Source organism: Crotalus tigris, unplaced genomic scaffold (genome assembly GCF_016545835.1).
Source record: "Crotalus tigris isolate CLP2741 ecotype Arizona unplaced genomic scaffold, ASM1654583v1 scf7180000017736.1026742, whole genome shotgun sequence".
In the NCBI taxonomy this organism is placed as follows: domain Eukaryota; kingdom Metazoa; phylum Chordata; class Lepidosauria; order Squamata; family Viperidae; genus Crotalus; species Crotalus tigris.
The window spans coordinates 894,596-962,859 of record NW_024096602.1 but is presented as its reverse complement, the minus strand read 5'-3'; the positions used below and the strand labels follow the sequence as shown (position 1 = coordinate 962,859).

The 68,264-nt window shown below is 52.4% G+C and overlaps 4 protein-coding genes across 8 annotated transcripts in view; 2 read left to right on the top strand and 2 right to left on the bottom strand.

Moving 5' to 3' along the window:
- The window catches only part of EGR2 (early growth response 2), a 3,265-nt gene extending 1,135 nt beyond the window's left edge, over nucleotides 1-2,130 (top strand). The window contains exon 2 of the mRNA XM_039339607.1: nucleotides 13-2,130. Coding sequence (XP_039195541.1) covers nucleotides 13-1,238 — 1,226 coding nt within the window. The 3' untranslated portion in view covers nucleotides 1,239-2,130. The remainder of the gene's footprint in view (nucleotides 1-12) is intronic.
- Nucleotides 2,131-6,711: 4,581 nt separating this feature from the next.
- Nucleotides 6,712-8,254, bottom strand: ADO (2-aminoethanethiol dioxygenase). Its single transcript, XM_039339656.1, has one exon. The coding sequence runs from the start codon at nucleotides 8,231-8,233 to the stop codon at nucleotides 7,481-7,483; it is 753 nt and encodes a 250-aa protein (XP_039195590.1). The 5' UTR covers nucleotides 8,234-8,254; the 3' UTR covers nucleotides 6,712-7,480.
- Nucleotides 8,255-42,279: 34,025 nt separating this feature from the next.
- ZNF365 (zinc finger protein 365) lies at nucleotides 42,280-52,780 on the bottom strand. Of its 2 annotated transcripts, XM_039339655.1 has the most exons (6): nucleotides 52,365-52,780; nucleotides 50,795-51,523; nucleotides 49,338-49,518; nucleotides 44,847-44,884; nucleotides 44,360-44,567; nucleotides 42,280-43,930 (listed from the first exon to the last, which is right to left on the bottom strand). In XM_039339655.1, the coding sequence occupies exons 2-6, from the start codon at nucleotides 51,508-51,510 to the stop codon at nucleotides 43,901-43,903; spliced, it is 1,173 nt and encodes a 390-aa protein (XP_039195589.1). In that variant the 5' UTR covers nucleotides 51,511-51,523; nucleotides 52,365-52,780; the 3' UTR covers nucleotides 42,280-43,900. The 2 variants fall into 2 exon arrangements, with proteins under 2 accessions (XP_039195589.1, XP_039195588.1); XM_039339654.1 differs by having other exon boundaries at nucleotides 42,280-44,567.
- Nucleotides 52,781-52,868: 88 nt separating this feature from the next.
- On the top strand, nucleotides 52,869-66,217 carry RTKN2 (rhotekin 2). 4 transcript variants are annotated; one of them, XM_039339652.1, is made up of 12 exons: nucleotides 52,869-53,493; nucleotides 53,714-53,877; nucleotides 55,108-55,166; nucleotides 55,773-55,826; nucleotides 56,620-56,737; nucleotides 57,251-57,448; nucleotides 60,464-60,561; nucleotides 60,999-61,105; nucleotides 61,916-62,050; nucleotides 63,179-63,344; nucleotides 64,167-64,274; nucleotides 65,158-66,217. In XM_039339652.1, exons 1-12 carry the CDS (start codon nucleotides 53,455-53,457, stop codon nucleotides 65,343-65,345), a joined length of 1,434 nt encoding a protein of 477 aa, XP_039195586.1. In that variant the 5' UTR covers nucleotides 52,869-53,454; the 3' UTR covers nucleotides 65,346-66,217. The 4 variants fall into 4 exon arrangements, with proteins under 4 accessions (XP_039195586.1, XP_039195585.1, XP_039195584.1 ...); XM_039339651.1 differs by having other exon boundaries at nucleotides 53,708-53,877; nucleotides 60,467-60,561; XM_039339650.1 differs by having other exon boundaries at nucleotides 53,708-53,877.
- The last annotated feature ends 2,047 nt before the right edge of the window (nucleotides 66,218-68,264 follow it).

Genomic DNA, 68,264 nt, shown 5'->3' with positions numbered 1-68,264 from the left:
TCCGTCCTCCAGATGGGCTGATCGGCTCGGACATGAGCGACAAACGAGCGCTGGACTTGCAATACGCCTGCAGCGGTTTCGCGCCGCCGCCTCCGCGCGGCCAATCCTTCACCTACATGGGCAAGTTCTCCATCGACCCGCAGTATCCCGGCGCCAGCTGCTACGCGGCCGACGGCATCCTCAACTTGGTGAGCGCCGGCATCCTGCAGGGAGTGGCCGCTCCGTCGACCGCATCCCCGGCCTCCGCTGCGGTCGTTCCATCGTCCACCGCCTCCGCCGGATCCCCCGCGGGACCCGGGTGCGCCATGGCTCTGGCCGCCGGGGACCTGGAGCATCTGTACTCGCCGCCGCCGCCGCCGCCGCCTTACTCCGCGTGCGGGGAGCTTTATCAAGCCCAGGCGCAACAGCCGACGCCGTCGGACGGCTCCACGCCCTTCCTGGCCGCCTCGACGGTCCCCTACCCGCCGCCACCTTCCTACCACCACTCTCCCAAGAGCGTGGCGGCGTTGGGGGCCGACGCCGCCGGCCTCTTCTCCGTGATCCCGGAGTACACGGGCTTCTTCCAGTCGCCGCCGCCGCCGCCGCCGCCGCCGCCGCCCTGCAGCCAGCGCGAGTTCCACGGCCCGGCGGAGCGCAAGCCCTTTCCCTGCGCGCTGGACTCGGTGCGCGTCCCGCCGCCGCTCACGCCGCTCTCCACCATCCGCAACTTCACGCTGGGCGCCCCCCCGAGCGGACCGAGCGAAGGGCCCTCCTCGGGGACCGCGGTCGGCGCGCGCCTGGCGCCGGGCGTCTACGGGGGGCCGGGCGGCCTGCCGCTGCGCCCCATCCTGAGGCCCCGCAAGTACCCGAACAGGCCCAGCAAGACTCCGGTGCACGAGCGGCCGTACCCGTGCCCGGCCGAGGGCTGCGACCGGCGCTTCTCGCGCTCCGACGAGCTGACCAGGCACATCCGCATCCACACGGGCCACAAGCCCTTCCAGTGCCGCATCTGCATGCGCAACTTCAGCCGCAGCGACCACCTCACCACGCACATCCGCACGCACACCGGCGAGAAGCCCTTCGCCTGCGACTTCTGCGGCAGGAAGTTCGCCCGCAGCGACGAGCGCAAGCGCCACACCAAGATCCACCTGCGCCAGAAGGAGCGCAAGGGCGCCGCCGCCGCCGGGGCCCCCCAGCCTCCGCCGGGCCCAGGAGCAGCCGCTCTGCCCTCCTGCGGCGCTCGGACGCGGACGCCCTGAGGCCTCGGGCGGCAGGTAACCGCGGAAGCCGCCGCCGCGCTGCCCCGGGGCTCGCGGGAGCGCTTAGGAAGCGCCGCCTGTGGCCGGTGGCTCTTTCCGGAGGGAGCGGGGAGGGCGGCCGGCGACGGGCCAGCAGGACGGAGGGAGGACCGGTTGCACTTTAGAGGCTGGGAGCCGAGCGGGAGCCGCAGGACTGGCGCGGCGCGCAACTCTTCGTCGTCGGGACGGCTGCGAGAAGCTTTTACTTGAAAATCGGTGTCGGCAGAGAGAGAAGAGAGCGAGTGCCATGGGGCTGGGCGAGACATCGGGCAATATTTATTCCGGGGGGGTGGGGGGACAAATTCCTGCTTTAAAACGGTTCGTCTCTCCTTCCCCCCCCCCTCCGCGGCAAGTATTTCCCCTTTGCTATATTTTCCTGCGCGTTCTTGAAAACCTATTTAAAAGGAAAGCAGAGCAAGGCGGCCTAAGCAGAGAGCGAGAGTCCCGGGTGCACGTCTGTAACTTTTCTGAGCTGTCCTTGGTGCCTTTTCAAATAGGTGGGCCGTGACTGCATGTTCAATTGGTTGCCTTATTAATCTTGGGGAAGGCGGAGGGGGGGGGGAGATGTCAGATTTTAATCATGAACAGAAGGGGGTCTGGAAAAGTTCTGACCTGGCTGTTAAATAGAGTTGCATAGTTCTGTCTTAATATTCAAATTTTTATAAAAAGATCTATTTTTGTATGCATTGGAGATTGCCCCCCCAACTGACTTATTAAATGTTGCTTCTGTGGAATATAATTAAAAAGAATTGTAAAATAGACATTTTTGCACCCTGAAAATTTATGTATTGACAGAGGTTGAAAAAGAAAAGATTTCATCTAAGAAGACACAACTGCTAATTGGGAGCCTTCCCTCCTTCCCTCCCTCCCTCCACCCCCCTCCCCAAAATAAATCAGCACTGTGAATACTGCATGGTGGAAATAAATGATTTCTATAGACTATGACAACCAGAAGGGCATCATCACATTCTGTCTGTGTTAACTATCTCCCAATGCACACAATGTAGCCCCCCCCCCCAACAGAACCTGCTGCAGAGTCTGGGGTGAGAGAGACGCTTCCTGCAAAGTTTCCCTTCAAGTGAGAAAGGAGGGAGGGAGGGAGGGAGGGAGGGAGGGGGGGAGATACCAAGGTGGGGTTTGTAGAGCATCTGGGGTTATAGTGGTTAGCCAACGGACGGCTCCACAGCTGGTAGCCGCACAGGCCAGAGGCTACTTTCATAGGCCAGGGATTCACTTGGGTTAATACATGCAGACACAGCTTCCGAGTCCCTGTCTCCGTCTGAGCCATGCACGTCCCACTGCACCTTTCCTGATGCAAATCCCACAGAAGAGCTCCTCCTCCACCTTCCGGGCAAAATGACAATTCTCTCCCCCCCCCCATCCCGATTTTAGGGCGAGAAGTCAATTTATTTTTCTCTCTTGAAAATGACCCTGTACTCTCTGAGTTCTTCAGCACTCAGCCAACCTCGGCTACTCAGAAAAGGGAGATAATGCAAACCCAGCCCAGCCTGAGCCTGATGAGAGGAGACCACCAGGAAATGCCAGGGCTGAAGAAGAAAGCAGGACTAAGCACTTTGGGATGATGCCAGGAGCCACATCTGGCCAGAAGCCAGCTCGTGTGTGTGTGTGTGTGTGTGTGTGTGTGTGTGTGTGTGTCCCATCTTTGTGAAAGTCACACACTACAGAAAGTCCCTGCCAAGGAGGCCTAAGAGGATTGGTAAGGCACCTGCAATAGTGCACACTTTCACACTAGATGAAACTCACACGTGGCTCTTTGGCAAACGCCAGGCAGAGGTAACCAGGTAACTTTTTCCACCAGGTAACCAGGGACAGTGTCTGTCCTGCACCTGCACATATGTGAGGGCATTATGCAAGCCACAATTTGGCTTTCAGGATAGGGGGGCAAGTTCAGCAATTGGGACAGAGGAGCACCCCCCCCATCGCCCAGAAGGCACAATAGGTGGAGTCCCTCTGAGCATGCCAGGCTCTCCTTCCCTCATAGGTTCCCCTTCATCCCCATTTGCCCCAGGGAAAGGCAGCTTTGCACTGGCTTGTCTCACACAGCCATTGTCCCCCAGGGCTATCCATAGCCCCCCATCCTGCCTTCCCAACATGGTGCCGGCTGTGCAGTGCCAAACCCAGGAGCGCCGGTCAGCTTGGGGAAGGCTGGCTTAGGAAGGAAGGCTTGTGGTTGGTGTGGCAGGAACACTCAGTGGTCACGCTCATTGGCCAAGCACCAGGCAGATGCTTCTGTGGATCCCGAAGAGAAAGGACCACCCCAGGCGCTGATCGGGTCTCTGGATCTAGTTGCGCTTGGTCTGAGCACAAAGGATTTTCCCCAGTTGCAATCAATAGACCTGGTGCTCACTGCGGGGCTGGGGTGGGGGCGGCCCATGACTCACTGCTGTTCCACGATTTCAGGCAAGCTAATTTGAAGCAGGCTCTGGAAATAAACAAAGCCCCAGGTGCGGAGCAATTTTGATGAAAATTGCTTTAAAGAGCACGATACTAGTCTCGGTCCCTGATTCTGAACATCACCCGGATTTAAAGTCCTTTGAATTGGGCCTCTGAGGAAAGAGGATCTGGGAATGGCCCTGACTCGGTGAGCCTTTCAACGTGTTTTTGTAAAGCCAGGAATTTCCAAGAAGCCCTGGCCTTGCGACACCTGGGATTCAGAGCCCTGATGTCATTTCCAGCGTTGTTCTTCTTTTGGTGCTTGGATGGGAGGCCACCAGGAGACGCCAGGTGTCAGGGGAAGCCAGAACATTGAAAACACACCCTTGAGGGGAGCAGGGGCAAACCACTTGGGTACAGCTGTCAAGAAAAGTATGTGATTGTGTCTGCAAAAGTCCGCATTGACCTGGGGATTTGAAGAGGTGGCTTAAAAGCACCTCAGCTGGTGTTGCTTCTTAGCAATGACATGAGTAGGTTTTCCCCAGCTTTACTTGTTCCCCACTTGGCCTTTTGAGGTCTCTCAAGGGAGCATTCCTTGCTGCCCCGTGATCCGATCCATCCCCTTTGCTGCTGGTGGTCTTGTTTTCTTTCAACTTGTCCAAGCGTGGTGAGTTTCTCCATCTCTGAAGACATTATTATATGTCTCACAGTCAGCCAGATGCTTAGTCTGGATTTGGCATTTTTCTCCACCTTCCCAAAGACCTGGGATAGGCTGATGTTTATTATTATGGTTGTTGTTGTTGTTGTTGTGAAATGCTGTAGGGATTCTGTAGAACTCATTGGGGTATATGGATGGTTCTGGACCATTTATTCCATTGCTGGACATCTCCATCCTAGAGGAACTGATTGCTCACCGGATCAAAAATTTGGCAGGATTCTGGCGTAGCAAATTGAGGGAAGGGCCAGCTGCCCCATGAACACAAAATGGTGAAGAAGCAACTCCCTTCCTTGACGCTCACCAGATGCAGCAGCTGGGATCTGAGGCACCCGGGTGCATCCCCTCTCTTCTTCTCCAGGCACTCGGCAGTAGAGGGATCTCCCAGCCATCGTGAGATCAGGGCTCGTCATTCTTAGGGAGGGGATGCAAAATCCAAGTGTGTTCCTTAAGAGTGGCCAATCTAAACGAAGAAGCCACCTTACATTCCTGGTTTGTTTTAAATTAACCTCTGACCAGGCACTTGTACTCATTATGCTAATTTATGCATCAGTACCAATGGCTCACTAGCTCATTCTTTTGGTCTGCCTTCCTTTCGTTGTACCAATGAACTGGTCCTTATTGAGACCTTAAGGGGGCCATGGGGGCCTAGTGGTTCAGATGTTGGCCTTGTCAACCAAAGATCAGCAGTTCGAGACCCAAACGTCACGCAGCGGGGTGAGCTTCCCATCCTTGACCCAGCTTCTGCCAACCTAGCAGTTTGAAAGCATGCAAATTCAACCAGCAATAGCACTTAGTGTTTCCCAGTGGTTTACAACCCTCTCTAAGCGGTTTACAGAGTCAGCCTATGCCCCCCCACAACAATCTGGGTCCTCATTTTACAAGCCTCGGAAGGGTGGAAGGCCGAGTCAACCTTGAGCCGGTCAGGATCGAACTTCTTGCAGTGGGAATGCAAATTTACCTGCAATACCACATTCTAACCACTGCACCACCACAGCTCCTAGTGTAAACAGGTACCACTTTGGTGGAAAGGTAGCAGCGTTCCACGCACCTCAGGCATTTTATATGGGGAAGCAAAAATGTATCCTTGCTGAGTTTTAAATGGTTTCGATGCTTCGGTAACAGAAAAAAATTCCTCCTCCTTATTCTGCTGCGCTAATAGAGTGCAGCCCAGATTTGTATGAATGTTTTTTAATGAAGAAAAATATAATCCCTGCAAAGAGAAAACTTGCACTTCAGTGTTTTGCCTAGTACTTTTCTTGCAGAAAAAGTCTGTGGTTTTGGCAAGTTGCCCCAGTGGGATTTCCCACCAGTGCCGGTAGTTGGGTAGGTGGCATCATCCTTGGATATCATTTGATGTAACAAAATGACATGAAACTGCAGCTTTATGGGAACCAAATTGGGGGGTAAGGCCCTGCAGGTGTTCTCAGATACTATGTAATACAACGCATGCATTCACTAAGATAAGAATGAGAAACTGTAGGAAAGGTATATCTATCAGTTATAGAACGAGACCTCTTTTTTTGGCAATGTGTAGGGGGGTGAAGCTGCTTCAGACTATGGTCTCGCTGTAAGCGGTGCAACGTCTGAATTCCGTTCAGCAAATCTTCCACGGATATTTAGACCTGGGCTCGTCTACTATTCTCCTTCTTAGTGCCAATAAATAAACATTACAGCGTGGAACAAAAAAGTAGACAGGAATAATTCCAGAATGGCACTAAGATCAAAGGGCTGAATTATTCTTGCTACTCAGTAAGAGACACCAGACAATTGAAAGGTTACCTGAGCTGGTCTTGTGGCTTTCAGGCAAACGCTGGTCTGGAACAGACCCATTACTCTAATTTACCATGGCACAGAAATTATTTGTCTTTGAAATAGTCATGAGTGAATGGGGTCCCATTGGCTGAATCTGCTCAGGCTAAGCTAAGTTTACTATATATAGTCCCTGCCACCCACCAGCAGAAAAAGGGGAAGAGGCCCCCCTTTCCTCCCATCTGAAGCAGCCCTCCCGATATGGTCCTAGGCCGGACAGTGGAGAAAAAGAGGACCAGAGGTCTGGATGCAGGAGGGAACCTGGCTTCCCTCAAGCCAGCCTGGAGGGCAGTCAGCATCTTGCTTGGGGGGCTCAACCAAGCCTTCCATCCCCAGGAAACAGGCACTCCCTCGGTTCAGGCTCTCATTCCGCCAGTCGTGGTTTTACTGTCCAGTGAAATACAGCTGCTCTTGGGTCTAGATCTATACAGTGCTGAGATTTAACAGATCTTGGCTCTCCTTGGCTCATAAAAGACCAAAGGCTGATAGTAATAAAAACACCAAACATTAAACTTGTTTTCCAAACTGAATATTATCTAATCTTTGTGCTATATTAATGTAAACATTTCTCTCCATTGGCTGAAAGTGGCCGAATGACCCCAGGAAACTCAATCTGTATTAAACTGTAAGCTGAATCCCCACCTCATCTACGGTGCTCCTGTTTAGCCAGCCTACATTAGTATTTCTTCTGCCCACAAAGGAACAATTTTAACTTTCAAAAGCTTAACAGTCACAACTGATGGAGGCAAACAGCTGACATGGAATAATATAAAGACAGAAGCCTTGCAGCTGGCCTCAGGAACAGCCCCTCCTCGGCCCCTCCTCCGGTGCTGCAATCATCCATTAAAAGGGACATTGGCTTCAGAAGCGGTACTGTTTTCCTCCATGAGTTTTCAAAGTACTTGAAAAACGGAAATGTTCCTTTGCGGAATCAGAGAGCAAATCAGGAAAGTGAGAGGATGGAGAGTCCTTTCGGGGCCTGTCTTCAGATCCACAGATCTTCCTTGTGCTCCCCAGCACAAAAGGGATGCCGTGCCCGATAAAGAAGGAGGCATCGAAGCGAGGCTCTTTGCTCTTCTTTTAATACAAGTTGTGCAAAATAACTCGACCGAGAGTAAAAAGGGGGGAGTCAGTCCGCCGTTCAGACCCCTGGGGGGGGGCGGTCCTGACGTTAAACCCAGCAGAAAGTCCGGCCCAGCGTCTTCCCCGGCAGCCCCGCCGCCCGTCGAAGGGGAGAGGCTCCGCCGGGGCTCCGCCTGGCCCGGTCTCCCTCCCTGCCCGCTCAGGGACAGACGCGCGGGCCCGGGTAGGGCTCCCCGCCGCACCAGAAGTCGGTCGCCTGCGGCGTCTCCAGCAGCCAGAGCGGGGCGGGCGGCGGCGGGAGGCTCTGTCCGTCGGGCAGCCGGTAGTAGTGGCAGTCGCGCCCGAGGGCCGGGTCGTAGGGCGGCGCCAGGATGTCGAGGAAGGCGGCGGGGCCGCCCTCGGCCGCGATCTGGTGCAGGTTGTCGCGCTGCGGGGAGAGCAGGCAGGGCGGCGCGGCGGCCGTGTAGAGGCGGTGCGAGCGCAGCAGGGCCCGCAGGCGGCGGGGACGGGCGGCGGCGGCGGTGCTGGAGGGGTCCTGCGGCTCCCTCCCGCCGGGCAGCGGCTCTTCTTCCTCCTCCTCCTCCGTCTCCTCCCCGGCGGGGGCGTCGAGGCAGGCGATGCGCAGCGTGCCGTAGAGCACCTTGAGCAGCCCCTGCATGCCCGGGTGGTCGTGGAGCGGGATGCAGGCGCCGGCGCGCAGCACGAAGACGCCCATGCTGAAGCGCGCCGTCTCGCAGATGTGCATGTAGCTGACGGGCGGCTGGCGGGGTCCCGGCACGGGCGAGGGGCCGCGCGGCTGCAGGCCCAGATCCTCGGCGCGCACCTGCCCCAGCAGCTCCCGCAGCCGCTGCAGCTCGCCCGGCGCCTCGCCCGCGCCCGCCCCGAAGGTCGCCCGCGCCTGCCGGGCCACCCGCTGGATCAGCGACGCCGCCGCCATCTCGTCGCGGGGCATCGCGCGCCTGCGCCGGCCGCCGGCCGCCCCGCTCTGCGCAGGCGCCGCGCGGGGAGCGCCGGGAGTGCGGCCCCGCCCGCCACCAGTAAGGGCTCTCTCTCTCTCTCTCTCTCGGGTTGGCAGCTGGGCGCTCGCGGGCGCCTCCCGTCCGGCTGGCAGAGAAGCGGCGGCTGCGGGGCGGCTTCGGGTGTTGGGCTCGGGCGGGCAAAGCCACCCTGGGATCCCCTGGGTGGGGAGGAAATAGGTGAAGCTGCCAGATTAATATTTATACGTTATGTGTAAGGGTGTAGGAGGTCTATACATATTTTGTATACAGTATGTTTAAATGTGTGTTATGTATGCGTACTTTGAGAGCAAGCAACTAAATTTCATTTTTAATGTGTGCCATTGTGCCCACAGTAAAGAAATGACAATAAAGGTTATCTTATCTTATCTTATCTTATCTTATCTTATCTTATCTAAGATATGCGGCGAGTCTCGAAGGAGAAGCGGTGCAAAAGTGGCGCAGGGAGGGAGGAAGGAAGGGAGGGAGGGAGGAAAAGGACAAACCCGAGAACCAAGGTTGGGACAAAGTTTTGGCGATGCTGAACTGAACTTCAGGCACACTGCAAAATTCTGTTATAAATCCTATCACGTTTACCCTCTTTTCCTTACCGGCCAGTCAAGCTGTAAACGTAATTAAATAAAGCGCCGAAGGTCTTGCTCTAGAAGGCCAACCGAATCCTCGCTGCTCTCCTTGGGGCTCGTGGCGCTTCCCACCCGAGAGCCGCCCGTGAGGCTGCGTGGCCGCGACCACGGCCACTCTTCCTCCAGACTCCGGGCCAGGCTCGCGGGGGGTGGTGGGGGCGGAGGGTCCACAGAGAGGAAGAGTCCTCCTGATCCCCTCCCGAAGGGGGCTCGGCTTCAGCAGCTTTCTCTCTTGGGTCGGCTTTCAGTGGGAGAAGAAAAGAGAAGGCGCCGCCCGTGAAAAGAAGAGGGGAGGGGGCGAAAAGTAATATCCTGCCGTCCTCCCCCCCCCGAGGGGGTTCAGCCCTTTTTTCTGCCCTTCGCTCTTTTCCTAGTCAAGTTTCAGCCAAGGCCTCTCTACGCTGTTGCTGTTCAAGGTTCTGATGTCCGTCTCCGCACAAGCACGCACACACACACACACACACACACACACACACACACACACACACACACACACACACACACACACACCTTCTCCAAGCCCGCAGCCACCCCGGAGACACCCCGAGTTAGCCGGGGTCTTGCTGACCGAAGGAAGCTTCTTCACGCTCTCCTATCCTGGCCAGCTTTCTTGCGCTGCTCCTCCTCGGCTTGGTTTTTCACTGCCCGCTTCTTTACCGCTGCCCGCTACTTGGGGTTGGGGCTGAAGAGGAGCAGCGAGCAAATCTTCTGGCTTGGGGCAGGCAGACATGGTGTGGCCAGAGGGAGAAATAAAAGGAGGGATTTTGTGGGCCCAGAGAGGCTCCCCTTGGTTGAGTGAATGGGATTTCTGCTCCTTTTAATCAAGATCGTGACCGTTTGAAATCATTCTTGTCCAAAAGCCACAAAGGTGCCCAAATAGTTTTTTTCAAAGACTTCATTTTAGGGTGGCCCAAACAAGAGGTGGATAATGGGGCTATCCCTCCACTCTTATGGCCCTCACATGCGTTTTTGTTTGACTGCAATTTTCTGTGTCATGCAGACCCAACACACTACACTGACGTATGGCTAGTAATTTGTTTATTTTTTACTAGTATCCCATCTTTATTATTTTTATAAATAACTCAAGGTGACAAACATATCCAACACGCCCGCCTCCTCATATCCTTCCCACGACCAAAACCTTGTGACGTGGGTTGGATTGAGACAGGGCGATTGGCCCAAGGTCACCCAATTGACTTTCACGGCTAAGACATGAGCAGGTGGAGAGGAAGGTGCCCTGGCCATATTGAGGAACCGGACTTTGTGTCTGTCTTAACCATCCCAAATGTTATTTCACAGCAGCCCTTGAGAAGCATTATGGGGCTTCTTAATAATAATCAGAACAGAGCTGGAAGGGACTTTGGAGGTCATCTAGTCCAATGAGCCGAGGTGGCGCAGCAGTTAGAGTGCAGTACTGCAGGCCACTTTAGCTGACTGTGTTCAGCAGGTCAGCGGTTCAAATCTCACCGGCTCAAGGTTGACTCAGCCTTCCATCCTCCGGGTAGGTAAAATGAGGACCCAGATTGTTGGGGGCAATGTAAATATATATATACATTGCTTACTGGTGTACACCGCTTAGAGAGTGCTTGCACTTAAAGCGGTATATAAGTCTCATAAATAAATAAATAAATAATAAACTCCCTGCTCAAACAGGAGAGCCTATATCATTCTGGACAAATGGCTGTCCAGTCTCTTCTTAAAAACTTCCAGTGTTGGAGCACCCACAACTTTCGGTGGCAAGCAGTTCCACTGGTTAATTGTTCTCACTGTTAGGAAGTTTCTCCTTAATTCCAGGTTGCTTCTCTCCTTGATCAGTTTCCATTCGTTGTTTCTTGTCCTGCCTTCTGGTGCATTGCAGAGTAAGGTTGACCACCCTCTTCTTTGCGGCATTATTTGTGGAACAAAATCTCCCTTATAAGCTACTGTTTCATGTTTCTGTGTGTTTTCAATTTCTTCATTTGCAAACACCCCCTGTGTAAATTGCCATTTTCTTTTCAAAAGCTGCTTGCAAATAACTGCAAAAGGCTGACTTCCTTTTGCAGTCCTGATGCAGATGTGAAACAGTGATATTACTTCATAACTGAGAGGCTGATGAACTGTTTCCTTGAAGTTTATGAATCACTTCTTTGGTAGTGACCGTCATAACAAATGGAAAGCTAAATGCCAACCTCAGAGATAAGCAAGATGACTTAGTCTTCTCAGAGAATAATGCACAGAACCCAAACATTTAGCAGAGAATGAAATGGGGAAGTTAGACTAGCGTAACTTTGCCTTGTTCTGGTCATGTAATCGGCAGATCCTCTTGGTGGAAAATTCTAGCATTGGCAGAAGCCATAGAAATGAGGTTTTCTACAGTTGTACAGCCTATAAATTATCTCGTGCTGGCATAATGTGATAGTGGGCAATTACTGAAAAACCTGCCCATCTGTTCATTGCATTTCCACACTGGCACCACAGAACGCCCGGCTTCCGTCCTGCAGATCCTCTTGGTTCAGTCCCCCCCTCTGAGCCCGGCACACCTACGGTCTCTCTCTCCGGGGCAGGGGGAAGCTTGTGTTGTACGGCTGTGAAAGCTGGCAGCTCAAACGCTGAATCACTGGAGATTCACATTTAAGGGCCATGTTTGTGTGTGATGGGCAATATGACAAATACATAAATTCTGAAAGGGTTTCCTGTAGCAAAATGCCCAATCCCCAAAGGTGCTCGTGGCTGGGTGTCCAACAATGCCTTCTTGTTCTCTGGCATTCATGCTGGTTTGGCTGGCCAGTGAGGCTGACCGATGGCTCCAGACCAAACACCTTGGTCACCCCGGAAAGCCTCTCGATATTTACTGTTTTAGAAATTAAGAAATTTTACAAATTTACATTTCCTTCCTTGGCCTCCTGGGGGGCCCTTTGAGACCCATTGTTGGAGAGGATAGTTAGGGTTCTTTGGCTGCAGAGTCTCTGGGCCCATGTCAGTCTGGACAAGGCCTGCTTATAGGGCGGGAGAAGGAGGAACGATCTTCCCAACAAGGCCCCTTGGCTCTCTGTGGGGTCCCTTGACCACCACTGGGGCAAAGCTTAGCATGGTTCCGCTCGTACCTGCAGCGCACCCCACAGCCCCAGCGGTTCCACTTCCGGGGCCTCTGGGGCCCCTCTTTTCCTGGTCTGTCCGGGGCCCCTCTTGCTCCTGGGGAGAAGCTGGGATCCCGGCATTCCCGGGATCTTGTGGCGGAGGAACGAGCAGAGTGGCTGAATGTCTGCTGAGCACCGTTGAGGAAGCCCCTTTGGGACGGGCAGCAAGGTTTGAGCAAAACATTCGAGGGGCTGGTTGAGGGGCCACAAAGCCTCCCCCCAGCTACCGAAGGGGCTCCCAGCCTCACACGCAGCTCATCAGGAGCCCAGACAGAGGAACATTCCCGAGGCTTCCTGGTCTGCCCAAAGAGCAAGGAAGTGCAGGGCAGTTGCCCTTCCTTGCTATGGATGCCCGGAGGGGCCATCCCGTCATTGGCAGGAAGGCGAAGGTCATTCTGCTTTTGCTGAAAGGGAGGAAAGTAAAAGGGGGGATGGGATTCTGCCCAGGAAAGGGGGGAGGGGGAAATCATCACCTCCCTTTTTCTCTGGAGGTTTTTCCGGGTCCTGAGATTTGGGGGGGGGGGGAAGGCTGCCGGGGGGAGCCCCTCCTGGGTGCAGGGGCCAGTGGTTGGTGGAGCGTCTGGAGGGTTTTAGGAAGTTTTGAACTGCCTCCATCTCCAGAGACTTCCGGTCCCTCCTAATAATCGGGAGCTGAAGACGGCTGGGGCTGAACCAGGGCAGGGTGGGCAGGACCCCAGAGCAGTTCCAATCCTGCCCTGCAGCTCCTTCGCTCTCACTGAGGGGCAACGTTTATTGCAGGGGGTCTTTAATGGGAGGGCAGTCGGAGCACCTTGGAAAACAGGTGTTTTTGGGCTGTTCTTGGGCACCAGGGAGGAGCCCAGTCTGGACCTTATCAGTCAGTCATAGCTCTTTGATTAGGACACAGTTGTCTGCCCTGGTTGGACTGGCCCTTGTATCCATTCCCCAGAGAACATTAAGAGGGGGGTGTTGGGGGCAGGGGGAGCGATGCCTGTCTTGGGCTGCTAGAACAGGGCAGGCAAGGAGCTGGCACAGCCCGCACTGCTAATTGCAGCTGGGCTTCCGGGTGGATTTATTTATTTACTTATTTATTCGATTTATGTAGCCAGCCATCCCAAACCTCTGGGCTGCAAACCACCCTGGGCAAGGCTGCAGAGAAGGGCAGGGCCCGTGGGGCTTCCTGGGGGTGGGGGCTCAGGCCGTGACTCAGGGAGTAAATATGGTTGCTTTCCTGCTGGCTCTCGGGGGGGGGGGCAGATGACTCACAGGCCGGAGGAGGGACTGAGGTCAGGCCAGCAGCCAGAGATAGCCCGATTTACAGAGAGCAGAAAGTGCTTCACGTTGCTCACTTAGGAGAGGGGAATTTTTGCCTCCCGCCCCCTTTTAACGCTGCATTATTTGCTGGGCCACTGAGTTTATTTATCCCAGATCACAACCTCTGTGGTTTCTCTTACAAAACTGCACCATGTTCGTATATCATTTAGAAATAGGAAGCAAATGAGGGGTTCTTTTTTTTTGTAGTGCAAGGGTTTAAAACTTGTGCTAGAAATTAATAGTATTTCTCCACTTTTAAGCACGGGGTGCCTGATCCTTTCTTTTCAGTGCCCAAAACATCAGCAATGATTAATCACGGCTAATTATAGGTGTCCCCGCTATGCCCTGTGATTTCCCCACACAATATTTGAGCAGCTACATTTTTTCTGCAGAAGAGTGCAGGGGAAGGGGCTGCTCTGGGTAAAGCCCACCTCCCTTTTTTCCACCTGGGATGCCCCTCCACACTGACCCAACTGCGATGCAAATGCTGCACTTATCAAGCCTTGTGACCACCTGGGGCAGCCCATCCTGAATCGCAGGGCCCTCGTCCACTTTTATTGGTTTCTGTTCCTTGTCACTTGAACAATAACAGGCGGGCTTAGGAGCACCAAGGGCCACGTCTGCCAGGAGAGGAAAGCCCCCACATCACACGGGGGGGGGGGTTTCTGAGCAAAGGGAGAGGGAGAACCCCAGTGCAGCCTTTTCTGCGGAGGAAGTTCAGGCAGTCCTCGATTTACGACCACAATGGAGCCCAAAATTTCTGTTGCTAAGTGTTGCTCCATTTTACAACCTTTCTTGCCACAGTTGTTAAGTGAATCACTACAGGTGTTAAATTAATAACATGGTTGTTAAGTGAATCTGGCTTCCCCCATTGACTTTGCTTGTCAGAAGGCTACAAAGTGTGTTTTCATGACAAGTTACAAGTATGTTGTAACTTCAAACAGTCACTAAATGAACTGCTGTAATTTGAGGACTGCCTGTAGTCCCTGATGCTACTCGGGGAGTGTCCGTCCAGGGCAGAGTCCAGCTGTGGTCTCTGTTTGCCTGCTGCCCTGGCCTTCGCCCCCTTCTTCCTCCTGCTGCATGGGGGGGGGGCGCACATCTTCCCCTCACATTCCTTGCATTGTCTTTTCAAAAAATTAGTCTACCTTATCGGCTGCCACCCCCCCCCCCATTTGATTTCCCTACATCTGCCAAACGCAGGTTATCAAGGGGGGGGTTAGGGTTAGGGAGTGGTTGCACTAAAGGCTACTTTGGAGGAAGACACAGTTTGCTTGTTTTGTGAACATCTGCACAATGTCTATTTGCCAAGCACTGTTAGCACAATTTGCAGCCCTTTTAGACAACTTGGTGTCTGGAGGGTGCTGGCTTCTCAGACATGTTTTTAAACAGGCCACAATAGTTTCTACAGCTGTTAATAGTTTTCTAGAAGAATGATGGTATTATGTTCGTTTGTGCTTAAAATGTGCATGACTTACATTGCACAGGAGTCAGAATGAGAGAATGTCAGAACATTTTCTTTGTTGTTGAAACGTGGCCAGGAAAGTCTTCTGTAGCTCAATAAATTCCTCGCCGTCCATGTGTGCTGCATCGTGCTGCTCTAATTGCTCAGAGTCTCTATGAAAGTTGTCTTTGTATGTGTGGATGTACAATCCGTCCTGTTTGGCTTCTTTATTTATTCTGCATTCTTTATTGTGATGTGTATTCTCCCCCCCCCATTCTAGACCAGAAATTGTTGTTGAGCTCCCCACAAAGCTGAAATAATGCTGTGTATTTTAAAAAATGTGAACAATTTGAAAAAGTTATAAAAATGTATAAGCTGGCTACAAACTGAAGACATTTCTGCATATTTTAATATAAATGGTAATGCAAATATTTGTTCTTTCCATTCAGAGGTACTTTGTTCTCCAAAAGGACAGAGGTTTAATTATGCTTGTACTAAAGAAGAACAAATCCTTTCTTCTTAAGGAACTGGAATGGTTACAATTCAAAAGGAGATCCTTTGGAGATGCTCAGATGCTCAGCTCAAGAAAGTAAGCAATGCAGTACCCCAAAGTTCAGGCTTAGTCGCAGTACTTTCCAGCATCTTCATAAATGATTTAGATGAGGAAATAGAAAACGGACTCATCCGATCTGCAGACCACACTAAACTGGCAGGAATAGCCAACACCTCAGAAGATAAGTTCAAAATCCAGATGGATCTTGACAGACTTGAACTCTGGACCCTATCTAACAGAATGAAATTCAGCTAAGAGAAAAGTAAGGTTTTACACTTAGGTAAAAAAACAAAACAAATGTACAGATACAGATTAGCTGAAACTTGGCTCAGTAGCAATAACTATCAGAAGGATCACTTAAATATGAGTCAGCCGTGTGCAGCAGCAGCCAAAAAAGCCAATGCAATCCTAGATTATATTAACAGAGGGATAGAATCAAGATCATGTGAAGTCTTAGTACCGCTTTATAAAACCTGGGTAAGACCAAACCTGGAAGACTGCATCCAGTTTTGATCACTATATTATAAAAAGGATGTAAAGACTCTGGAAAGAGTGCAGAAAAGAGCAACAAAGATGATTAGGGGCCTGGAGGCTAAAACGTATGAAGAACAATTGCAGGAATTGGGTATGTCTAGTGTAGTAACTGAAGGACGAGGAGCAACTTGATAGCATTGTTCTAGTATTTGAGGGGCTCCTACAAAGACGAGAGGGGGTCAACCTATTTTCCAAAGCGCCAGAAGGCAAGACAAGAAGCAATGGATGGAAACTAACCAAGGAGAGAAAGCAACCTGGAATTAAGGACTATTAAGAACAACCAGCGGAACGGCTTGCCTCCAGAGGTTGAGGGCGCTCCATCACTGGAGGCTTTTAAGAAGAGACTGGACAGTCTGAAATGGTACGGGGGCTCCTGATTGAGCAACGGGTTGGACTAGAAGACCTCCAAGGTCCCTTCCTTCTCAGTTATTCCGTAAAGCGACACCTCCCCGCTCTTCCCACCAGAGTCAGCGGAGCGCCCAGGGTCGCTGGGACTCCCGGAGCGCGGGACTCTCCATCGCTCCGGCGCAGCCTTTGCGCCCCCCGCCCCACCGGTTGCCCTGGAAAGCTGGGCCGGCCGGCCTCTTGTCGCCTCGGCCGGGGACGCCGGAGCCGCGGTGCGCCGGGCACGAGAGGGTCTCGCCGCCCTTCGCTTCCCGAGCGCGCCCCGTCCAGCCTCCCGCCTCGGCTCTTTCCCCAGCGCTTGGAGTAGCTGCGCTCAGGCGCCGGCCTCTGCCCGGCAGGTGGAGGAAGGCAGAGCCTGCCCGGCAGGGAAAGCGGCGGCAGCTGGCGTTCCGCGGCAGCCGAAAGGGGAACTTGGCGGGAGGAACCGATTGCCGAACTCCGCTCGGGCTATTTTGGGCTCCAGACTGAGAGTTCTTCGAAAACCACCCCGCTTCCTCACTTCCCGCCCTCCCCCGCTTCCCCCGGGCGGCTCCTGGCTCGGCTGGGCCGGCTCGGCCTTCCTGGCGGCTCCCGGGCCAGCTGGCCGTCTGGGGGGCGGGGAGGGGGCGAGGGGAAGCCCGCCAGGTCAGCCAAGAGCAGCCCCTGCTTGACCAAAGTCCCCCGGCCAAGCCCCGCAGTTGCAGCCGGCTGCAAACATCCCAGTGAAGAATTGCTCTTCGTTATTAATCGTTGCTTAGTTCGAAAGGTAAAATGAGGGCCTGTCTGAAGCCTCCTGTGTGCTAATTGGACATTTACAATAAAAGCCACATTTTCCTCAGGATGGGATGCCCGTATCTGCTTCAGTTCCCCATTCCCCCGGGATGCACCATGTGGCCGGTTCTAGAGAAGCCTCCCTCTGCTCCTCAGCATCCTATCTGGGCATCGGGCTGAACATGGGCTGCAGCGCCCAGGACCTCCCTGGCCTTCCAGGCGCTTCAGCGTAAGAGACTCCAGCCGCTGTTCGTAGCCGTGGAACCGAAGCCAGAGGCAAAGAGTCCCCTGCGGAAGTGGGTGGTGGAAAGTCCCTTTGCAGCAATGGGTGGTTTCTCTCTCCGTTTGGGCCTCGGAGGGGGGGCGTCCCCTGGGCTGGGTCACCCTCCATGATCACTGGAAGAAATCGAGGGGGCTGTTTGTTCCCCACCTGGAATTTTCCTCCGGAGGAGCCGAATTCTGGCAAGTTCCACTTAGCTCAGCAGGGACTTTCTCTGGGAGCCCGGAAGCCAACAGCCAAGTCCTGCAATTTAAGAAAAGCCACAACTGTCTAAAAAAACCCAACACACGACTCAGCTCTGAATTATTCTTCACCTAGACCTGAAACATGAAAAGCAACGTTAGTTACTATTTGCCAATGTGAGCCTGATAAAAATAAGTTATTTCAACCCTCACACATAATTAACCGGCTGTAGGTTCTCTCGGGATGGAAGAATACAGGTGGTCCTCGACTTACGGCCACAAGGGAGCCCAAAATTTCTGTTGCTAAGTGAGATATTTGTTAAGTGAGTTCTGCCCCATTTTACCACCTTGCCACAGTCGTTAAGTGAGTCAGTAGCACGGCTGTTAAGTGAATCTGGCTTCCCCATTGACTTTGCTTGTCAAAAGGTCGCAAAAGGGGATCATGTGACCCCCCCCAGACACTGAGACCGTCATAAATGTGAACCAGTTGCCAAGCGTCTGAATTTTGATTCACATGTCCCTGGGGGGGGGGATCCTGCAAAAGCTGTAATTGTGAAAAACGGTCATAAGTCACATTTTTCAGTGTGTTGTAACTTTGAACGGTCGCTAAACGAACTGTTGTAAGTCAAGGTTGCAAATGGCACGTGTAGGTAGTATCGTTTAGCAACTGTTCACAGTCATGTCAGTGATGAAAAAGTGAGCGTGTGACCAGTTCTCTCCGCCTGGAGCAAAGGGAAAGCTGAAGCAAGACCAGAAACCCAGCCACAGTTTCACTTAGCAGTTCCAGCTTGCAAACGGAACCTAGGTCGCCTTTAGAAGCCCCTCTCTGGGCAGGCAGGGCCCCCAAAGCAAAGACCCCCGGAGTGAGGAGGCTCCCTGAGGCCAGAGAGCGGAAGCTGAAGGGGAGCAGGGAAAGGGAGGTGGGGTGGGGGAGAGCAGGGGAGGCCTCTCCCCTTCCTATTCTCACAGGCGGGTGCGCATCTTGGGCAGATTCACATGGAAAGTTAAGAAGTTGGGCTTTGTTTAAATGCAGCTTCTTGACAAGCTACAGCAGCTTGTGTGATATGTCACTCTAAGCCTCCAGCCAAGCACCTTGTCTCTTAGCCTTTGTGCTATTTGTGAACAAACCATGTTCTGGGGACAGCCCGAATATTGCTCTGAGGCAGCAGGGACCGTCTCTGAGAGGAACACGGAGCATAGAAATGTCCAGGGCTGGAAGGGACCTCGGGGGTCTTCAAGTCTTTCAAGGTCAAGAGCAGCCATTTACTTTGGCTGTGGGGTCAAGACCTTTGTTTCTGGTGTTTACAGGCCGGCACAGAAGCCAGCATGGTTCCGCTTTGAACCGGGAGAATAACCACCTCAAATGCAGGCCCCTAATTTTACTGCAGCCGTATCCGAATCACCTTGGCTAGGTAGGAGTGGGGTAAGATTCACTGAAGCAGGAGGGGGCGTTTAAACCCATTGTTTGCCTGTGTAAGCAGACAAATTTCTCAATACAAGCTCGAGTGGCAGACTTTGCTGGAGCTCCTGAGCCACAGAGAAATTTGGAAACGGGTCTTGCTTTTGCTTAACTAACAATGGACGAGACCAGGCTGCCAAGGGTTGCTGCTACCTTTGACCAGGCAAGCCAAGCATTATGGAACCCAGGGCCTCTGCCCACCGAGGGTCAACGTGGACTTCTCCTTCTCCTCTGAAAGGTCCAACTGGAAGGGTTCGGATGTTCTGGAATAATGACCCAGCCCTCGGAGTTGGGAGGCTGCCTCCTCCTCCTCCTCCTGTCTGTGTGCAATGCTATCTGACTCTGTTCGATACTTTTACAAAATTCAGGATGTTTTTGCTTTTTATCTTACAGGTCCTTGATCTCCATTTTCAGTCCACCCTGCTTTTGGACCTTGTTCAAAGAACAACCATCCTATTTTCCCCTGAAGTGGATGCAACCCTTTGGCATGCTCCTTTCAGGGACCCTCCGAGTCGCTTGACCCAGGCAGGCAGGCAGGCAGCAGCAGCAGACTTTTGGTGGGAGCCCTTCCTCACCCTCTCTGCCCGCCCCGTTTCCTCTTGCCCAGGAGGATCAGCAGCAGCAGCTGCGGTGGTGGTGGTGGTGGTGCTGGTGCTGGTGGTGGTGGTTGGTGGGCGGCTTTGGAAACTGCCAAATGCCACATTCAAAATGCCCTTTTGGGCTGCTTGTTCAAACCGCTAACTCATCAACCTCCAGTTTCCTGATGAGCCCACCGCTTAGTAAAAGCAAAAGAGGAAATTTCTTGGTATGGAAACTGACGGGGGAGGAAAGGCCAACGGAGCCTTTGAAAGGAGAACGTATATCAAGTGGATCTTTCCTCGGCTGAGGATGGTGCCTCCCTCCTTCCAGTCCTGCTTCAACCTTTTCAGGCCCTTCCTGGGATGGGAACAGACTCCTTGGCAGCTGCGTGGAAGGGAAGGGTTTTCCCTCTCACTCAGACCTTTTGGGACAGTGATGGCGAACCTTCTAGAGACCCAGGGCCCAAACTGCAACCCAAAGCCCACTTATGCATCGTCGGGTGCTGGGTGGGCGTGGCCATTGGGTGGGCGTGGCTGCAGTGGTAATGGCAGACTGGGTGGGACTAAAAAGTTCAATCAATCAATTCCAACTTTGTGAGCTCTTTTTTTTCCTGCGAGAAGTTGAAATTGACTGATTGATTGAACCTTTTTTTTTTTTGGCACACGGCGGCGGAGGCCTAAAGCGAAAAGGTTTTATAAAACCCAGCTGAAGGCCTAGGACTGGGGTGATGGCGTGTGTGTCCACAGGGAGGGCTCTGCGTGCCGCCTGTGGCACGTGTGCCATAGGTTCGCCACCACGGTTTTAGGACAACGACCTCTGAGATCAGAGGGCGGAAGTTACAAGCACTACTAAACTGTTTACCCTCTGCAGTCAGAAGGCACCTCCAAAGGACCTTGGCGTGAACCAGAGAAGTGACAGGCAACGAAGGAACGTGCAGCTGGCTGTTCACACAACACTCTCCTGCCTCTTCATCAGTCTGGGAATCAGCCCTCCTAAAGCTGCTCATCTCATCTCGGCCTCCAGACCGAGAGAAGATTTTGGAGGAAATACCCCCCCACACACACCCCGGGTTTTAAGCAGGCAGACGGTGACATCCTTCAGTTGGCCTGTATTTGCATATAAGGCCATTTAACAACAGTTGATTCCTGTATCCTCCTCCTTTTGGTCAGAGGAGAAACTACAGCTGGTCATCCACCTGGGAGGAGGCCTTGGGTGGCTTTGCAGGCCAGGTGCGGTTTGGGAGATCCAGGTTCCTTAATCCCTCCCTCCCTCCCTCCCTCCCCTGGGACCTGCTCTTTCAGGCGGGCAGAGCCAGGCAAGGCTTTCCTGGGTGGAGAAATGCCAGGACAGAGGAAAAACCATGCTTGAGGGGGGGGGAGGGGCGCTTCAGACAGTCGGGGAAAATTCTCCCTGTCACAAATTAGAGAAGATGGTTTTTCTTTCACCCTCATTGCTTTATACAAGGTTAAAAGTTACTTTTCTTCAATTTGACGTCTTTTTTTGGTTTTCTCATGTTGGCATTTTCTGACTGCATTTCAGTGCAAGTCATATGTGATGAAATGTATCCTTCAATATAATAGTTTTGATTCTTTTTTAAAAGGAAAACGTACTATGTGCCCTTAAAATAGATGAATCAATTAATGAAAATTAATTTTACACTTCATTCAGTTAACCCATTAACATTTCTTGTTGGTTAAATTGAATTCTGTTAATCAGTCAAGCTAGAGATTGTTTTTTAAAATTATTTGATAAGCCTTGTCACAATTCTGATCAGAGAAACCTTTTCCCTTTGCTAATATTTTGTTTTAAAAATATTGTTATCTTCTGAATTAAATTAAGCTTCTTAACACTGAAGAGAAAATTTATCCTTTAAACATGTGCCTTTCATGAAATTGGAAAATTATGTAAAAGCTATACCAATTAATTAATTAACTAACATGTTAAAGCTCAGATTAGTGCATAGGTACACGTCTAGTTCTGTAGGTAGCATCTGGCAACTGTCTGGCTGTGAATAGAATTGTTGTGCTTTCTTCCCACATGAGGACTGATGGCTCTGTGTTACGTGAGCATGGTTCATTGTGGAGTAAGCAGAAAAGATGATACTTAAAATCCATAATAAAGAAATAAAATCAAAAACCATTTTGCTCTATGAGTTCATGGTGACGTAACCCTCACCCTAAGTGGAATTTTCCTCCAATGGGATTTTCCCATGTATTTTACCAGGAAATATAGATAGGGCAGCCTAGAAAAGTCAGTGCCCTCCTAACCATACCCAAGCACTCCGAGTTCATTGGCTATGTCCATTTTGCTCTAGGAATTCATGGTGACCTAACCCTAACCCTAAGTGGACTTTTCCTCCAATGGGATTTTCCCATGTATTTTACCAGGAAACATAGGTAGGGCAGCCTAGAAAAGTCAGTGCCCTCCTAACCATACCCAAGCACTCTGAGTTCGTTGGCGTTGTCCATTTTGCTCTAGGAGTTCATGGTGACGTAACCCTAACCCTAAGTGGAATTTTCCTCCAATGGGATTTCCCTATGTATTTTACCAATAAACATAGATAAGGCAGCCTACAAAAGTCAGTGCCGTCCTAACCATACCCAAGCACTCCGAGTTTGTTGGCGATGTCCATTTTGCTCTAAGAGTTCACGGTGACGTAACCCTAACCCTAAGTGGAATTTTCCTCCAATGGGATTTTCCCATGTATTTTACCAGGAAACATAGATAGGGCAGCCTAGAAAAGTCAGTGCCCTCCTAACCATACCCAAGCACTCCGAGTTTGTTGGCTATGTCCATTTTGCTCTAGGAATTCATGGTGACCTAACCCTAACCCTAAGTGGATTTTCCTCCAATGGGATTTTCCCATGTATTTTACCAGGAAACATAGGTAGGGCAGCCTAGAAAGGTCAGTGCCCTCCTAACCATACCCAAGCACTCCGAGTTTGTTGGCGATGTCCGTTTTGCTCTAGGAGTTCATGGTGACCTAACCCTAACCCTAAGTGGAATTTTCCTCCAATGGGATTTTCCCATGTATTTTACCAGGAAACATAGTAGGGCAGTCTAGAAAAGTCAGTGCCCTCCTAACCATACCCAAGCACTCCGAGTTCGTTGGCTATGTCCATTTTGCTCTAGGAGTTCATGGTGACGTAACCCTAACCCTAAGTGGAATTTTCCTCCAATGGGATTTTCCCATGTATTTTACCAGGAAACAGATAGGGCAGCCTAGAAAAGTCAGTGCCCTCCTAACCATACGCAAGCACTCTAGATTTGATGGTGATGTCCATTTTGCTCTAGGAGTTCATGGTGACGTAACCCTAACCCTAAGTGGAATTTTCCTCCCATGGGATTTTCCCATGTATTTTATCAGGAAACATAGATAGGGCAGCCTAGAAAAGTCAGTGCCATCCTAACCATACCCAAGCACTACGAGTTTGTTGGCGATACTTAAAATCCATAATAAATAAATAAAATCAATTCTGAGTGGATGGTTTATTATCCCATGTAGATCGGCTCCAGCCTTCCAGTCAGCAGCCCTTCATCAGCCCAAAGAGGCCATGTCAGTGCAAAATGGAGTTCCCCTTCCATGGTCATCCTTGGCCAGCCCTGAAGGGGAACCACCCAGCTGCAGAGCCCACAATGGTGGGCCTGGAGGGAAGGGGGGCACAGGGAGAGGGGGTGGGGGTAGGTGGCAGGAGAGCAGGCGAGCACACAAGCCTCCTCCTTGCCTGGGTCTCCTTTTCAATTCCGGGGGGATGGAAGAGAGAACCGGCTGCAGGAATGCCAAGAGGTCTCCTTGGTGCCCCTGAGACCCCTCCTGTTCTGTGGGCTGAGGTACCTTCGCACGAGGGGTGCCTGGGCTGCAGCTCTTTCTCCTGCATCCCGAGGTGATTCTCATAGCCCATCACGGCTGCCTTGCGATAGAAGCAGCCTGCAACCCTGCATGGGATAGATACAGAAGCAAGCACCAGTCAGGGCCTCAGCCCCGTCCACTCTGCAGGGAGGATTACTCTATGCAAACAGGGAACAAGCCCAACCCTCCCTCACAGGGAGGATGTGACCAGCTGGTGGAGCATCCGCAGGCAAACCAGCCAGCTCAGGGAGCAGCCAGGAGCCCTCCTGGCCTTCCAGACCTGAAGGGGGGCTTGTCCTGCTGGGCCAGGCAACCTCCTTCCCCAGAGAGGAAACCTGCATGAAAGTGAGGGTCTGGCCTCCCCCGGGGTGGTGCAGAGTCTGGCCACCTAAGAGGGAGAACAGGACCATTTGGGGGGGGAGGCCCTCCAGCCCTTCCAGCCCCACACCCAATGGGAGGGGCCTGTGCTTGGAGAGACAGAAAAGCGGCCTCCGTCACTCCCTGGAGTGGGCCTTTCCAAGTCCGGCAAAGAAGTTGGCGAAGGAGAAGGCTGAAGTCCCGCAGGCACACAGTGACTTTGAACTGACTCTCTGGGCTTTTTTGTTGTTGTTGGTGTGGGATATTCAGAAGTGATTCTCTGCCACTTTTCCTGAGCAGGGCACTCAATTCTGAGTGTTAGGTCAAGATCAATAGTCATAGTTTAAAACTGACATCTTTGAAGGGAAAATATGTGGTGCGGCAGCCACCTAGACGCGATGCTGCTTGAGTGAAGAAATGGTGCGCTCTTTCATGATTGTTTCTCAGTGACAGTGTCCAGAGTGTCATTTCGTCCCCCGAGTGAGCGCCTGACAGCCTCTCCCGGCATCTTATCTATCAGCGTGTTCTCATTCGGCTTCTTTCATGCTTGGTCTCTCGACCGGAACTTTATTTACAAGGTCCAAGTGGAATTAGAAAGGATGGGCGCTGCCTCGCCTGGTCGTGAGAAAGAAGAGCCATCGCTCCACAAGCCCCACTTTCTTTCTCCCCCTCCCTCCCTCCTTTCAGGGCCGGCTGAAAGGAAGGCCGGCCGGCCCTCGGGGGGCTCTTGCTTGGAGGGGGATCTGCTTAGCCATCCCGGATCAGGCCCACGGCAGGCTGCTCACCCACCCATCTTCCGCATCGCCGGCTGCCCATTTGAACAGAAGCCGCTCTCTACTGCAAGCCTCTGCATCTGGCCGGCGCTTTGGCCTGTCCAGGCAAAGAGATCACGGCCCTTTCGGTCAAGCCCCTCTGTGGGGAGGGAGGGAGGCAGGCCCACTGAACAGGGCCTCCCGCCTAAAGGGAAAAGGCAGTTCAGAATCAGCCCCGTGTCTGATCATGCCACGTGGGGTGGCTGAAGGGGTGTTCTTCTCAGCCCCGGCAGAATTTTGCTGAGTTTGTGGATGATGGGTCTTCCCACAGGTGGGAGCTCTTCCCATACTCCGCAGCCTCTTCCTGGCGCCTTCCCAGGAGTACTTTCCAAGGGCAAGTAGACCCCCTTTCCTGACCTCTGGGACACGCGGCCATGCTTAAGACTCCCGGAAAAAGGGCTGGTTGGCAAAAATGCTGGTGTGCCAAGCCTGGTGAACGTTGTGTATGATGAACACATCAGCAGCACATAGTGCCCTTGCCCCTCTGCAGGGCAGGTGTGCCTTCCTCTCCTCCTCCTCCTCCTCCTCCCTCACAAAGAGAGTGAGAAAAGGAGTTTTGGCCCCATGGAAGTGGTCTGCTTCAAAGTCAGGTCCTCCTGCTGTAACTATAGTTGCCTTCCACAAATGTTGCCAATTAGAGTTGTTCCTTGACCACCAGTCCAGATGGTCAGCAGAGGAGCCTGGCCTGTTGTTTTCCTGTCACAGCTCCTGGGGGGGGGGCACTTGGATAAGAGAGGAATGACGGTCTGCAAGCAGACCATCATTACAACCCCCAAATATATGTATTAGTGTTTCTCACCCTTGGCAGCTTGAAGATGTTTGGACTTCAACTCCCAGAATTCCCTGCCCAGCCATGCTGTCTGGGGAATTCTGGGAGTTGAAGTCCACAAGTCGTCAGGTTTCCAAGGTTGAGAAACACTGCCATATCCAATACTCTTTCCTTTATCCATTTATCTTCTCCACAACTACCATTTGGGCAAAAAAAGAGGTCAAATGTCCCCATCCCAGCAATGCCCCCCACATCAAGTCCTCGATGCAGGAAATCGCATTCCCATACGGTCTGTTCCCCTATGGAAGGGAGCCTGCCTGAATATTTCAATTATGAACAAATAAGCTTTATTATCCCCTTAATCTTCCTTTCTCTTCCTTTCAACGAAGCTCTGTCAAGACTTCACTGCTGTAAAATACCCAGAAGAGGAATGTATTGTTTTGGCTTACAAACACTAAGAATTGACTAGCTATCCATGTTTTGGAGCCCTCAACACCTGTGCCTATCTCAAAAACCCACTTTTGAGGCGTGTCTAGAATGACATAAGGTCTCTTGCTTAAGCAGGGGCTGGACAAGAAGACCTCCAAAGTCCCTTCTATTAACCTATTATTCCCCCCCCCCCCAATCCTTTGCCTCCTGGCTTTGCATGCAAATGAGCACAGGCAGCACCACCTCCAAGATATGGAGAGGACGCTGGCCGCTCATTCCCTCCCTGCAAGTGAAGGCCTTAGGGAAAACTGTGAGGTGCCAGAGGTAAGGGTGGGGTCCAGAAGATGGGCTGATGATCTGATCGGCTTCCCTGAGGTCTGGATTGTCTCAACCCGCTTTGAGGGTTGGGAAGAGGAAGCAGCCCCACTAATGAAGAGTCATCGGCCTTGCCCTTATCCAAAGAGGCAGCCCCAAATTCTAGCACAGTGAGGGAGACTTTGTCCCCAACCCTCTTCTTCCAATATACCAATATTGCAATCCCCCACTGCAAGGTATTTTTCTAAATAATATAATTCAAAAGAAAAACCCACAACAGGTTTTGTAAGGTACCTTGTTAAGGAAGGCACCATAAGCAAACCTCTTAGAGACTCTGAAGGTGTCATCTCGATCAAAATATTGACCAGCCCCCAAATACACCATTTTCTGGACAAAGAATGGACTGCAGAAATGAATCCAAGGCCTGCAGCCATTCCTCACTGGAAAGCAATACTGTAGCACTAACGGCACAGATTTCCAATAGCTGATTTATATCATCTGGAAGCAGACAGAACCGTTTAAAGGCAAAATGATCTGAGCTGACGGTCCTCTCAAGCAAAGTCACCCTACTACTTCTTTTCATCAGTGAAAACACGGGTCTTCCTTTGACTTGCCACACTTGACATCCACCGCCGGAGGTCTGGCCTTCCAGCTGATCAGGAAAGGAGAGCAGGGAGCACCCACTGGGGTGGGGCTGGGGCCGAGGGGGTCATGGAGCTGCTTGGCTGGGCTCCTTTTCTCCCTCACCACTCTGCACTTACAGGCAAGAAGGGTTTCCTCTCCTGCTTAATTAAAAAGATGCAGCAATTAAATCTTAAAGGCAAAGAGAGAAAGCAAGGAGAGGACAAGGAAGACAAAGAGATAATTATCTTGGAAAAGAGAGCCACATGCAATCCTCCTTGATTTTTATGGGCTTTAAGCCCAATTAGCTACATGGAGAGGGTCCCATGTCTTCCATAATCAGAAATTGCACATTAATATTGACCATACAGAAGAATGTGATGAGTTGTTCGTTTCGTTCTGGCTTACACATAATGAAGCACAAAAAGTATTCTCCACTTCCAGTGAAACATGAAATAGTCAGGAATTTGGAGAAAGTAGAAGCATTCACACCCAAAATACTTGCCTTGTTACACTCAGGAAATCAACACTGATTTTGGGGTGTGTTGATCATTCTGTCTGGGAATGATGGGGGCTGGAGTTCTCTCCATCCCAGCCGGCTTCCCTTAGGCAGAGCAGAATTGGGAGTGGATCAACCACAAAGGTCCTGAGTTCCTGGCTAATTGACACACCACACTTGCCAGACCCAAAGACTGCCCCCCCCCAATCCATCTAACAGTCTTGGGAACAGGACTTCACACTCGGCTTACGTGTCCAGAGCTTTTGACCTTGAACACAAAGCCTTCAGAGAGATAGGAAGAGTCAGCAGACATTTGGGAATGTTTACACATTCTTTCAAAGCACAGCTGCTGCTGCTGTTGCTACTGCTGCTGCTTTGCTAAATTTAGATCCTGCTTTTCTCCAGGAGCTCAAGACGCTTCTACGAGCGGCCCCCTCGTTTTGCCCCAGAAAAACAACCCTGGGGAATTATGTGGGCCAAAACAGTGAGCACCCCAAAGTCACCCAGGAGGCTACCTTGGGTTGGAGGGAGCAGAACTTAAAGACTTTGTCCGCTATCCTAATTTTCTCCAACAACCTGGTCTTCAAGAACTCTGGAGAAAAATCCAGGAAAATTTGGTCGCTGTTACGTCATATTTTTAAAATGCAGCAGCTGTAAAGCTAGCAGAAAAATTACAGCATTGCAAGAAGCCTGTAATTAGGGGGTTTATGTAGCTGATTTGAAGATAACAGATTTCCTAAATGTCTACATTTCGAAAAAGTAACATGACTGAGTGCTGGAAGTAAAGTCCACCACAGGCAGATCGCAGTCCTGCTCCAGAACAGGAGAGCCCCCAAGTCAGTCACCACAGTGATGGGCCTTGTGTAAACAAGTCACCATGGCAATGAGCGCAAGGTAGAATACGCGCGCGCGCGCGCGCGCACACACACACACACACACACACACACACACACACACACACACCTTCTCAGCCCTCTCCCGAGGCGTCTGATTTCTCTGTCAAGCTGGCTGGGGAACGAGAGGGAACGAGGCACTCACTGCACCTGTGAAGGTCTGAGATGGATGGGAATGGACATTTGCCCCCCCCCTATAATGTGACCGGTTCCAAGCTGCTTAGGTCTTGGGTATTGGGGGGAGGTGCTGTCTAGATATACAGCAGCTGCCCCATCCTGCCCCAGGTGGGGATTGGACTCCAAATCCTCCCATTGGTGCCACCCACAGACAGCCCACTCCAGGTTTGACACTTTTGCCCTCCTGGGGGCCACAGTCAGGGGCATCTAAGCTGGTGCGTCCAGCAACCTCTGGGCTCCAATGCATCAAGCGGCTCCTGCTGAAACAGAAAAGAAAACACAGAAGAAATTCCCCCCCCCCGGGGCTTTTCTGTGGTGCTTTTGGCAGTGGCACCAGGAGAGACTTCGTAGATGCAGCTCAGAGAGACAGATGCCTGCTGGGAGGTCTCCGGGGAAGGAGAAAGAAAGCCCTCAAAATGGTGGACTCCAGTTCTTCTGGACAGCGGTTCCCATCTTTCCAGATCCCAGCCAGTGAGGGTGAGGGCTGACAGAAGCTGCAGACAGAAACAGCTGGAGGACCATAAGTTGAATCACGGATGGGAGTGGACATCAGCAGCCCAACAATGGTGTCCCGTCTATTGCTTCAATGGGGTTCTTCTGGTAGATGGGGCAGAACCAGACATCTGGGGCCCCATCTACCAATTCCTCCAGTAACTTTGGGGGGGGGGGCATCTGAGATGCCTGGTTGGTAAGTGACAGCCACTATGTTGGGGGATCCAGAGAGACACACTGCATGTGGTTGTGGCCCAGCTGCTGTTGGCAGCTGCTTAAGCGAAGCCATACTGAGGAGACGTGCAAGCCGTTGAGCGACTGCCCTGCTCCACCTGGCCAAACCCCAACTTAATTCCACAGGCGACCTTAGCTCAGCCTTCCCTGAATCTGCTCTTGGTGTTTCTGTGTGTGTGCCCAATACAGATGACCAAGTGGCCGCAGCAGGCCTGCAGTTCAGAAGCAGCTGCACGAGGCCCTCCGGTTGGGTTAAAATGGCAGCTTCCAAAATTCCTGGCATGACAACCCCAAGTCAACAGGCGCACTTACAATCCCTCACATGTTGTGCCTCAAGCGGGTTGTCAGTTCCAGGACACATCCTGTTCCCTGTCTTTTCCTTGAATGGGGACCTAAGACATTCCTTGGGACGGAGCTCAGTTTTGATTCCTGCTTTTCTTTGTCAGCTGCCCCCCCCTCCTCCTCCTCTCTCTAGCTGCCCCTCATGCTCAGAGAAGCTCTCATTGGTATGCAGATTTGGCCGTGCCCGGCGGGCGGCTGCCTTGGGCCCCGCGGCTCAAGGCACTTGGACCTGGCGGGTGGGGCAGGGAGTGGGAAGCAGCTCCTGGGGGGGCTTTCAAGCTTTGTAGAAAATAATGATGTATGAGACAGGGATCCTTTGGGAACCTGAAGAGGACATGACAGATAGGATAATATGGGGGCCAAAGGCTGCCTCCACAATTGAGATGGATGGTCTAATCTTGCCTCGCCGTGATTGTGAGCGGTCCGGACCGAGATGAGCTCTCTGAGGAAGGATGTCACTGGATGGCAGGTGAAATCTGCTGGGCTTCCCATCCATCGCTCCTGGGGGCCTCCCAGGCCAGGAGCCAGACGTGACAGGCGCAGGCCTTGCAGACAGAAGGCCCTGGCTGGGAAGGGCCCACCAAGTGGGGTCCGTCTCCCTGGCTGCCCCTGCAGGGAGAGATTTGGGGCATGGAGGCAACAGCTCTAGAGCAGGGGTCCCCAATCTCCGGTCCGTGGACTGGCACCCATCTGTGGCATGTCAGCAACCGGTCCACACAAACAAGCAAAGCCCCATCCGTGAGATGCAGGCAGCATACAAAATCATGCACTCTCCGGTCCGTGAAAAAACTTTTCTCCAGGCCACCAGTCCCTGGTGCCCAAAAGGTTGGGGACCTCTGCTCTAGAGCACTGGCAGCTCTTCTGTTGACGTGGCTTCCTTCGCTTTTCTCCTGTGGGAAGAAGGAGTTTGCTCTGTGAGACAAGAGCAAACACGGGTCCCAGAGACACCTCACTGCAACCGCTTAATGTTGGTTGCCTACGAAAGTAACAGGCGGACATCGCACTCTTGCAGCTCTACGGAAGGGAAAATGTTTGTGTGCACCAGAACATGGAAGCCAGGACTGAGCACAAGTCTTGCCTGCCCAGCTGGAAACCAGAGACCTGAGTAGCTTATTGCTAAAATGCATAAACTTTTGTTGAGATGTGGAAGAGAAGAATAACAAGTGAAGGAATGTATGATAAAACGGGCTAAGAAAGATTAACTATAATACACAGACGGACCAATGGGAAAATATGTGGCTGGAAGGACTGAAATTTACATTAGGTTCTAGTCTTAAAGGGAATTTTTATAAAACAATGAATCATTGGTATTTGTCACTGAGGAAATTAGATAGAATGTAGAAAGGTACTTTGAATCTTTGCTGGAAATGTGAACAACTTGAAGGGACATTTTGTCATGCCTGGTGTATGTGTAAAAAGGCTTTCAAAATCAAATACACACATTAATTTGGAAGATTTCAAAAGGTTAAGACACAATTGAAATCAAGACTTTGGGGGGGGGACTAATTGATAAGCAATAAAAAAATCATAGAACTTAGTTTTTATATATAATAACTCAACAAGATTAATATTATGCTTGAAAGTGGAAAAGGTCAATAATACCCAGAATGGGGAATGACTGGTGAGGACGTTGGAATTTGCTGAGGAGGCTAAATTAACTCCTTTGCTTAGAGGGAAAACTATATTTATCAATGATGGGAAATCACTTAGAGTCTTTTTGCATAAAAATTGGAAAAATGTGCTTATGATTTGGGGATTTGATGATTAGGAAAAAAATCTGGATAATAGAAAAGAGTGGACTTTTTAAAAAGAAATAATAGAGATATGACTTTGTGATTGTACTTCCCAAAGAAATTGGAAGCTTCTTCTTCTTTTTCTTCTTTTTTCTGCATTTTTCTATTTTCTTTCCTTCTGTTTCTTTTCTCTTTCCTGCTTTTTTTTAATTAGTTTGTATTAGTTTTTATGTCTATGTAAAACTTTTTTTTAATTTTTTTTTAAAAAAAGAACAGAATCTGGCCAGATGTTTTCTCTTCCGATCCGGCTGTCTGCCTTTCCTGGGGCCAGCTGAAGAGCGGCTGGTCCCTCTGCTCTCTCCGGGGAGGGGGGGGGGCATCTTCCTGGGAAACCCTTTCACTCTAGTCTGCAGATTCCTTCAGCAGATTCCGCCTCTGGTGGGGCAACAGCGCCCTCAGCTGGAAAGCAGGGCGGGAGGGTCTCTCCAGCTGGATGCACAGCTGGATCTGCATCAGGGGTCCTGGGAGCTTAATGAAGCAGCAGGCTCTGTAGTGCCAGGCCCCTCTTGCTCGGGGATGGGGGGGGGGCTGAACCAATGGGGCGCACCACCCTTCCTAATCCATCTCCCACAAGCTGTAATCCAGCCAACTCAGCTGAGAAAAGAGACACTCCGGGCTCTTCTATGTTTTTGTGCAGCCACTCCTTGATCCTCTGCAGGATGACCAGGCCGTCATGTGATGACTAGCCCACCCCGTGGCCCCCCACCAGGGTTGATTTTGCCCACCGAATCCCATGGAGACCGCAGGAGAGGCACCCTCCTTGCATGGTAGAGAGAAGGGGTGGGAAGCCTGCATCTGCCTGGGGGTGGGTGCAAATTGGGTTTATGCAAGGTAATGAAGCCGAAAGCCATTGCTCTGATTATCCATTTGTTTTGCCTTTTATTAGATAAATTATGGAGATGTTGGTTCATAAATATTACTGAGGTAATTATGAGTGAAAGATATGTACCCTTGTACTATGCTATTATCAAGGAGAAGAGATACATTTGTTAAAAATGAAATTTGACTTTAAAAATGCACAATATGGCCAAAGCATGCTGTTTTTTTTAAAAAGAAAGACAATAGGAAGCCCAAAATAAAAACTTATCTCATTTCAACTTCTACATACTCAAATACAAGTGTTAAAAGGGACCCACCTTAAAATGTACTCAATCTGTTTTGCACTGCAGTTTTTGCCAGCTCTGTGAACTGTAATTCTCTGGGGGTGCAGCTGAAGAAGTGGCTACGGGGAGGGGGGAGCCCAGAAGATCTGTTAGTCTGTATGTTCCCCTCTTGCCAAATTCTGGCTTGGAAGAGAGGAGCGTCCTTTTCCCTGCTCCCTTTTCCCTGCTCCTCCAGCCCTGGCCAGCTGCCTCAAGACTCCCTCCTTACCTGCAAGCCACGTCCATTTGCTCCCCGGGCCCCTAAGCCATCCTTGTGCCCCAGAGGCAGAACTGGGGGCAACAGTGCCAGTGGCCAGGAGAAAGTGGGAGAGGCTCCCCCATCTCTCTGGGTGCAACTAACCGGTTGGAGCGCCTGTCCCCAGCTGCCCCGGCCATGAGTCTCTTTGCTGCCGTGACCCCGTGATTTTGCTGTCCTGCTACCCAGCCATGGAGGAAGATGAGCTTCACCCCTTCCCCGTTTGCTGAACCAGGGTTGCGCCTGATTTCTGGGCCTCGCCTTTGGCGGGGGAGTTTGGCCAGCATGCTCGGGCCAGCCATGGGAGGGAAAGTCAGGATAGAAACAAAAGTGACCTCAATAAGGAGATCTTGCCCTGTTTTCCTAAGTTGGCTCAGGCAAGATCCCCTCGCCCAGAGTGCTCCATGCCAGCCTTCGAAGTATCTTTAACAGGGTGTGGCAGAGTTTTCAAAGGGACTGACTTTGCCTCCCGGGGTCCTCGGATGCTCCCTGCCTCCCTGCCTCCGAGGACTGGACCCCAGAGGGCCCCAGCTGAGCCTGTTCCCCCCAGCCTCAGCGGGGCCCCTGCCAAGGGGGACTGGTGCCGGCCTGCACTAGCTGAGCAGCAAGGCTGAGCCCCCCCATCACTTCTGGGCTCTGCTGGGGGGGGCAGTTGGCAGAAAGAGGCCCGTCTCGGGGAAGACGTTGTGCATTTCAAAACTACACACCTAAATTTTGGTACTGTTACAGGGATGTCACGTTTGTCATCATCAAAAGAAATCCACTGAGAGATTGGCCTTTGTTCACAATTTAAGACTGTACTGCAAGAGACTCTGGGATTCTCTCATTTGTGTGTGTGTGTGTGTGTGTGTGTATCCCCACACCGATACACTACAGAGCGTAGAACACGTGCCGCCACCTAGGATTCTGGCATCGCTTTATCCCGTTAAGGGACGAAGACCTTGGGCCCTCGGCCAGCCAGAGCCGGGGCCTTCTAGGTCTCCAGCTACCTATGGGGGCCCGGCCTTCAGAGGAAGGTCCTGCTCAGGACAGACCAGCATTTGCTGATGCATCAATCCAGACATTTCATGGTTTGTAGTTTCCATCCAGCCTCTTGACAACATGAATTGGCTGTCAAAAGTATTTCCACTGTGGAAAAAAAATCCAGAAATGTTTTCTCACACTTTCTCACTAGTGTCCAAATTTTCTGTTCAGTCCAGAGGAAAACCCTGTTTTCTTCACCATATGGATGGTGGAAGGGAATGAGTGACGGGGAGGCGGGAGGGACTGGTGGGCAGGTGCGCAAGAGAGTGTCCACACTCCGGTTTCAGTTGTCCCGTTGCCCATGGACATGTGGATCATCTCCGAGGCCTTCATCAAGCTCTGCTGCATGAGCCCTCCTCTCCCAAAGCCCTCTTCATTTTGGTGGGCTTAAGGCTAGTTGCAAGTCTCCCCCTCAGTCACGTGCACATGTGTGTTTGTGTGTGTACGTATGCATGGAAACACACACCCACAGTCTCCCCTTGCTTTCCAAAAGGAACTTGTTCCCATCGGTTCTGCACACACCCAGACTTGTGCAATAACACTCCACTGTCTCCTGCTGTCTCCACCTTTATTTAGAAAGAAACACGAGAAATCCCCATTTGCGAATTAAAGGAGTGCTCTCCGGTTTTGTCCATAGCTCTGCAGTGCAAAGGAAATGTAACAGTAGCTGACACCCTAACATCACCACCACCACCCGCCCACCCACCCTGTGCGCGCAGAAGACAGTTGGATGATAGTCCAAGATTTGCTCCTGGAAACCAGCTGGCCAGTAGACACAAGATTTGGCCAGTGTGAAGACCCACTTGTGGAAGCAACTTCTAAGGAATGAAGGAGTCCAGACAGATGTGAGATCTAGAATCCCACCTTCCTCGCTGCACAAACTCACGTTGCTCCAGTGTTTCGTTAGTCAGAGTATCAGTTGTGGTAAATCCAATCTGAAGGTTTCCTTGAGGATAAGACTTTCGGCTGACCACGAGTGACCATGATGGATGGAGTGGCCTGGATGTGCTTGTGGGGCCTCAGATTCAGCCATTTTTCCCTCCCTCAGAGGTTGGATTCACTTGGATGGATTAGAATGGATTCACAAATCAACACAGGTGAAACTGATCCATACCCAAATTGTAACAATCTAGCTGTTCTTTGCGTTAATCGAGTTAACATTAAAGAGGGACATGAAGTGTGTACTTAATGCTTGTTGAATGGCCCAGTGTTGACTGCCCTGTGGTCTTCCACCTGCTGCCTCCCCCTCCCCCCCTTTGCCAAGGAGAGAGGAAGGGCTTGCCCTTGACAGGGCCCTGATATTTGCCAACTCAGGAGGGTCCCTGCCAGGCTCCCTGTGAGCCACCCGTCCTCCCTTCCTCCTTGGGCTCAGCCTCTCTCTGCTCTGGCCCCGGAGACCCTGCTGGCCCACTGGGGCCCTGGGTAGACCCGGTGAGATCCAGGCCAGGCTGGTCCTTCCCTCCTTGCTGGGACCCCCGAGGGGCTGGCCTCCTTCCCCCCTCCTTTGTTCAGCGCCTTCTTACTCTCACGCTAACACAGAAAGGGGTCTTGCCTGTTTACACAGGGTGGTGGTGAAAAGCCAAAGACAAAGTGAGAGCAGTTTTTGAATGACAGCCTATCAAACTCACATTCCCTACGGGCATCGTGAATCACCCACTCTCACCCTCCCAAGCAGCCATTATCCTCGGCGTTTCATTAATTCCTTCTAACTGCTCGTCTCGGTTGTTCCCCGCTTTCCCCCGTCTGCTCCGTCACACCCGTCTGCCAGCCGGGTTGGGCCTCCCTCATTTTATCAGGCGCCCCAGCCATGCTCCAGCTATGATCATATAATTATATTTCTTTACTCTTGGTTTAGGTTTGTATTCAAATTACGCACATCTCATAGATCCACCAAAGGATTACCGAGATAACTACTCAAAAATAGAAACATTAAAACATCCCATCCTCGTCCATCGAAGAAGGCTATTTAAGTCTGCCAATGCCGGGCGCCCACAGCTGCACCGGAGCCCTCCGAGCGGGAATGGAAAGTGGTCAGAGGGTTCGCCAGGCTGGGTCTCCTGGGCGACGTTTGAGGTTCCCTTTTGGCAGCTGCTCCCTGGGAAACTGCACTGGACTGGTGTGTTTTGCATCTGTCTTCCTGTGGCTAGACTCACACAACCCACACCCACACCCACAGAGAGAGACAGATCAGACGGAGGCCGTTGTGAGACAGGAGCCTGGTGGCCAGTTGTGGCCAGGGCCCTCCAGGCCTTTCTGACCCGCTTCTGCTTGGCGCTCCCAGCATTTGCTTCGGATGCTCTCTCCGAGGAGGAGGAGGAGGAGGAGGACGGGGGGGGGGGACATGCCCCATGAAGGACGAGGAGACGTTGGCATCTCCTGCACTTCCTCGGTCGTCCTAAAGAGATCGGCAGGCAGGGCTGAAGCAATAATCATAATAATCACAATAATCATAAGTCCTGTGAGGAAAATAAACCCCACTTAAAATCCCTGCTGATCTTGGCAACAAACTTTTCCCACTTGCTCAGGATGCAGCCCTGGTGAATTTGGGGGCGGGGTTTCCTGAGTGAGGAAATGAGAAGGGGCTCAAGAGACTAGTCCTCAATGAATGGAGCTGGTAAAAGGAGCAAACAGTCCTTAACCACGCAGTAACAATCCCCAGGAAGTGACTTCCGGCTTCTGCCTCCGCGGGCATCGCAAACCCAGGAATCAACCCTCAGGCAGATGGTCCCCATCCGGCTCTGCCCCGCTGAGGACCACGGACAGCTCCCTCCTCCATCGGAGCGGAGGCGGCTGCCTGCCCCGCCGGCCTCGCCCTCCTTCCGGCCCTGGGAGCGCTCTGTTCCGCGTCCCCCCCCCGGGGGGGGGCCACCACTGCTCCCCCCTCCTCCTCCTCTCCCCCTGCCTGACCAGCTTCGAAGCCGCGTCTGAAGGGGCAGCCCCCCCCCAACCGAAAAATTCTCCTGGCAGGAGGGGGGCGCCCCTACTCTTGGCCCCAGAAGCACCTGGCTGCCTTCACTCTGAAGGAAGGGGTGATGGGCTCTGGGGTGATCGAGACTTTAATATCCCCTCGGAACCAGGAATGGCCGGGCCTTTGTCCCTCCGGGGAGCCTCGGTGGGCTCCGGGGGGGGGGGGCTGCTGAGATTTTAACCCTCAGCCCCGCTAACCCAAGTTGGGAGAGAAGAGGCCCGCCGGGTGTGCAAGGCCTGGCAGACCTGTGTGTTGTGCGTTGTTGGCACCTGAGCCAGGAATCAGCTCTTCCGCCTCCCTGGATGTTTGCAAGGGGAGGTCGGTCTCCTTGCGGCGCTCCTGGAAGGAACAGCCCCCCCCCCCAATAGCTCTTAATAAGTACGTGCAGCTCTTCATTACAGAGAATCTGATCAGACATTTGTTATTTATGCAATTTTGTGTTAATGGGGCAGCAACAAGATTTATATCTCATGTTTTGATCTCAATTGATTGCTAGCTTTTTCTTTAACAATCCATTGCATTTAGTTATCACACATTAACTCTGTTATTAAAACCAAATTAAATGCTATTCTGCCTTTTAATTGAATTAAAATAAATGTTGGTAACGTTTAATTAAACGCAAATAACACTTTTCATTATAATGTTGCTTCAATAACTTCTGTTGCTGAGCGAGGGGCCTCTGAACCCTTTGTGGGCTGCTAAAGCTGGCAGAAATGGACTCCACAACACACACACCCCGTCCACACATCAGATGCTGCTTTTGGGATGTGTGGTACCCAGATGCCTTCGGCTACCTGGTCCTCCTCAACGCCCTGGGGATGAACAGCTGCTTGCTGCCCTGATCCCTTCATCCCCCAGGGAGAAAAAAAGGTCTTCTCTCTTACGCGTCTAAGCATTGGGGGGGGGGGCGGTGGGTGAAGGGGTCTTCCAGTCATTTACATCTGTCAGAGAGCACGCATAGGCTGCCTGTGTGCCCAAGGAGGGTTACCAGATAACAGCTTTAAAAACATTGTGTGGTTCATGAAATGCAGAGGGGGAGATGGGCATGCAAGGGGGCGATTCTAGCATGCAAGCTTTGCATGGACTAGCAAGTATGTGCATTACGGTTCTTACTTGCAGCTTAAGGCAGCTTTGCAGAAATCAGCCTGGCATCTGAACTGCTGCTGAGACAGTGGCAGTAAAGAAATGGTGATTTAACCGAATGTTTTTAAAAGGCATTCCAGTAAAAGTTTTGCAAAACCCTCCGTGCTTTATCTTCTTGGGTCATTTGACCATCTTGGCTCAGCGGGCTTCCATCTGGAGACAATGCTGAGGTCCCAAGGGAGAAACTTTGCTTTGGTGCCAGTCCCTGAGAATCTCACCCTGGGACACCAAAGGTCCTCCGGAGCTTTAGGGGTCCTTTGCTGTTATTGTGTGAAAGTGGACACGATTGATTATGCCTGGATTTGCAGTACTGGTTGCATTTTTGCTTCCTTGCGCTTCACAGTTTTCTAACTGAGCTTAGATAATAGTCTGGTTTTATCTGTTCTGATTTAGCTGTAGAAATGAGTGAAATAAATCATTTCCAGCAGCAACGCTGCAGAATGCTCTTTTTCCAAATTTACGACCAATGATGGATTAATGCCATTAGGTAGCATTAACAGCTGCAGAAGGGAGGAGGGAGGGTCAGAGCCGCATGGGCTGCAGCTGCAGGGGGACGATGGCCAGTGGTGGACGGGAAGGGTGGCCACAGGCAAACCAAGAAGCTCCTTCAGGGCCCCAAAGCTCAGCCAGAGGGTTAACCGGGGTGGTGCTCAATCACGCTGTGGCTGGAGGCTCCACCTTGGCTCTTTCTCTTCAAACAACCGCTTGGACACTTGACCTCAAAGGTGCTCCTGTTTTTCTCCAAGGCATCCCTTGGTATGTGGTTACTGGTGGGGCTTCCCAGCCAGGCGGTCCGAGTCTCGGTTATATTTCTGCAGCAAACCACAGCTTTTCAGGCCCTTTGGGAAAGGGGGCACATCCGACAGTCCCCCCTCCTCGACGGCCCAGCTTCTCCCTTGTCCACTGGGTGCCCAGGGGTCTCAGGAGGTGGGAACTGCTGCTGACAGGAAGGGGGTGACAGGGTCCCCGGTGGCCCCCCCATGAATACCTTTTCTTAGTGGGGCCAAGCCAGGGTATCTTTGCATCTTAGCTACTTTTTAATGCTAGCTGTGCAGTTTAGCATTATGTGTGAACTCGGCCACAGTGGCTTACTGAGTACAGCGGGAATAAAATCAGTCCAGGGAGGCGTTCTTAGATGAGGAAGACCGGCCCAGGTCAAAGGAGGCTCATTTCAGTGAGCACCAGAGCATTAATTTACCTCCACCGAATGTGATGGGGGGGCAGGGGGGGCTTCTCCTATCCAAATAAATCCCAGCAGAGCAAATGATTGGGGAGAAGAGGCGAGCGGTCAGTCTCACAAGCAAGAGGCCCTCGTAGGAGAGAAGGACAGGGCAAATCTCCCCTGGAAAAGCTGCGTGGCCTGCAGGCAGAGGGATATGTTGACATCCAGGTGAACTTTCTTTGGACTGGGAGGGGAGGGGGCTTTGATGCAGACATCCAGGGGGCTTTCAGCGTTGCCTTTTCACATTATTCCAGTAAGCAAGAGCAAGTCAGGGAGCCCATTGTGCCTCCTTATATAACCCAGATGCGCTGGACCAGAGGCCTCTAAGTATGTGAGCTCACCTGGCTGGCATTTATAAGGGTCTCCTGGTGTGTCTATTTAAATCCCGGATCTCAAGTGAACTCTCTTGGCGAGAGCTTCCAGGGGATGTGGCACATAGACCCGGCCGCTGTTGTCAGGGGGAACAGAGCCTGAAGTAGCCACCTGAGAAAGGCTGAGTCCCTGCTCTTGGCTAAAGTTTTCCCCAGCCACACGAGAGATGCTCTTTGCATGCCGCCAGATCCTCGGAGCCCGGCCTCGTTGGGGCTGGATGCTGGCATGGTTCCCTTCAGTGGGGGGGGGGGAGGAAACAAAGGACTCTAGGAAGAGCCCCCCCCCGTGGCCTTTTAGTCATGGGAGGAAGTAGCCGATTGACTTTTCTTGTGATTCAACCATTCAAAGGCATCTTTTCCCGTATCCGTCTTGTTCTGCAGTAATTGACATTTCTCTTGTATTTTAACCAAACTGACAGGCGCTTGCTAAAAGGTTCCTCCTATAGGACAAGTTGTGCAAGACTCTTTCAATGGCCTATTAGCCTGGCAGAGGCTGTTAAGCGGGGCGGGGGGGGGGGAGAGACTTCAAGGACCAGCAGATACAGAAAGTCCAAGCTGCACTCCGGCAGCTGTTTTGCCTGCCATGGGGAAAGCTCCCCACAGGTTTTGGGCAAGGTTCAGAACCCAAAGTTTTGGGATGGGGGGAGAGACTAAGGTTTGGGAGAAGATTCAGAGCTGGAAAACCTGGTCTGCAGGCAGGTTGCATGTCAACCTTATAAACTTTGACTGCATCCATATTTTTGCATCTGGAATTCTATTTATGTTCAGAGGGAACTGATCCTTTTCAGATCAAAAAGAGCTAAGTGGCGAAAGGGGGCACAAAGCAAGCCAGAGGGAGGAGAGAGAGAGGCATGAAGAATAAGCGGAGATAAAAGGGCAAAGGGCTGACCTGGTCTGTTTCTCCGTCTCTAGCAAGAGGCACACAGCCACCGGAAGCCACACTGCAGGTCATCGGTCTGGACTGTCCCCTAAAGAGAGTGAATTGGAGAATTCCAGCTTTTGTGTGCATGACAGCTACAGAATAGAGATGGAAAGGAGAACACCAGGTGATCCATCCTTTATTGTGCTCCAAGAAAGGAACGGTTTGGCAGGCAGATAATTAGTTGGAAAAGCAGCTATCAGATGCCCTCTGATTATTGGTGACAGGCTGTCCAAATCTGAAAAATTCAGTTCACCGATTGAGACTGAACCGAATGAAAATTTAAATGGAACTTTAGGTAGGGAAATGGAGCAGTTCTCAATAAAATACTTTTAAAGTCACGAGGAAAATTTGGCAGAGCAACTCAAAATTGGAACCATTCATTATGCTTTATCCTCCCCCAGTGGGCAAAACGGGGTACTACAGGAACCCTCTCCTGCCTCTGGTCTACTTTGAGATGTACTCTGTGTTGTTCATGACCAAAGACTTGTGGCTGTCGGAGCAGCTGCTTCGTGGCTTTGCTTTGTCCCTGGAGATCAGCTAAATGGCTTTCAGAAAAAAAATCCTTCCTATTCTGAAACAGTGATCTGGAATCAGACTCCATCAATTGCATAAGCTCTGGGGTGTGTGTGTGTGTATGTTTGCACGTGCACACGTTTTATTGTTCTCTTTTGCCAGGCGGCCTTCCAGCCTCACTGATGGAGCAGGGAGTCACCCTACACCTTCTCTGAAGCTGACTTCCTGGGGAAACTTCAAAGAAGTGCCCAGAAGAGGTTGGAGGAGAAGAGCAGGATAATTATTGGATTTTGTGACAAACCGACATCAGTGCCTCCTCTGCGCATCGGCTGTGCTAAGGACTCCAAAGCTTGAAAGGGGTTCAGACAGAACAGGCCGTTGACCGGTGGCAGAATAAGCTGCTTTCAACCTGGATGCTTCGGCGTGGTCCTCTGGGGCCCCTTTCCTGTGGCCGCTCCGTCCTCCGGAGACCCATTTGGCAGTGGAAGAGGTCCAGCCCCCCCACCTCCAACCCCTTTCCCCTGCAGGCCAGCACGTGCTGATGGCGCAGAGGGCAGCAGCCCAGGCCCTGAAGGGCCACCCTGCACTGCCCTGTGGACAGGAAGACTTTGCGGGGGGGGGGGGCGTCTCCATCAGACAGGAGAGACTCAGGCAGACTGGCTGGCTCTGCAGGGAGGGTCTCTGAGAAGCCCGGGTAGCTCAGCCACAACCTACTGAGGACTAGCCAGCAGGAGCTTTTGCAGGGCTGGAAGATTGGTCAAGGACCTCCCACCATTCCCCCCAGCCTTATGTGCTAGCAGGGAAATGCAGAATCCACGCCCACGCCCGGCTGAGAGGGAAAGCGAGGCCTGAGAAAGGGTCAGCCAAGCTCTGTCCTTGGGCGGGGGGGGGGGGGCGTGTGTGGGTCACCCTCCTGCTCAATGGAGATCAGAAAACTGTGGAAGCCAAAGGCGACTCTCTAGGATGGGGAAAAGCAGAAGACTATGCAGAACAATGTAATTGAGAAATATAATCTTTATTAGACTTTTTCATAGTTGTCTAAAATGTACTTCTTCCTTTTTTTTTTTTCTTTTTGGCATTACAGTGCATTCCAACTGCTTTGGAACAGATTGATTCAGCTTTTGAGGGTAGCAAAGAAGCGACCCGTCCTCTGTCTTTCTCATGAGAAACAGCAACTGCAGGTGAGGTGGAAACGGATCAGCCAAAACCCTCCAGGAAAGAAGCAGCCACTCCGGCCAGGCTCAGAACGAACCCAGGGCGGCAGTTGGCCTTGCAAAGCCCAGGAGCAGCGGCAAGGGAGGGGCCCCCCTGGAGCCTGGACCCAGCCAGAAGGCCTGCAGCTGTGCTCAGGCTGCCTCCCCCACCTCGGGAGCTGAAACCCCCCCAGGAAGTGTGCAGGAATGATCGGGTGGGGACCCCTTTCCTACCTCGGCCAGCTGAAGGCTGTCAGCTAGTTGGGGGCCAGGCCACGGGGGGGGGGCGGGGGGATGCAGGGAGCATCCTGCAGGGCGGGCGGCTTTACAACACCCTGGCAGGGCAAGGAAGGCTCCAGATTTCTTCCTTAAGCTTGGGGAGGAAATTTCCCAGGGAGGGGATGAAAGCAGGCAGAGAGGTCCCCTAAATAAGATGGGGGCTTTGGGGGGGGGGAGACTTGCTTTCAGGGCCACCAGATCTGGGGCTGCCCCCTGCTGGCCAACCAGTGGAGGAAGGCAACTGGAAATAGAAATTCCAACACAATGTCCCCATCTAAAGGTTCTCTAGATCTGTGCAGGTTAGAGGTGTAAGCACGGCTACAACTGGGATATTTGGGGTCTATTTGAAACAGCCTCCAGGGATAGAAATATCAATTGAAACAGAAGCTGGACATGTGCCAAAAAAATCCCTTGACGTTATAAAATGAACCAACATTTTAACAGATTGATCAATCCCTACAGTTACAAATGCTCTTGCTTGTTTTTCCACCTGTTAAAGATATTGCAAACCCTGTTTTATTGCCACAATCATACCAACGTTTTTCCTAAATAAATTTCAATCTTGTAAGGAAAACAATCCACAAGGCTTAATATGCTTACTGTAGAACCACCTCACGTAAAGACATTTTACATCTTTTATCAGAATCATTTAAAAATGAGTGACATGTGTTCGGGGAGTATGTTTCTCGCACTCAAGAGAAGGTAAAATATCTGTAAATGTGGCATGAGGACTAGCATTACTCAAGCACAGCCACCCAGAGCAACGGAGACCCAGTGGCCGAAGGGAAGGGATCTCCAGAGGCTTTGCCAGTGAAATTCCCCATTTCCCCCCCTCTTTCTTTGGCAAATTCAGCAGCTCCTGGAGAGACCAGGGATGGGTGGGTGGGCGGCTTCTGCTCCTTGGTCTTGTCTCCCGACCTGGACCAGAGAGAACTTTGCTGCTGGTTTCCTTGCTCCGGTGGCCAAGAGACCCGGGATGGGCGGCTGCTGGCTCAGCATCTGGGGCCAACGTCCTGCGTCCACCACTGCCCTTGGACAAGCTTAGCCTGCGATGCATCAGGCACAGCCAGGCCCCTCCTGCCTCCCCTCCAGGCAGGCAGAGCCATGCAAATGGAACAGCCAGATGCTTCTGCTTGCCCTTCGTGTCGGCAGCCGGCCCTCTGAGCAATGGCATTAACACACACACACACACACACACACACACACACACACACACACGCACGCACACACACGCACCAATCACCCAGCAATCACATGTTGTTAAATGGCTGAAGTCTAGGGAGAGTTTGGCTGTCATTCATCAGAGCCTCCCCATGCAAGAGCAGCCACCTCCCTTGGGTGAGAATGTGGAAGCCCCACAAGGGGACAGCAGGATCTTCCAAAACTTTGGTCCCTGGGGGAAGATTTTAGGAACCCTCCATGCATACCGTATGACGACCTTGTGCAAAGCCTCTGTGCTGTAAGGAGCGACAGGGAAGCATCTCAACAACATGCAGCCCGCAAAGGCGTTGACGACCTGGGTCTCCCCCACACTAATCACGGAGAAGCGATGGAGCTGGGAAGGGGGGAAGGAGCACCATTTCTGGACCCACCTCACCCCTGCCCAGCTGCCCTTCCCCCAAAACAAAAAGTGGGGTTCCAGGGTGCCAGGCGGAATGGATTCCTCCAGATTGACGCAGGAAAAGGGTTTATGTTGAAATTGCTTGCCAAAGCGTCCCTTTGTGATATTCTGGTAACAACCGGAACAAGTTTAGAAACAAATTGAAACACTCAATTTGTTTCAGCTTCAGCTGAAATAAGCTGTTGAAAATAAATAAAACAGCACCTCTCATTCAAAGTCACATGGAAATGAGGCAATTTACACATGTAATCTTGATTATCTCTTAAATATATCAAGTCCTTGCCCAGATGAATAGGGAGATGAGGATGATGATGGTTTGCTACGTGCAGCTTCTGGGAAGCCAGTTCCCCTAATTACTCCCCCCTCGATGGGCAGCGACGGCTGCACCCTGGAATTGCCATGGGCCCTTCAGGCCAACCTCAGCACAGCCCCAGAGGGTCCCAGCCAGGAGCTTCTGATTCTGATCAAAAGCCAACTAAGTCAGAACATACTGATCTCTCTACCATACACACACAAATCCACACACGCACGTGTGCGTACCCCAGGCATATGTGGATGCCTCAGTAAAGCGGTTTGCTCTTTTTGCCAATTTTTGATTTTGCGTTCACCTTTCGGGCAATGTGGTTGGCTGCCTCTGCCTTCTTCTGGGGCCTCCCAAGGTCCCGGCAGCTGTCCGCGGGTTCATACAACCACTTGACGGTGTGAGCGCCGCCTCCGAGTCTGTCATCCTTGGCTTTCTTCAGGAAGAGCCGCCCTTTCTGAAGCGAGTGAGGTTTGGGGTCAGGGGGGCTACAAAAACTGTGTGGGTACCCCCAGCTGTAAATGGGAAGGAGAAACAGGGGGAGAGAGAGGGAGGGAGGGAGGGAGGGGGAGAGAGGGAGAAAAGAGAGGGAGAGAGGGAAAAGAGAAAGAGAGACAGATTGAAAGAAAGAGAGAGAGAGAGAGAGAGAGAGAGAGAGAGAGAGAGAGAGAGAGAGAGAGAGAGAGAGATAGTATTGAGGTCTGGCAAAGGGAACCCAGAAACAGAAAACTTGGTTTTAGCTGTCTGAGCTCAGATCCTCCCCCCACATGAAGGGGAGGGATGGTCATACATACAGGCATCTGGCTTTCTTGAGAGATGACAGATCTGTAAACTAAAAAAGGAAGAAAATATTAGACTGACCTGAACCAATAGTAAATCAATCATCATTTATCAATTATTGTGAGCACGTCTTCTTACATATAGATGCAAATTCTGCTGGGATCAATGAGGTTTATTTCCAGATGACATAAGTGGGATTTTCCTCCAATGGGATTTTCCCATGTATTTTACCAGGAAACATAGATAGGGCAGTCTAGAAAAGTCAGTGCCCTCCTAACCATACCCAAGCACTACGAGTTTGTTGGCGTTGTCCATTTTGCTCTAGGAGTTCATGGTGACCTAACCCTAACTCTAAGTGGAATTTTCCTCCAATGGGATTTTCCCATGTATTTTACCAGGAAACATAGATAGGGCACCCTAGAAAAGTCAGTGCCCTCCTAACCATACCCAAACACTCCGAGTTTGTTGGCAATGTCCATTTTGCTCTAGGAGTTCATGGTGACCTAACCCTAACCCTAAGTGGAATTTTCCTCCAATGGGATTTTCCCATGTATTTTACCAGGAAACATAGATAGGGCAGCTTAGAAAAGTCAGTGCCTTCCTAACCATACCCAAGCACTCTGAGTTTGTTGGCGATGTCCATTTTGCTCTAGTTCATGGTGATCCAACCCTAACCCTAAGTGGAATTTTCCTCCAATGGGATTTTCCCATGTATTTTACCAGGAAACATAGAGCAGCCTAGAAAAGTCAGTGCCCTCCTAACCATACTCCGAGTTCGTTGGCGATGTCCATTTTGCTCTAGGAGTTCATGGTGACGTAACCCTAACCCTAAGTGGAATTTTCCTCCCATGGGATTTTTCCATATATTTTACCAGGAAACATAGATAGGGCAGCCTAGAAAAGTCAGTGCGCCCCTAACCATACCCAAGCACTCCGAGTTTGTTGGCAATGTCCATTTTGCTCTAGTTCATGGTGACGTAACCCTAACCCTAAGTGGAATATTCCTCCAATGGGATTTTTCCATATATTTTACCAGGAAACATAGATAGGGCAGCCTAGAAAAGTCAGTGCCCCCCTAACCATACCTAAGCACTCCGAGTTTGTTGGCAATGTCCATTTTGCTCTAGGAGTTCATGGTGACCTAACCCTAACCCTAAGTGGAATTTTCCTCCAATGGGATTTTCCCATGTATTTTACCAGGAAACATAGACAGGGCACCCTAGAAAAGTCAGTGCCCTCCTAACCATACCCAAGCACTCCGAGTTCGTTGGCTATGTCCATTTTGCTCTAGCAGTGCATGGTGACGTAACCCTAACCCTAAGTGGAATTTTCCTCCAATGGGATTTTCCCACGTTTTTTACCAGGAAACATAGATAGGGCAGCCTAGAAAAGTCAGTGTCCTCCTAACCATACCCAAGCACTCCGAGTTTGTTGGCAATGTCCATTTTGCTCTAGGAGTTCATGGTGACCTAACCCTAAGCCTAAGTGGAATTTTCCTCCAATGGGATTTTCCCATGTATTTTACCAGGAAACTAGATTAGAAAAGTCAGTGCCCTCCCCATACCCAAGCACTCCGAGTTTGTGGCAAATTTTGCTCTAGGAGTTCATTTGACCTAACCCTCTGGAATTTTCCTCCCATGTATTTTACCAGGAAACATAGACAGGGAACCCTAGAAAAGTCAGTGACGAGTTTGTTATGTCCATTTTGCTCTAAGTTCACCCTAAGTGGAATTTTCCTCCAATGGGATTTTCCCATTATTTTACCAGGAAACATAGATAGGGGGTCCAGTGGCTCTAGGAGTTCATGACGACCTAACCCTAAGTGGAATTTTCCTCCAATGGGATTTTCCCATGTATTTTACCAGGAAACATAGATAGGGCACCCTAGAAAAGTCAGTGCCCTCCTAACCATACCCAAGCACTCCGAGTTTGTTGGCAATGTCCATTTTGCTCTAGGAGTTCATGGTGACCTAACCCTAACCCTAAGTGGAATTTTCCTCCAATGGGATTTTCCCATGTATTTTACCAGGAAACATAGATAGGGCACCCTAGAAAAGTCAGTGCCCTCCTAACCATACCCACGCACTCCGAGTTCGTTGGCTATGTCCATTTTGCTCTAGCAGTGCATGGTGACGTAACCCTAACCCTAAGTGGAATTTTCCTCCAATGGGATTTTCCCACGTTTTTTACCAGGAAACATAGATAGGGCAGCCTAGAAAAGTCAGTGTCCTCCTAACCATACCCAAGCACTCCGAGTTTGTTGGCAATGTCCATTTTGCTCTAGGAGTTCATGGTGACCTAACCCTAATCCTAAGTGGAATTTTCCTCCAATGGGATTTTCCCATGTATTTTACCAGGAAACATAGATAGGGCACCCTAGAAAAGTCAGTGCCCTCCTAACCATACCCAAGCACTCCGAGTTTGTTGGCGATGTCCACTTTGCTCTAGGAGTTCATGGTAACCTAACCCTAACCCTAAGTGGAATTTTCCTCCAATGGGATTTTCCCATGTATTTTACCAAGAAACATAGACAGGGAACCCTAGAAAAGTCAGTGCCCTCCTAACCATACCCAAGCACTCCGAGTTTGTTGGCGATGTCCATTTTGCTCTAGGAGTTCATGGTAACCCTAAGTGGAATTTTCCTCCAATGGGATTTTCCCATGTATTTTACCAGGAAACATAGATAGGGCACCCTAGAAAAGTCAGTGCCCTCCTAACCATACCCAAGCACTCCGAGTTCGTTGGCTATGTCCATTTTGCTCTAGCAGTGCATGGTGACGTAACCCTAAGTGGAATTTTCCTCCAATGGGATTTTCCCACGTTTTTTACCAGGAAACATAGATAGGGCAGCCTAGAAAAGTCAATGCCCCCCTAACCATACCCAAGCACTCCGAGTTCGTTGGCTATGTCCATTTTGCTCTAGCAGTGCATGGTGACGTAACCCTAACTCTAAGTGGAATATTCCTCCAATGGGATTTTCCCATGTATTTTACCAGGAAACATAGATAGGGCACCCTAGAAAAGTCAGTGCCCTCCTAACCATACCCAAGCACTCTGAGTTTGTTGGCAATGTCCATTTTGCTCTAGGAGTTCATGGTGACCTAACCCTAACCCTAAGTGGAATTTTCCTCCAATGGGATTTCCCCACGTTTTTTTATCAGGAAACATAGATAGGGCACTCTAGAAAAGTCAGTGCCCTCCTAACCATACCCAAGCACTCCAAGTTCGTTGGCGATGTCCATTTTCCTCTAGGAGTTCATGGTGACCTAACACCTAACCCTATAGTAAATATTAATCGGCTGAGAATACTTCGGTTGAAATTTGCCTAAATGGGCCACCAGAGCAAATAGCATTCATTCTGGTCTCCACCATCCGTTTCGGGAGAGTTCCCCGGCCCGGCCTGCTTGCAGGCTGGTGGTGTGCTTCAGGGCTTTTGTGTGTCCTGGAGCTCCGGCCTCATAAATTATGCTTCTTTTCCCCTCGGGTGAGAGATTTCCTTCTTATTTCATGTAGCGGTTCTGGGACCTTCACCACCCTCCCAGTTTTCACGAGTGATTTCCATACCGCCTGAACAAATTGGATGTCGGAATTGCCCCCTCCCTGCCAGCCTGCCATGGGGGGGGGGTGGAGGCTGGAGGGAAGGGGAGGATCTGAGGGGAAACGAAACTGAACTGTGAGAACCCATGAAGTCTTCAAGGTCGTTTCCCTGGCAGAAGAGCGCCAACAGGCAGAGTGACTGGCTTCCAAAATGTCTCTTTTAGACTTGATTGGACAAGGACAGACACCACATGGGAAGAGTCCAAGGGAGGGAAGTTAACTGGCAAAAGTCCGGCCTGAACTCTCAGGCTTTACACAACTGCAATTCACTTGACTTCTAGTCAACTATACCTTTCTCAGTAAACGGAGTTAAGGATCATTTTTTTTTTTTTTTTATCTTAAAAGCCCAAGTTGAGGCAGGCCTGACATTAGCAAAGCCCGGCCCCCTTGCAGCAGAGAGCAGAACCTACAAGCAACTCCCTCCACCCTGCTCTTTCTTTTTTGCTTGAAAAGGCTTCTGCCGCTTTAAAGGAGGTTTTCCCCTGAAATCTTGAAGGAAACTATGGTAAGGATTATCACTTCCTGCAGGGTCGCAGGCACACAAACACACACACACACACACACACACACACACACACGCTTGCTGCCTCTAACCACACAGAATTTGCCTGTATTCAAAATGCCGCCAATGGAAAACCTTTCCCCCCAGAAATATAGGTGGGCATTTCCATTTCTTCAAAAGTGGACCCAGCGACATCCCGGGGGCCAGACTCCTCTCTGGCCACCAACTGGGATGAGTTAGATGCAACCGCCAGAGGCAGCCCCCCCCTCCCAGAAGCCTCCCCAAGAGGCCCTGAGGCTCCTGGGGGTTGGCCTCCCTGCCAGGGAGGGGGTGAAGCCCTGGAGGGATCTCGGAAGGGCTGGATTTGGGGACAAGCAGGATCCTCGCCTAGCGAGCTGCCGCTCACCAGATGTTCGCCGAGGTCTCCGGAGCTGCCCAGCAGATGCTGATGCTGGAACCTCTCCAGCTGCTTCTCTGCCTGGTCGACCCTCTGCAGCAGGTTCTCGATGAAGCGCTCCAGCCGGGCTTTCCCGCGGACCTCCTTCTCGGCCGCTTCCTCCAGGAAGTGATTAAAGGTGATGACCTCCCTGCAGGGGCAACATGGCAGCTGCTGCACGGGGACTGGTGGGCACAGGGCGGTGGCGCCTGCCGAGTGGCAGATGCAGCCATGCCCAGCTTCAGTCCTGGCCCTCCTGGCGCACCCACAACCCACCCCAGATGCCAAGCTCTCCCAGGACCGAGATTGGCAGAGGGAGAAGCTGGGGCATTCACGGTATCTGGCAACAAACAAACAAGCTTTGCTTCACTCCTCATTGAGAGCCTTCTCCCCAGAGAGAGGAAAGGGGGAAAGCTCAGAATCTGCACCCAGCTCCTGGGCCTCCCTCCCTGGGGGGGCTGCAGCAGACCTTTGAGTGGAGCCACGAGGTGAAGGGTGCTTGGGGGCCTGTGGGGGTTTCCTCCCAGGCTGCCAGGGGGGGGGGCTGCGCTGGCAGAGCCGAGAGGGCAAGAGATGATGGGCCCAGCACCACCCAGAAAGTCCTCCAACCAGGCACAAGAAGCTGAACTGCAAGGTCCATCCACACAGCAAGGCTCTCATAGCTGGCTGGAGACCCCCACACACCCCAGGGCAATTTTTAACTCCACATAAACCTGGGCTGAGGAAAGCCTGATGCCTCTCCCACCCCGGAGGGAGAGGCTGTTTGGGCGAAGACTTCTCCGCTCTGGAATATTCTCCCGCTGGAGGGAGGCCCTCCCTGCAAGAGCCTAAGAACTTGGGCAGACTTTTGCCTCCAGTTCCTCCTCCACTTTTGATTGGGGGCCCTTGCAAAGCACCAGTGTGTTTGATTGGCTCCAGACACCGCAGCTCAATGACTGAGCCCCTCCCCAAAGACCCCTCAGTCCAGGCGTGGGAGATGTGGCTGAGCCCTCCTCATGGCTGAGCCAGATAGAGTCCTTCAAAAGCTGCCCCTGGCTGCCTCCCTCCTCATAAGCCCTTGTGAGAAGAGAGGGGATCCCCAGGGGATCTGTTGCGAAGGGCAGGCCCCAAAGGGCAGACTTGGAGGAAAGCAGGTAACTAAGCAAGGGAAAACACACATCTGTGCAAATGAGCGCTTGAGAAAGGTTTCTCCCCCACCACGGCCGGCTGAGGCTTCTGAGAACAGGCGACAGGCCCCACCTGCCCCGCCAGCCAGGACCTTCGGCCGGGACCTCTTAGGCCCTTCAGTCAGTGGGAGGGGCCACACCCTCCCCACCACCTGATCCCCTCCCCCATCTCCTCTGTGGCAGCAGGGTCAAGGCGTGGGATGGGAGGCCACTGCCTTCTGACCCCCCCCCCCGCTTTCCCCTCCTCCTCTTCTGACTTACTCCTCCTTGCGGTGCAGCTGCTCCTCCGACTCGGTGAGCCGCTGCTGCAGCACCGCAATCATTTCCACCGCCACGTCCACCTGCCGGTTCAGGGCCCTCTCACGCCGCTGCACCTCCTGCTTCTTCTGGGAGAGCTGCACAAAGGCCGCCCGGACCTCCAGGAGCTGGGCCGTCTTTCGGGAGAGTTCCCGGGAGAGGTTCTCCATCCGCCTCTCGATGGTCTGGTCGACGGCTTCCACCATGTGGTTGAATTTTTCCCGCACGTGGGCCTCGAAGGAAGCGCCGGGCTCCACGGCCTTCCAGGCGGGGTCCCAGGCCGGCTCGGCTGAGGCATGGCCGGAGCCCAGGTCGGCCGGCCATTCCGCCTCCCCGGCCAGAGGCCTCCTGGGCAGCGGGTCCTCCGGCTCGCAGAAGTTCAGGTAGGAGAGCCGTGGATTCAGCACACCGCTGCCCCCATCCCGGAAGGTGCCCTGGGTCCGGGGGCGGGAGGAGGAGGAGCCCCGGCCCCCCTTGAGGGGAGAGAAGAGGCCTCCTGAGGGCTGGAGGCTTCGGTCTTCGAAAGCGTGGCTGTACTCCAGATGGGCCCTCAGGGACGACAAGCTCCTGAACCGGGCGTGATCCCCACACCGGGGGCAGCGGAAGGGCCTCCGGGCCCCTGCATCTTCCAGCGACTCCTCCCACGTGGATTTGCTGTCCTGAAAGGCCTTCTGTTGCATTCCTTTCCCCGTCCTGTAGCCGTCAGGGAAGAGGGACGGGGAGGTTAGCGAGGGTCTTCTCGGCCAGGCATCAGGTCACTTTCTGGACTAGAGATCCCATCACCCAGCAGGGCCCAGTTTTGCACCTCCGGAGAGCCTCTTAGCCCCCAAAGGCCGTGAATTTTGCCAGCAAACTCGGAGGGAGGCTAATTCACACCCCTGGGGGGGGGGGTCCAGGCAAAGAGCAGGTAAGTCGGCCTCTCCATCCCCCGTGATCGCCTGACGGGTCAGCTTGCCAGAGAACCGGGAGCAAGGAGGGCGTTGAGGGAGGGGCGGGGATGCTCTGCTCCGGGAGGGGGTCGCTCCGCATTCAGCCCCCGGGGCTGCTCCTGGGGGGCGGGGCGGGTGCAGAACGAGGGTCCCAGCAGTGGCGTCTCCCTGGGCCTGGGGGGGGGCAGCAGGGCGGGGTTACCGGAAATATTCCCCGGCCTGGTCCCCTGCCCGGCTCGGCCAGAGCGGCCCCGTCGGCCCCCGCGAGGGCTGCCGATCCGGAGCAAGGCCGGCCTTTCGCGGGGGGCTCTCCCCGAAGCCCCCTCGCTTCCCGGCAGGCACCAGGGGAAATCGAGGGCTCCGCCGCCGCCCTCGAGGCGTTCCCCCCCCCCGGACCGCAGGGAGGCTCCCGGGCCCTCGGCTGACGTCAGGCTCGGGACCGCCACGAGCCAGCAGGATCCCGGGCCGGGAAGCGGCTCCTCCGCCCCGCGAGCCTCCCGCGCGTCTTCCCCGGGTCGCCCCCCGCCCGACGCCGGCCTCTCCGCGGGAAGGCTGTCCGCGGCGGTCCGTGCTGGCGCCGCCTTCGCCCCCCCACCCGCACTCACCTCCGGAGCGGCCGCTGCTGCTGCAGTCCCGCCGCGGCTGCCCCCGCCTCGCTCCCTCCGGGCGGCCCCGCGCTCTCGCTGCGCCTCCTGCGCCGCGCATCCGAGGCGGCTGCGGGAAAAGCCGTTTGCAGCAGAGCCGTAAATCACGGCGGACCGACACACCGCCAAGCCCCCTCCCCCCTCCCCCCGCCCTGCTGCGGCGGTAGAGCGAGCGGGGCGGGATTGCCCGGGCTCCCGCGGGGCCGGAGAAGGGCTGGCTGGGCGCTTCCGTGAACGGATCCGTCCGAAGAAGCGGCAGGCACGCTCAGCCCGGCTCCTCGGGGGTGGCTGCAGGCGCCGCCCCCGCTGGAGGGGAAGCTGCCCGGGCAGAGCCGGGTTAGAGAGGCGGCGGCAGCCAGGGCAGCGGCCGCGGTGGAGGACCCTAAGCTGGCCGGGGCGGCCGAGGGGCCGGTGGTCGGGCCGCGAGCAGAACAAGCCGCTACGGGCTCCGGTTGCGACTGGGCGACAGCAAAGGATCTCCCGGGCTCTTTACTCGCCCAGAGCAGTTCCGCGCGAGGGCCTCCCCTGCACGCCGCCGACGATCTCGGGCCGGGAGTCCCGCCTCGGGCACCCGGGAAGCGGCGGAGCCCCCGGGGGGCAGGAGATGGCGTGAGCTGCGAGTCGGAAGAGCGGCCCCTCCCCTTCCCCGAGCCCTCGCCACTTTCAGCCGCCGCGAAGCGACGCGGGTCTCCTCTGCCACCCTGGGACGCTCCAACCACCAGCCGCGCTCGTTGAAGCCCAGCGGCGCAAAGCCCAGGGTCGCCTGCGGGCGTCCTCCGGGGCTCCTTCATTCCGCCGCCCGTTCCCGGGGCCGTTTCGTCTGCGAAAGCAATTAGGGCTTTGCCCGGCCCAGCCTCCCCCCCCCCCGGGCCTTCCTCCCCTAAGAAGCGCCAGGGAGCCAGACCCGCGACGGGCACAAGGGGGGCGGAGGGAGGGGAAGGAGGCCACCGGGCGATCGCCGAGAGCCGAGGCAGAAGCGCAGCCCGCAGCCCGGCCTCTGGGCTGGACGGGGCGGAGCGAGCGGCCGAGGCGGGAAGAGCCAGGGGCGGCCATGGCGGCGCGGGCGGAGCGGGGGCGCCGCGGGGCGGCGGTGAGCGGCGGGGCGCGGGAGGCCGGGCCGGGGGTGGGACGGAGCTGGGGCCGCGAGGGGCCTTTTCGGGGCTCCTGGGGAGGCGGCGGCGGGTGCCCAGGGGTCGGGGCCCCGAGGCGGCTGCACGACGGAGCCCGCCCCCGGGGGACGCGAGACGCGGGTCTGGCGGTCGTCGGGATCCCCTCCGCTCACGCTGCCTTCGCTTCGGCCCCAGGAGCAGCTGGAGATGGAGACGCGGATGCGGGACGGGCTCCGCAAACTGCTGGCCGCGAGCAGCCGCCGGGACCAGGCCATGCGCGCCGCCAAGGCGCTGGCCCTCTGCGACGCCCGTCTGCGGGCGCTCCGCGCGGACCTCCGGCGGCGGAACGAGGCGGCGGCGGGACGGTGAGAGACCAGGGATGGTGGCGGGCATCTGCCGGTCCGGCCCCGCTTCGTGCCTTGAGGGCGACCGTCTTTGTCCAGCGCTTCCCTTGAAGCAGCTTCCCCCCCCCCGCTTCTGATGCTGGTGGAGCGGAAAATGGGGGGACCCCCCAGCCCCCGCCTTGATGCTTCGGGACTCCCAGCCAACTCCAGTCCCCCCCCCCCCCAGTCTGGATTGCGCCAGACCTGCTTGGTCAGTCGGTCTGCCAGGCCCCGCCTCTCCCTGCCCTCCCCCCCGCCTTTGCCCGAGGCTCCCCTCCTCCAAGCCTCGGCGCCCCTGGGCTTTTCTCCCCGCTTCCCCTCCCCGCTTCCCGGTAGCCGGGATGAAGCGAGAGAACGAAGGAGCGAGGCTCCCGGTTACAGATGTTTTCCAAAACAACGAAAGCGGAAGGGGGCTTCGCGAGGGGGGGAGAGAGCGCCGGGCGGGGGCTGAATCGGAGGGGCCGAAGATGACAGCATTCGCCGACTCTTAACCGCCGGCATCTGCCAGAGCCTCGTGGTTGGCCGCGTGGCGGGGTAAGTCCACGGCTTCTCCAGCCGGCCCTGTCGAGAGACGGCGGGGGCCAGCCAGAGCAAAGGAGCGGGGAGCGAGGTAAGGGGCAGCGGGCGAGGCTGTGGCCGGAGGGCTCAGCGCTGTGACTCGCCGTCTCTCGCTGCCCGTTTTCCCGTCATTAAGGATGGGTTGGCGCCACCTGCTGGCCGAAGCTCGCAGTCTGAGGCTCCGGTCGTGCCGTTCCCGCCGTTCTCGGTCTCCTCTTTCCTGTAAGCCTCGGGCTGAACGACGGACGGCAGCTCTTGCGGGAGACCTGAAATAGCGCCGCCAGGTCTCTGGGTGCTCGTAGGCCTTTCGACGCCTGTTCCGTTACTGGCGACTGAATTACTTCCACCACAGAACGGTCGGAAATCGGCAGGACAGAAACTTAAATCTGCCTGAATTGTGATCGTTCAATTGCAAATGGTCCTTGGAGGGGCGATCTGCTTTTTCCTTGTATAAAAATTCCACATTCATTTCATCTGTGAGGACAAATGTGTTTTAATGAATACAAAAATGTGTGGTTTTAAATCCCTAAAAAGTTTAGCTTTAAGTTAGTAGCAGTATCCATGTCTCTGATTTCAGACAAGCTTACCTTGGAAGAGAAGGAAAAATAATGATTTTTTTTCATTCTAATTAGTATTTTTTATTTCTTTCGTTAGATGTTCAGATTTTGCAGCTGAAGATCGTACAGCCTGTAGAGGGAAGGTTGGCATTTCAGGTATGTTTGTTTTCTTTTGCCTGCAACTGGAGAACACAATAAATTCTACTGATCTGGCTGGTGTCTCGCTCTGATGCCTCTTCCCACTTAAGTGCCCTCTCCAGTCTCCTCTCCTTGGCTTTGATGGGACCTCAGAACTTGCATCGCTTGGAAGGCAAATTCCTCCATTACCTTCACATTAAAAGTTTTCCGTCTATGTAAATTCTGGGATTCTCCCGTAAAAAGTATACCTTTTCAGTGCCATAATTTTGGAATGTGAATTTGATTAGAAAGTAAATAAAAATCAAGGTAGAGAGGGAATCACTTTGACATAATATAAGTAAGCAAAAAACAAAAACAGAAAAGTTGCTTTCCAAATGTTACTTTTACACCAGACCTGATGGCAGGAAGGTGCAGATTGCCCTCAGCAGGGGTCTCCAGACTTGGCAACTTGTGGAAGACCCCTGGACTTCCACTCCCAGAATTCGCCAGCCAGCACTGTTAATACTGAACTAACCCTGAACGTTGAGATGTAGTGTGCCTCCCTTATTCTAGAAAAGGTAGCAAATAGAATCTATTCTGAACTTTTGGACTGGGTTGGGAGTGTGCTGTGCTTATTCTTTTTAGATTTACGAATTCCATTGATGTGGAAAGACTCCGACCATTTCAACAACAAAGACAGTACGTATTTTTATTTTTTTTAGTGGTTATGCAACCTCTTTAGCCAAGCTGAAGCTTTTCATCAGTGCTGATTCAGTACAAACATTCAAGGTCTACTACACAAGTCAAGTTATAGCTGAGCTTGTGGACTGCAGCTGTCTGAAACCGGCTTTCCCGTCTGAACATGGCCTCTTCAGGAAAGCCTGCAGTGGCAGAAGTGATGCCTTCCATGTGTTTGGCCATAGAAGGGCTGAACGGTCAGAAAATGTATCTGGCAACGGAGACCACTGGAAGTTCGTCTACTGTTAGTGCAGTAGCTGGAAGAGACGCCGCTAGGCCTCCGAGGTTAGCCTCGGTCTGCTTTTGCTGCCTTCCCTGCCCTGCAGGTGGATTTGACTTTTACTTTCTGTACGTTCAGAGCTGCCCACACAGCCAAATATTTTAATTCCTCCTTCTGCCTTCATAATTCTGCAGAGGCTGCTGGTACGGTTTCTGTGTTTTAATTAATCCTTTTGTGACAAAATTGATTTCAAGAGTTTGAACTTTGACAACGTGTGTCAGAAACCCTTATGAATTTCTGAGCTATTTAAAGTTCATTTGTAAAGTGAGACATTTGCTAAGTTGTATGCACATTAAGGACATCAAAACAGTTACTTGTTTCATTGTTTCTTGTTTGTAAACTTTGTTTTATTACTGTGTTTCAGTAATAAATGAAGCAGTCAGTAAATCCTATAAACAAATAACTACCTACTGAACTGGGTGTGACGCAACAAATTATTCTGAAGTGTTCTGCTTTTTTTTTTTTCCCTTGCAGGAACCGAGCATTACTCGGTTTTTTGCTTATTCAAAATAGGAGCTGAGGTGTATGATTCAGACTTGCTTATTGTGGATAAGGCGGCAACGGACATATGTTTAGAAAATGCAACAATATTGTGAGTATTCCTGAACCAGTAAGAGGCACCCAAAATCTTGAACAAATTCCACTGTTTTAAAATTTTAGGGAATGCAAGCTTCATGGGAGGCCATCCCCGCCTGAACCTGAAAGCAACACCAGCTGTGAATGTCACTCGGGAACAGAGGTGACTGGCCTCCTGCTGGGGGCTGAGGAATCCGCCAAAGAGCCCCTAGACAGGATCAAAAGCCAAGACTGGGCTGCAGCAATACGCACAGCGGGGGCCTTTTCCAAAGAGAGCGCCCCGCTCAGTCACTGGCAGACTTTCCAACAAATTTAGGGACCGTCGCTTTGCTTTAGTCTGCTGATTGCTGTACATGCTGTTCTGTGCTTTTAATATTTTATGTGTGGATTTTATGGAACTACTTTAAATTGTGCTGGGAGCGTTTCCACTGAACAGCAGCCAATGTAACCCCCCCCCCGGAAATAGTGGCTTTTTTTTAATGGTCTGATAATCGTCCTTCTGAAACCTGCCCCCCCCCTTCTCTTCTAGCGAGGGAGCTGGGCCAGACTTCCAGCTGAAGGTGGAGGTGTACAGCTGCTGCTGTGGGGAAGGCCCCTTGACCCTCACCCCCAGGAAGCTAGTCAAGAAGTTGAAGACCTCCCTGGGAAAAAGCACCGGGAAGAAATTCAGCTCTGCCTTGGAGCAGAGCAGCCTTGAGACTCTCCTGCTCACCGAAACAGCCACACCGTGAGTGAACTAGGATGGGGGGGGGCTGTTTCAGATGGGGGGGGTTTCTCAGGGTGGGTTTCTGTCTGTGGAGCAGTTCAGCTCTAGAAATCTACTTTCTGGCTCTCCTGCAGTGGGGGGAGCGGTTCAGATCCTCTTGCCTCTTGTGCCGGTACACGTCCCTAGGTGGGATACCCCCCCCAGCAGCAGGTGACCCAGAGGGATGGGCAGTCCAATGGGGGGAGTCGGGGGGGGGGGTCAGAGGTGGTGAGCGTCTCTGGATCAGTTAATGTAGAAAACAAACTGCTTCATTATCTGCCTCATTCATTTTTTTGGCTAATAAGAATTTATTTATGGCTTGTTCCATTTCCATAGCCACCCTTCTTACGAGATGTGTGTGTGTGTGTGGGGGGGGGGGGTTCTCCAGTGTGGGGAGGGGCCACAAAGCTTCTGCCTGGCTTGTGCTCTCTTGAGGAGCTTGCAAGAACAAGGAGAGAAAGGACGTGTTTTGGCAGAGGAGAGAGAGCTTGTGCTGGAAGCACAGCCTAGTTTCCCCCATCTTTCCGAAGGGGAGGAAGAACTCTAAGCCCGTGACTCACTGGCCTATTGCCCCTGCCCTCTTCAGGGGTGGAGGGTGGATCACCTGGCAGGAAGGGGAGGGGCTCAGAAGGCCCTCCCTAAGGACGGCCTTGCCTGGGCTTTCCTTGTGGGGCAAGCTCTGCGTCTGTGGGCCCAGGAAGCCCTCCTGCTGCTGGAGGGAAAGCAGCTGGGCCAGGCGTTGCGAGGTGGGCCCTCAGTGGCCCCCGTGGCTGGCAGGGGGGTTGGAGGCCCAGGGCAGCCATTGGCCTCCCCTTAGAGGGTGCTCCACGGGGGATGGGGTGGAGAATGCGCAGGGGAGATTGAGGGAACCGGTGGGGGAGGGGTCTTCCCAGGGCAACCCAAAGGGTATCTATCAGGAAGGGTCTTAATGCACAAATGAGGCAAAGCCTTTCAGACATTGCTTTGGAGAGCCTCTTCCCATTTCGGTTGAGTAAGGCTGCCCTCTTTGTGCAAAGACGCTTCCACTTATGGCAGAAATCGGATTCAACCGTTTGAGCAAACGCTGCTAGCAATGCTAATTAGCCTGCTAAGTTTGAAACCAACAGAACTGAAGTACGAGGAAACTGGAAGCAATTGGGAGCAGTTTTAGGAAATGGCGCGGGGGAATTTAGCCAAGAAAGAGGGTTTTAGAAGGAAAATGTTACCGTGAAGCATATTTCGATAATGAAGCAGTTTGTTTTCTTTGCCAGTGCTTGCCCTATCAATAGTATTTAGCATTCAGCACAAAAAGGTTATCAAAAAAACCTTCAGTTACGGATGGCTTGGATGGGCTGCCTAGCGACAGGATGTGGGGCAGGAGAACTGGCCCTGGTTGGGTCACTTCCCTCCCTCCACGGGGCTGGCGGGAAGGGTCCCACCACGACCCTCCCTCCCTCCCTCCGGCTGCAGAGCCAGGAAAGAAATTCCATCCTTGCACTGTGGCCCCTTCTGAAGAAATGAGGGACTCTGGCTGCTGGGGGGAGGGAGTATGGGGGGGGGGCTTTAGGACAGGGGTCCCCCAGACATCGCTCTCTTTGATACAGGGGTTTAGGCTGTGTGTGTGTGTGTGTGTGTGTGTGTGTGTGTGTGTGTGTGTGTGAGACTGTTCAGCAGGTCAGCGGTTCAAATCTCACCGGCTCAAAGTTGACTCAGCCTTCCATCCTTCCGGGGTAGGTAAAATGAGGACCCAGATTGTTGGGGGCAATGTAAATACACACACACACACACACACACACACACACACACACAGCTTACTGGTGTACACCGCTTAGAGATTTATTTATTTATTTATTTGAGACTTATATACCGCACTTAAAGCGGTATATAAGTCTCATAAATAAATAAATAAAACTGTACAGCAGCTGTGAAGACCTGAATGAAAGCAAATAAGTCTTGATGTTAATTAGGCTCCCAAAATAAATAACCAACAAAAGAATAATTAGGCTCATTGCTGTAAAAATAATGATTCTTCAAAGACTCTTGTTGGAAGGGAACCTGCCCACTCCTTTTTTTTTCAGCCCCTGCCACTTGATGAGGCCCACAGCTGCTTTTTGTAAAGAAAAGGGTGTTTCTCAGAGGATTCTTCAGACTCTAAAGGAAACGTCTTTTGAAGTTAAATGTATGCAAAACGAGCAGCTTGCATTGATCCTGGCTCATTGTGTACTCCAATTACTCTCCATGGTGACAAAAGTAAAAAATAGGTTGAATTTATGGGATGAAAAAGTCATTCTTCATCCTTATATAACATGGCTCCAGGGCATGCAGACAGGAGACTCAGCTCCTGGTTGCAGAAAAGCAGAATTTTAAAAATTTTCTCTCCGTTCTCACAAGGGAAACCACAAAGCACACACAAAGGAGGCCAAATACGCCACCATAAATTTCTTTCTTCTCTCCTTTGGAGCCATGGGCAGCTAACCCAACCACACCCCCAACCCCCCCCTGCACCTTATAAATAGCCAGGAGGCCCTTGGGACAATTTCTGCTTGTGCTGTGCAAATTCCATATAAAAACTCGGCTACAGGATTATTTTGATTTAAGTGCCCAATGGTGGTTGCTGGGCTTTCAACGAGAATGCCTGTGCAGTGCCAGCATACCGGGAAGGGAGGGAGGGAGGGAGGGAGGGAGGAAGGAAGGAAGGAAGGAAGGAAGGAAGGAAGGAAGGAAGGAAGGGATGGTGTCAAGGAAAACTGGCGCTTGATTTGGCTCTAACTGAGCCACAAAGAAAAAAGGGATTCGGGGGGGGGGGGAGTGGCAGAGGCTGGCTGGGCCAGGGGACAGGTGTGTCATTCGCACAAGCCTTGGGAGCCCCTGATGTGCTCTGGAGGCTCCAAGCACAGCCCTCTGGCCATCCTCCCCCTCCTCCTCCACCCATTCTTCCCTTGGTTCCTGAGAGACACGAGCAGAAAGACCAAACGCTCAGAGACAGCCGTTGGCTTCCTCTCTTTCCTCCCTCTTAAGCAGTGGCCTGGGATACAGCTTGCTGGCTTCTGCCTCCCTGAGCCTGGAGAGTGCCCAGGAGGGCTTCCACGCCCACAGCCTTTCGCTCCTGGGAAACGGTAAGTTACGCTGAGCCTGTTGAAGCCCTCCAGAGCTTCAGAAAGGCTTTGCTTTTTGTGCTGCGCCTTCCGTCACCCAACATGTTCAGGCGGAATTGTGTTCCTCTTTGAGTTCAGGATCCTTTTCTCCCTGAACATCTGTTTGGAGGGAGAGAAGAAGCAAGGAGAAGGACAGCCTTCCTTCAGAGCTTTCCTCTTGGGGCTGCCCTGCCCCCTCCATCTGTCTTCTCTTGAGGCCTCAGTCTGACGGGAAGGCCTGCTCCCCTGCTGGGCTCTGGGAGGCGAGATCCCAGTCTAAAGATCCCACCGTGGAACGAATTCATAAATCAGGACGTGGCTGTTTGCTCTGCTCCTGTCCAATTGTTGTTCAGGGTGAATTTGGCCAAGGAGCATGGAATCTAACACGGAACCCCGGTTTGTCCTGGGTTGTCTTTCAGAGGACTCTCCTTCTTGGCTTCCACTGTATGGCACCATGTGCTGCCGCCTGGTTGCTCAGCCAGACTGCATGACCCAGGATGCCATGGCCGGATTTCTTAAGGAACAGGCAAGAATGCCCGATGGGCCTCCTCCAGCGCCACCTTTGGTTTGGACAGCCGCCTCTTTAAATGCCTCTTCAAACTTGAGGATGATTGGCAGTCCTTTTGCCACCTTCAGCTGTATTCTGCAGGGGTCCCCAGGACACTGATCACACCAGCTGCCCCTTGGATGCCCAGAGCAGGGTGGAAGCTCCCCCCTCCCCCCCAGCTGGACCCTGAGAGGCAGCAGACCCAAGCCCCTCTTCAGGGAGAGAGGGAGGCCCTCCTGCGTTTGCGGCTGCTCCCTGCCCTGGGGGCCTCTTCCCACTGGCAATACCCAGACCCCAGGTCCCGCTAGTTCCCCTTTTAAGGGCCTCGTGGCTCCCGAAGAAGAGCTTTCCTCAATCTTGCCTCCTTTTATAACACCTGAACTTGATTGCTACCGGTGGCACTCTGAAGGGGCCATTCCAGCAAATGCCCTGGAGGCCGTGACTCTCCTGCAGGGCACTTGGCCGTGGCACCCGGTCCTTTAAGGGAGAGGTTTTGTCTGGGTTATATTGGGTCATCTGTGGATAAGGGGGTGTTGGGGGTCCAGGCACCCTGTGAATGAAGCGCACGGGAGAGAGAAGACGAGCCCCTGCCGTTCAGATGCCGAGCAGCCTTCTGAGGGGGGCTCTGGGTGGGGGGGTGCCAAAGGCCACCGGCTGTCCGGTCCTTGAGACTCACTTTGCCCTTAACAAAACATCGTCCTCAGAGTCGCAGAGGCCATTTGTTCATTCGTTCTTCCCCCGAGAGTGAAGCGATCTTTGGGGCAAGCTGACTGATGACATTTCTTACAGCCATCGGGGGGTGTCCCGGGGGAGACCTGGAGGCGGAGATACTGCGTGCTAAGAGGGGGCCGGCTGCTCTGCTTCTCTGCCCCCGAAGAAAGAGAGGCTGTCGTGGAGCCAGCCTTGTCCGTTCCCATCAACCGGGTAAAGCCGAGCGTCACTTAACCATTTCAAGATCCAACGGTTGGGGGTCTCTTTGCACTTTATTCATCTTACAATAGTTAAATGTCTGTATGTATGAAGGGTGGCATTCCCCGGGTGGGAAATGTGGACTTAAAAGCAGGGGTAGGGAAAGTGCCCTCCCCCCCTTTTCACAAGGGACTGGGGCTGGGTGCACCTGCGCCCAAAGAGCTGCCCCAGAATTGGGCATGTGGGTGAAACTTATTTTCCGAGCTCAGAGAATTTTGTAGAAGAGTGCCTCCCCCTCCCACTTCCTCCCCCCTCCCTCCCCCAATGTCTGGCTCTGGAGCCCACTGAGGCACTCATGACCAACTGACAGTGGAGAGTTGGGGAGGGGCGTTTCCTTTGCTCCCTCGTCGCTTCGCTGCATGCTTCATTCTGCGTCCTGCTGCAGAAGCTGCAGGGGCTTTTAAATAAGGTCCTTCCTGTGCAGTTTCTTGGATGCTTCCCCTCTGCTGCATGATGCAGCGTCAGAAGGACGGGCCTGTTACTGCCAAGGCTGCATCTTCCATCCCTTGAATAATCAAATGAAGAGTAAAGTGGCTTTTATCAGGGAACAGCTTTTTGTTTCATAAAGGCACATGTGGCCCAAGACAGGGCACAGAGGCCACATGAACTCCTGTCACTGGGAGGGGGGGAGGCGCTGCAGTTCTAACCTGTTGACTTATGAAACTCCTTGACTTGATTTTGTACTGGTATCTATGGTTACCTGCATTAATAGGACCACAGGATTTATGGATGCATTACTTCATCTTCTATTTTTAGAATGAAAGACTTAAATGAGCAAATTCACCAGATAAGCTGCAAACAGCCCCCTAAATTTCAAACCTCCAGTAAAGTCTCTTTAAAAATCTGTGAAAATATTCTGCAGGTTTTGAGGGGTGGTCAATCCTCGGGGCACTTCTTTTTTTTTTCCACCAGGACAATAGATATTAAAATAAAGCTGCACATTTAATGGTTGCTGGGGAGGATGGACACGCAGGAGAAGAGTGGAAAGTGTGGGGCGGTGGTGTTTGCGTGTTTCACTTGGAACCAGGTGAAAGGAGACCACAAAATGTTCGTGGCAACCTTACGGTTCTGTGTAACATTCAGGGAACTCAAATCCGTCCCGTGGACAAAGAGGCGGGGGGCGAGGCCAACCTTTTCTCCGTGATCAACCCTGAGCCTGGCGAGGCCGCAGCTCGGCTGTTCCAAGCAGAGAGCCGGCAGGACCTTCGCAAGTGGATGGAAGCTTTCCGGCAGCACTTTTTTGATTTCAGTAAGTGGCCCGTCTTCCTTTTTCCTTGTTGGAGGAAAGTGCAAACACCCTGGCTGCCCTTGCACAACAGCCCCAACTTTTGCAAAAGGCCCATTCCCCCCCCCCCCCCCCCGTTGCAACCCCAGCAGAATCTCTCAGAACTGGCGCAATCTGACTTTGCATTGCTGCCCATGCAGGCCCTCTCAGAGGGAGGCCCCCAAAGTCCGAGTAGCACAAGCAACAGCCCTTAAGGCTTCTATACCGCTTCACGTTGCTTTTCAGCCCCTCTCTGAGCGGTTTACAGAGTCAGCCTCTTGCCCCCCCCCCAACCATCTGGGTCCTCGTTTTGCTGACCTCAGAAGGAAGGACGGAAGGCTGAGTCCACCTTGAGCCGGTCAGGATCGAACTGCTGGCAGTGAGCAGAGTCAGCTGGCAACGCTGCACTCTAACCGCCGCCCCACCAGAGACCATTAAAAAATCTGGAGGGATCAGGGCTTCTCCCGGGCCTTCCCAATAAATGGTTATGTCAGACCGATAAGTGAAGTGTAAAGTTGTGATGATAAAGATTGGGATTGGGCCATGCACTGCAATTGCCCCTATCCTGTCTGGGAAATATGAAGTACCGGTTAGCTCGGCTGTGGTTGATTCAGAGACTTTATGGCTACCTAAGAGATGATCACAACAGGGAGGTTAGGCTTACCCACCAATAGGGAGCAATTATTTAAAAAGCGACACACGTTTTTGTGGGGAAAATGCCTCTGAACCTGATTGTGTTGCTGCATTTGATGCTAGCACTTAAAAATGGAGAACCTGAATGTGTCCCATTCCCTGATTTCCATCCAGGTCAGTGGAAGCACTGTTGTGAGGAGTTTATGAGGATGGAGACCGGGTCCCCTCAGAAGCCACCGCTGTTCTTGGCCAAAGAAGCCACTTCGGTTTACCAAGAGCTGAGTAAGTCAGAGCCAGCGAGCGACCGCAGGGCCTCCAGAGCAAGGCCAGCTCAGCCTCCCCCCCCCCATCCAGCTGGGCTCTGCAGGGGCTGCAGGACAAGCAAGTGGGCCTCTTTCCCTTTGGGGCGCTCTGGGGAGACGAGCAACTGGGAGCCCATGAGCTAAAGAGATCTTTGGGGCTGGCTGACTCCCCGTTTTGGACAAGCCGGGTGCTTTTATTTTTTCTGGATGTCTGATTTTTCTTTAATTGCTGCCTGTGGTCAACACATGATTCAGAACTGTCCGGCCATAATATTTTAGGATTGAAAGGGGCTTGGAGATATCTAGTCCAGGGGTCCCCAACCCCCAGTCTGTGGACCGGTTAGGGTTAGGGTTAGGGCATGCCAGCAACCAGTCCGCACAAACAAGCAAAGCCCCATCCGTGGGATGCAGGCAGCACACAAAACCACGCACTCTCCGGTCCGTGGAAAAACCTCTGTCCACGGAACCGGTCCCTGGTGCCCAAAAGGTTGGGACCTCTGCTCTAGTCTACCCCAATATTTTCAGGAGAAGCCAAGAACCAAAATGCATAGCAATATATTGTCAAGTACTTCTGCAAATGTCCCTCTTCAAACTCAACTGTCTAGAATTATTTTTGCAGATATTTCTTTCAGATTAATAAGAATTTGGAAGAGCGATGGTTCTGGCACAGGAATGTTGCCTGGCATCTCAGTTCAGCTATTTTTTTTCTCAAGTAATTTCTGCTGCTCCTGGGCCATTTTTTAAGCTTTCCTTGGCAAACAAAGGAAGGGTCATTCCTGGGGGATGACGGAGTCATCCGTGGGGCCGGTGCTGCAGCCCTGCTCCACTTTGGTGACCCTTTTGTGTTGTCTTTAATGTGACAGGCATTGATTCACCAGTGAAGCCTGACCCTGTAGCTGCCACGGCTCAGGGGGAGGAGGAGGAAAGCAGGCTGGCCTCGTTCGCTGGCGTGTCCCATGGCTCTTCTCTGAAGTGGAGTGGGAGCAGCCCCCAAGGAAGCCCGGACTCCCAGGGGATAAGCGAAGGAAGGGAGCCCCCTTCCAGGCCCTGATCTGGCTCCCTGCAGCACTGCGCCCAGAGGGAGGCCTCCAAACCGCAGCCTCCTGCACGCTGGCACGGCTCCCGTGGGCCCCCACACCGCCTCCTGCTGCTCCTCGCTCTCGCAGACCCGCCTGGGCAGCCCGATCTGCCAGCCTAGGGGTGTCCGGCTGATGTTCAGTTATGTTTTCATCTGGGGGGGAGAGAAATGGGGTGGGGGGGAGCTTCCTTTGTCCCCTGAAAACTGAAGAGGAGTCAACTTCCCCACGGTATTTCTTGTTTCTGTCCTGGTCCCTGTTCTTTCTCTCTCTCTCTCCCTCTCTCTCTCTGTCTCTCTCTCTCTCTCTGTTTTTTTTTTTTTAGTGAAGATACAACTCGGTTACATTCTTCAGCCCGGGGAATACCCCAAGGGCTCAAGTGGTTTTCTAATGTCCCTCTGAATAATTTCCACAGCCAGTAGCAGAAAATTGGATGGGTTTATATTAGGAAAAGTGGATGCTGCATTGTAAACAGAATCAAAACAGATACTTTATATTTAAATAACATCAGAACTTTTATTCTGCTGAGTGGAACTGGTACAACGTAAAGGTACTTCTCTCAAATATTTTCTCTTTGAGGTCCCTGTTTCCCACAAGTTTGACTTTATCAAAGAAAGACTCCTATGTTGGTTACGGACGGCACATCTGCAGGGCAAAGGAAAACAAGGAATTTAGCTGTTGGCACAGTAGTTCACGGCTGTTCATCAAGTTGTGTTTTCTCTATGTATTTATTTTGCTTGGTAGTGTGTGAGATCCATTATGTACTGTGGAGGTTTGCGTTTATCTGTTTTTCAAGCAGTTTTTAAAAAAAAAAGAATAAAGGAAATGTAGCAAAGTGATAAAGGAAGTGTCCTCTTAGATTAACACTGTCTGGTCCCAAAATGAGATAGCAGAATCCCTTTTAAACTTCAAAGCCTTCCATTAACAATCTATTATTGTATTTGACCCATAGAAAGTCCACAATGGCGTCTAATCTCCCATAAACCACCACCATCATTATCTCTGGTCCGTCCAAAAGTTCCCCAACAATTGCATCTCATTCCCCAAATCATGTCACGCTGCCATGACTTTTGATCATAATTCTGGGCCCAGTTAAAATCCCCGTCTTCCTTATTTTTATAAATTAAGGCAGTGAACATACCTAGTCCTTCTCCAATTTTCCTTATAACAACCACCCTGTGAGAGAGAGTGACTGACCCAAAGTTATCCAGCCGACTTTCATATCTCAGGTGGGACTAGAACTCACCGTCTCTGGCACTCTGGTGCTTTCACCACTAGACCAAACTGCCTCTGTTAGTTGTTAATGCTTGATAAGTCAGCCAGCCTCCACTCTAGGTAGTTTACTCTCCAAAGGAATGCCTACCGTAGTAGGAAAGGCAGAGCGTGTAAGACCACTAAGAACACCACGCAAGAAGATTCCAGCCTGCTCCCCTTGGGAGACGCCCCTGGCCTTTGAGTGGCACGTTTAAAGTTGCCAATTTCTGCCTCAACCTCCAAGCCAGGGGTGGGCAACTAGGGTCCCTTTATGACATGTGGACTTCAACTCCCAGCCGTAGCTGCCCACCCCTGCTCTAGGTGCTAAGTGTATACTTTGGCCCAGTCACCTGTTAATTGTGGGGCTTTGCTACCGTACAATTCCCCAGTTCTTTACAAAGCAGTTTGAAGCCCAGCTGTTCCTATTCTTTCAGCCCTGAAACATTGAGAATAGACAGCAGGGAGCAACAATCGGTGCAGCAATATGAGCAAAAGAATAAAATATTGTCCTGGCGCAATAAAAATCTCACAATTGTCTTCCTACCTCCTCAGCCATCCATTTTTTCAGTTCATATCATATGCCCTTGGGTGTTTTCCAAAAATATTTCAGTGGTTGTTATGGGGTGTGTGGGCTGCAAAGTCACCGTTATTCCATTGCCCTTAAGTTTGCACCGGATGCTTTCATAGGTTTCTACACAAATACATTTGCCCACAAAAATTGCATGGGTCCAGTGCCTCAGACTGCAACTGAGAGCGTTGCAAATCCTCAGTCCTGATTTTTGTTATTGCAAAAAAGCAGCCGTAGAGATTTGTTCTTCCAGTGGACTAGACTAGACTTCTGGGGTTTCTTTGTGCAATTCCTCAAAGATCAGCAATATTCCTGGCTGAAGCCTGATGGCTGCTGTAGGAAGCAGTTTGTGGATGTCTTGAAGGCGTTTCACACTAGGACGATGTAGTTACAGCCAAGAGCCACTAGGTGTCCTCTGCTCCGCTAGGAATCCGACCAGTTCCGAAGTTGCAAAACCGAAGAATTCAGCTTCAGTTCAGCTGAATTCAGTCCTTCTTCGCCCAAGGAAGTTGTGCAAAGCCCAAAAGGAGACAGAAATCAGAATTCTATAGCACTTTTTCCTGAGAGAAGGAGATGAAGAGAACAGAGTGCATTAGCTGCATTTAATCTATCCCTTGATTTCAGTTCAGGTTTCCTCCCGTGTGCTCGGCATCAGAACTGAAATTATAATTGCTTTGTATTCTTAGTTAACATATTTAACTAAAGGGATCTAAATTATAACAGAAAGGTGATCCCATCATTGTGGTTTCTAAATATGCTGGGCCCACAATTGGAAGAAGAGCACCAGGTTGAGAAGGCTGACTTGCATGGAGAGAGCTATATAATAATAATAATAATAATAATAATAATAACAACAACAACAACAACAACAACAACAACAACTTTGGAAGGGACCTTGGAGGTCATCTAGTCCAACCCCCTACTCAGACAGGAAACTCTATACCATTTCGGACAAATGGCTGTCCGGTCTCTTCTTAAAAACTTCCAGTGTTGGAGCATTCACCGCTCCTGGAGGCAGGTTGTTCCTCTGGTTAATTGTTCTAATTGTCAGGAAGTTTCTCCTTAGTTCCAG

Excerpts from the sequence above, each read along its gene's own strand:
- ADO (XM_039339656.1), bottom strand. The coding sequence starts at position 8,233 with ATGCCCCGCGACGAGATGGCGGCGGCGTCGCTGATCCAGCGGGTGGCC.
- ZNF365 (XM_039339654.1), bottom strand. The coding sequence starts at position 51,510 with ATGCAACAGAAGGCCTTTCAGGACAGCAAATCCACGTGGGAGGAGTCG. Across the intron at positions 44,885-49,337 it reads GAGACCTCGGCGAACATCTG|TTTACAGATCTGTCATCTCT; the intron begins GTGAGCGGCAGC and ends TTCCTTTTTTAG. Across the intron at positions 44,568-44,846 it reads CTCAAGAAAGCCAGATGCCT|CTGGGGGTACCCACACAGTT; the intron begins GTATGTATGACC and ends TCCCATTTACAG.
- RTKN2 (XM_039339650.1), top strand. The coding sequence starts at position 53,455 with ATGGCGGCGCGGGCGGAGCGGGGGCGCCGCGGGGCGGCG. Across the intron at positions 55,167-55,772 it reads AGGGAAGGTTGGCATTTCAG|ATTTACGAATTCCATTGATG; the intron begins GTATGTTTGTTT and ends TATTCTTTTTAG. Across the intron at positions 56,738-57,250 it reads TTAGAAAATGCAACAATATT|CGAGGGAGCTGGGCCAGACT; the intron begins GTGAGTATTCCT and ends CTTCTCTTCTAG.